The sequence below is a fragment of the Rhyacophila brunnea genome, unplaced genomic scaffold (genome assembly GCF_057557595.1).
Source record: "Rhyacophila brunnea isolate RB1 unplaced genomic scaffold, BYU_Rbru_1.0 scaffold_16, whole genome shotgun sequence".
NCBI lineage: Eukaryota > Metazoa > Arthropoda > Insecta > Trichoptera > Rhyacophilidae > Rhyacophila > Rhyacophila brunnea.
In genome coordinates, this window is record NW_028232816.1 from 274,361 (window position 1) to 346,449 (window position 72,089).

General features: G+C 34.1%; 2 protein-coding genes and 1 long non-coding RNA gene across 5 annotated transcripts; 1 reads left to right on the plus strand and 2 right to left on the minus strand.

The window, feature by feature from the left end:
• Nucleotides 1-13,131: 13,131 nt before the first annotated feature.
• On the minus strand, nucleotides 13,132-21,441 carry LOC147074091 (uncharacterized). The gene is made up of 5 exons (XM_085943887.1): nucleotides 21,276-21,441; nucleotides 20,353-20,511; nucleotides 19,359-19,484; nucleotides 14,702-15,228; nucleotides 13,132-13,309 (listed from the first exon to the last, which is right to left on the minus strand). Exons 1-5 carry the CDS (start codon nucleotides 21,420-21,422, stop codon nucleotides 13,132-13,134), a joined length of 1,137 nt encoding a protein of 378 aa, XP_085800013.1. The 5' UTR covers nucleotides 21,423-21,441.
• An 899-nt stretch (nucleotides 21,442-22,340) lies between these two features.
• Nucleotides 22,341-32,291, plus strand: LOC147074092 (uncharacterized). The gene is made up of 3 exons (XR_015070189.1): nucleotides 22,341-22,476; nucleotides 24,639-24,791; nucleotides 31,959-32,291. It is a non-coding gene; the product is annotated as an uncharacterized LOC147074092 (long non-coding RNA).
• Nucleotides 32,292-65,001: 32,710 nt separating this feature from the next.
• LOC147074093 (uncharacterized) lies at nucleotides 65,002-66,459 on the minus strand. 3 transcript variants are annotated; one of them, XM_085943726.1, is made up of 4 exons: nucleotides 66,318-66,459; nucleotides 65,747-65,858; nucleotides 65,509-65,652; nucleotides 65,093-65,273 (listed from the first exon to the last, which is right to left on the minus strand). In XM_085943726.1, exons 1-4 carry the CDS (start codon nucleotides 66,326-66,328, stop codon nucleotides 65,226-65,228), a joined length of 315 nt encoding a protein of 104 aa, XP_085799852.1. In that variant the 5' UTR covers nucleotides 66,329-66,459; the 3' UTR covers nucleotides 65,093-65,225. The 3 variants fall into 3 exon arrangements, 1 of the variants encoding a protein (XP_085799852.1); XR_015070248.1 differs by lacking the exon at nucleotides 65,747-65,858 and having other exon boundaries at nucleotides 65,002-65,273; nucleotides 66,239-66,446; XR_015070247.1 differs by lacking the exons at nucleotides 65,093-65,273; nucleotides 65,747-65,858 and having other exon boundaries at nucleotides 65,514-65,652; nucleotides 66,318-66,451.
• Nucleotides 66,460-72,089: the final 5,630 nt, after the last annotated feature.

The window sequence follows — 72,089 nt, forward strand, 5'->3', positions numbered from 1 at the left end:
GAAGATATGGATGGTTCTGGTCCATTTCTTCTTCTTCTTTGCCCATATCCGCCCCTTAACTGGAGCATATGGACACCACGCGGCGCCTCTTCACTTTCAGCGTGATGAGAGGCTGCTTGGTACGTTCTCTTATCTCCTCGTTGCTCCTAAAGTCATACCACCGCACACCCAGTATTCGTCGCAAACATCTGTTTTCGAAGCTCAGTATACGGTTGCTCTGAGCCTTCGTAAGGTGCCATGATTCGCTACCGTAAAGCAGCACCGTCAGAATGCAAGCGTCGAATAGGCGGCATTTGGTTTTGACCGAGTACAATCGTGAGTCCCAGACATTTCGCATCGAGTTGAATGTTGCTCCAGCCATTCCCATTCGGATAGCGAGCTCTTTCTGCAAAATGCCATCTCCCGTGATGTGTACCCCCAGGTACTTGAAGCTGTCGACGCTCTCGATGCTCTGTCCATCGCTAATCAGAGGGAAATCTGGATCAGGACAGGTGCTATTGCACAAGACGTTGGTTTTCTTCGCGTTGATTTTCAAACCAACGCGAGAGGAGTTGTTATGCAACCTGTCGATTGTCTCTTGAATGCCCTCGATTGAGTTGTCGAATAGGACAGCATCATCGGCGTATTCCAGGTCGCATAGCTTCACCGTGGGGGTAACAGGTATGCCTCGGTCGGGTGGTATTGACTTCCGTAGTATGAAGTCAAAGAGAATGATAAAGAGAAACGGTGCAAGGACACAACCCTGTCTGACTCCGGTCGTGACCCCGAACCATTCCGTGACAGTGTCTCCAATTCTGACACAGCATTCGCTATTCTCGTGCAGGCTTTTGATTATGGCAATGATCTTGGGAGGGATCCCGTATGCTCCCAGTATCATCCAGAGGGAGGGGCGGTGCGGACTGTCGAAAGCCTTCTCATAATCCACAAAACAGCAGGCCATCGGACTGTTCAACTCATGGCTCTGCTGGAGAAGACATCGAAGGTTGTGGATTTGGTCTGCACACGCTCGACCAGGTAGAAACCCGGCTTGGTTTTTCCTGAGGACGTGCATTATTGGGTCCCTTATTCTCATCAAAATGATGTTTGCCAAAATCTTTCCCGGAACACTGAGTAGCGTAATGCCTCGGTAATTGTCGCAGCTTAGAGGGTCACCTTTTTTAAGAAGTGTGATGATTTCACCGTTCACCCAGTCCCTTGGGCAGCGCTCTTCTTCCCACACCTTTGTCATCAGATGAAACATAGGGTGCAGGATTGCGCTCAAGCTGTACTTGAGGAATTCAGGATGAATCCCGTCTCCCCCCGGTGCCTTTCCGTTCTTGAGCCTTTTCACAGCCGATTTTATCTCGGTGTACGAGGGCGGGCAATCGGAAATGTCGGTCGCTCGGGGAATGTCCAAAAGTAAAGCTTCCGCAGATATGTCAAAGGGATCCAAGGGGGGTGGGCGGTTCAGCACTCGCAGAAATGATTCTTCCAAATCTTCTTGACGCATTCTGCGTCAGACTCTATTGCTCCACTGGGACCACGAATGGCTCCGGGAGTCGGTGGTCGCCTGCCGCAGACTTCACGGGTGATTCGGAAGAGTTTCCTGGTGTCATTTCTGCTTGCTGCCTCCTCTGCCGCTTCAATTTGCCGGTTCATAAAATTGCGCTTGTCCAACCGCACGGATCGTTTGACTACCCTGTCTTGGGTCTGGTAGTCAGTCCGGCGGTCCTCGGTTCGGTCGGGGTCTCTCTCCTCGTCTCTCAGGGCTTTCAGCCTGGCTCGTTCACCAATTTCAACCCACGTCTCGTCAGACATCCACTTTGGCTGCTCACTCCTTCTGGTACCAAGGACGGTATGAGCCGACGACACAATCGCACTCTTTATGAGGCTCCAGTCCGCCTCAATGAGGTCGGATTCATATTTGTGCCGCTCGTAGATACGATCTACACTATCTCGTACAGCAGTTTCGAAGTCGGTCCGAATTCTTCGGCGTCGGAGCTTCTCAACGTCAATTCGTTCGCACTTTGGAGGCCTCGCCTGGCGACTGAGTTTTACTCGGATGTTTCCAATAAGTAACTCATGATCGCTATGGATATCGGCGCCTCTGTAAGTACGCACGTCGAGAAGTTCCTTTCGGTGCTTCAAGCTGTATAAGAAGTGGTCAATCTGCGTCCTCGTGCGTCCATCAGGAGACGTCCACGTATATTTGTGAATGTCTTTGTGGGGAAAAACAGTGCCTCCGATTGCAAGCTCGTTCAGAGTGGCGAATTCTACGAGCCGCTTACCATTATCGTTGGGGTCACCGAGGCCGTGTCGTCCCATCACCGTGGGGCCAAGCACCGGGTCTGCTCCTACTCTCGCATTATAATCCCCCATTACAATCACGCGGTCTCTTCGGGGGATGGCGGAGACTGCCGCGTGGAGAGAATCGTAAAAAGCATCCTTTGTCTGCGCGTCGGCATCCTCAGTGGGGGCGAAGCACTGAAAGACGGTCAAGGAGCTACCAGGCGTCTTGAAGGAGGCACGTATCAGTCTCTCCGAGATTGGTTCCCATTTCACGAGGCAACGGGCCGCTCTCTTTGACATCAACACTGCCACTCCCTGGCGATGGTATTGCTCCTGACCTGAGTAGACAATAGAGTAACCCTCAATCAACTTTCTCCCGGCTCCTTTCCAGCGCACTTCACTCAGCCCTAGGATGTCCACACCATAGGTGTGCATGATGCGTGTGGCGTGCAGGTCCTTTCCGGGGGTACGCAGGGTGCGAACATTATATGTCCCAATGCGCATACTCGAGTTGTTAGAGAGGATTACTCTACCTGTTTCATTGTCCATTTCCATGCAAGGTCGTCGTTTTACAGAGCCGGTTGTCGTCCGAGGCTGCTGTGTAGGTGTTTTGTTAATCTGTTTCGTTTAAGGAGGCAAGGTGATTAGCCCAGCGCTCCCGAGGCCTGAGCCACGAGGGCCCTGAAGGTCGGCTCGACCAGGTTTTTCTGTCGGGGATTTCCTTCCCTTAGCCAGAAGGCCAGTTTTATGGCGCCGGTCACTCGCCCTTCGCCCCCTGCTGTTAGCTATAGCGTACGCTGCATTGCCCGGAGGTCGCCACGGGGAGGCCAGCAGATGGGACTTGCTGGCAGTTTGGCATTTCCCAACTTTTGCTATGAACACATCTACTGGCGTCAATGTGTCCACTTGGGGATGTGTCCATTTAGATACATAAAACCATTCTGCATTAAAAGGTCAATTTTGACAAAAACGGATATTCGACAAACTAGTCCTTATTACAGCGACGACGTGTTAAAACCTCACATTTTAACAGAAATATATTTCATATTTGACAACAAATACCTATATTGACGTTGATGTTTGAAAACGGAGCTTCTTTCTTGTGAGATAGAGAGAGATTTAAAGAACATACCTTTTAGATGAATTCGTTTGTATACGTGGTATGTAATATTAGTTTATATACGTGGAGATTTTGAATAATATAAAAGAAACATTAAAATGTTTCATCGTGTTTTATTTCTCGGTAAAGTAGGTACCGACTTGCCTGCATTAAGTATCTGATAGTCATTAAATTATCATCATAGAAATTTGATGCGCATGAAAATAAATAAACTAAATACCTAGCGTATCTTCAGCACATTTAAAACTGGCATAGGCATAAAAAATGCTAGTATAAATGCCACAAGCCAGATGCATTTTTAGAAAACGCAATATGCCTATCGAAAAACGCTAAATTGGCAACGCTGCATGTAAGTGTATGAAGTAAACTGTTACAAAAAATGAACACTATCATTGACATTCCAACATTAATCATACCATAATAATTAATATTAATACGAATTAGTTTAATCGCCACCACTGTGCGTCCATTAAAGGTCCGTGGGCAGAATCACGCTGACAAAGAATCATTAAAAAACGAAAAACTGAATTTCTTGATATTTGTGGTTTTACACCTCGGCCATAGATATCATGCAGTAAGTAATAATTAATTGTGAGGCTGTGACCGATTGCATTAATTCCATAATAGTCAAACGAAAGCATATATTGCTCTCTCTTACTTACAAATAACAAGTTTATATGAAATAATATGTACGATTTTCAAACGTATATCTTTTTACAGCACTTAAAATGAACCTCAAGAAAACAGAACTATTATATTAGTATAGAAAATAGTGATACCAGACACTAACACAATTTTTTTCATTAACAGCGAACCAATCGAACGTGTACAAATGATCGAACCAATGGTACGTTGTTAAGTTCTTTCAATTGTTTTCTATGGTACGGACAAATGGATGCTAAACCAAGAGATGTCACGGAGACTTGAGCTTTCGAGATGCGGCTTTATAGCGCATCCTCAAAATTCCTTGGACTGACCGGGTGACAAATGTTGAAGTTTTCAATCGAATGGGGAAGGACCGAGAAGTTCTACGTAGTATCAAAACCATGAAACTACAGTACCTCGGCCAAATTATCAGAGGAAATAAGTACAGCATTCCCCTTGCCATTCAAGGAAAGGTCAATGGTAAGCTTAGCAGAGGACGGCGCCGCATTTCGTGGCATAAGAACCACCGTGATTGATGAGTGCAGCTCCACTGAACTGCTCCGGGTAGCAGATGAAAAATCTAAGATCGCCTTGATGGTGGCCGACCTCCGCTAGCGGATGGCACAATAAGAAGAATACTTCAATTTTATCAGACGATACGGCTGGCATATCTAGAACCGTTACATACATAATCATATTATTAAATTTGCGCATGCGCAAGAACTATGGCAAAATTCTTAATAACCTTACATAGTGAATCCTTAAACAAATACCAATGAATTACGATTATGAACGACGAAAAAAATCATATTATTTTATATAAGTACAAATTATACAAAATAAGAATTAGAATAAAATTAATGCAATCATCTAATCTTAATATTTGTATTATATTATTTTGTGTGTTATATAATACGTAATTATTTGCCATACCAATAAAACTTTCTTTTCTTTCGACCATGTCCGACCCTAATAAGATCATATGGGCCTCCACAGGATAGAGGTTTGTATTAACTGATTTTGTTTTTTTACGAGAAATAGATGTCAGTTACTTGCTCAACCTATTAGGTCCATAGCCTGGCAGACACAAATTGAAAAACAATATGTGTAGTTTCCAGACCCAGGATTCGAACCTAGGACCAAAAGCATGATAGTCCATCGCTTAAGCCGTGCGGCCACCGTGGGTGTTCTTGCAAACTTACATGAGTAAAAAAGATTTCATTTATTGTGCTGCGTTTTTATATGTGATTTCAAGTGACCAGATGTTATACTAGAAAAATTACACTGATCACATTTAAATGGCTTTTCACCTGTATGAATCATTTTGTGTGTTTTCATGTAACTGGACTGTATACACGAGTAATTACATTGATCACATTTAAATGGTTTTTCACCAGAATGAGTCATTTTGTGTGATTTGAGTTTCCCGTTACGTAAACATGAGAAATTACATTCATCACATTTAAATGGCCTGTCAACAGAATGGGTCATTTGGTGCAATTTCATGTTACCAAATCTTATGCATGAGTACTCACATTCAGTACATTTAAATGGCTTTTCACCAGAATGTATTAATTTGTGTGATTTCAAGGAATGACATGTTGTACAGGAATAGTCGCACTGATCACATTTAAATGGCCTTTCGCCAGAATGAGTCATTTTGTGTAATTTCAATTTTGCATTTTGTGAACATGAGAAATTACATTCATCGCATTTAAATGGTTTTTCACCGGTATGGGTCATTTTGTGTCTTTTCAAATCATTATGTCTGGAGCAGGAATAAGAACATTCATCACATTTGAATGGCATTTCACTAGAATGAGTTGCTTCATCTTTCATTTTATCAGTTGTTATAGATGAGTTAGATCGTTCAGAGTTCAATGAATTTTTACCAATATGAGTAATTACGTGTGTTTTCATGAGTGCAGGCCGTAAACATGCAAATTTGCATTTATCACACTTCAGTGTCTTACGAACGCTGTGATTTATTTTGTGTAATTTTAATAAACTAAATGTTGTACATGCGTAAGTACATTCCTCGCATTTGAATGGCTTGTCACCGGAATGGGTCATTTTATGTAATTTCATTTGAGTCGATGTTATACACGAGTAGTTACATTCGGTACATTTAAATGGTTTTTCACCGGAATGTGTCATTTTATGTCTTTTCATGTTTAGAGCTTGTACACATGAGTAGCTACATTTATCGCATTTGTGTGGTCGATCGACAGAATGAATCATTCTGTGTGCCTTTAGCTTATTAGGTACTGAGCATGAGTAAGAACATATTTCACATTTGAATGGCTTGTCACCAGTGTGAGTAAGTTTATGCACTTTCAATTGATTAGATGTTTTAGATGAGTAGTTACATTCGTCGCATTTAAATGGCATTTCACCGGAATGAGTCATTTTATGCAATTTCATTCGAAAAAGAAGAACGCAAGAATACTCGCATTCTTCACATTTATATGGCTTTTCACCAGAATGGGTCATTTTGTGATTTTTCATGTCAAACGATCGAATGCATGAGTAATTACATTGATCACATTTAAATGGCTTCTGATTAGAATGGGACATGTTATGTAGCTTTATGTCAGAGAATCGTATGCATGAGTAGTCACACTTAAAACATTTAAAAGATTTATCTCCTGAATGAGTAGTTTTGTGCATTGACATGTCATCAATCTGTGAACATGAGAAACAACATTCATCACATTTAAATGACCTTTCAGTATTACAGTTTTTAGTCCAAGGTGCATTATGTGACACGCTGTGAACCTTCAAAAAGGCTAATGATTCAAAAATATCAAAACACGTACTGCATACAAAATTTTCGTTAAAAAAAATAGTTTTTTTTAGTTTTATAACAGGTACTAATATTTCTGTATTTGTCACTTCAGATTGCAATTTATAATTTTTACCAGTACGACAGATGGCACGAATATGTGTAGAGCTTTCATTATATTCCTTGAGTTCATTTTTAATGTCCTTTTCATCAAGACGTAAGTCATCAGGAGATGTTTGAAGTTCAGTCATCCACCACGATGATTTGTGACTGGCATCATTCGTTAATACGGTGCTTGTAGAAATAAACTAAAAGAAACAAATATTAAAATTAATTCGATTTTTGACAAGATATAATGTTGTCAAACTTAACAGTTGTTTCAATAAAACACGAGGCCAGTGCTTTCATGATCTTTAATAGCAACAGATACCGTTCGATGATACAATAATTATTAGTATGTTCTCTGTTTATATTTGAATTTTTATCGCTTTTATTGTTTTTTTCTTTCTTCTTTATAAATATATATGTTTCATATCATGTTAATCATCAACACAGAATATTTCAAGTGGATTTATAGTTATATTTATTAATACAAAAAAAAACGCTAAAAATACACGGAGTACCATAGAACAGTTTGCAAACAGAAGTGCAATAGTGTATTGCAACCTTCAATACAACAATACTAAATAAGCGTCAATGCATAAACTGAAAGCAGTTGTATATTCGACGTATGATGTATTCTTGACACGTGTTTAAGTTTTTCGCGTATTCTTCCGAACTCGATATCGATTGCCTGCTTCTACACACCCGTTAGGTATTTCAGTTCCTATTATTGCTGAGTTCAATGCGGAGTACCTTAATGTTACCTGGCAGAATCAAAGGAATGCCACTTAGGGAACACAACTGTAGAACGTCATACCGCCCTTAACCTTAGCGATAGGCAGGTAGGCCTGTCAAACATCCTGTTCTGGGAGGCCACTTCAGGATATGTAAGGGCCATACTATATAAGTCCACAGCGTAATGCAAAACAATATGATCGGATGGATAGCATTTAAATAATATATATTATTGTGTAAATACCTGCTTAGCTGGCCTGTATTCCGAATATGAGCACCCGGGTTGTGGATCTTCATAATTGATTTGCTGTATTGTGTCTTCTACAAATTCGTTCTTGACATCAACGTTTCGGGGATCAAACTCAGATTTTATATTCTGAAGTTTCGCTTGAGGGTTCTTAAACGAAATAATTAAAATAACTTTTTATATACCACGTTTTTAAATTTTCTGTTGAATCATATAAATTTGACAATGTTATGTACTTATTAATAATTTAGGACAAATAAGGCAATTGTCAACAAATCATTTTTTTGCTATTTTGTAACAAACAAACAAATACAAAATACTTATCACTAATAATAAAATGAATAGGCGTTTACATCGTCAAAACACTAATAAAAGATCATTAGACAATTATAACACTACATTCAAGAGTTGTAAAATCGGCAATACTGAAAAAACAATGCCGTTGTTTTCAATTTTATCATTACCATTACCAATATGCCAATGTGTCAACCGATGTTTCAAATCTATTAGATAGGCAGTGGCGCACCCAGGATTTAATATTGGGGGGGGGGCAAGAAGGAGAAGTATTATTGCATTTAACTTATACACAACCTACTCAACACAACACAGCCTAATATCTAGTTTATCGGCCTTTTCTCTATTGCACTCGGTGTACCTACACCATGGCACCCACTGAAACGGGCCCTCAGGCTAGGGTATTTGACGGGCCCCCTATCCACCGCTTAGATTAAAGGCAGTGTGAAATACTACATTAACGTTTTTCAAATTGTGTTTTAGTTCAAATTGATGGTACTTATACAGTGAATTATCGGCGATTTTCAATATATCTACTTTAATAATGGAGCTGTCGTGTATCGACACATAATAATAAGAAAATATATTGGACAATTATATAATTTAAAATGATGATGGTCATGAAGTATAATAGCGTCCACAGGCGATTTTTTTTTACTATTAAAGCTAATTTATGATGTGTGTTTATCTCACTTATCTGGTCAACCCGACACGCCAGGCCCCCAGGCTAGAGCCCTGTAAGCCCTCCCCAGCCATGACCTACACCATTCTGGAATTCGGGTGGACACCGAGAATTTTTTGACAGTTCATTAGGGTACGGGTTTCTAAAAAAACCCAACGTGTTTCGAAATTTTTGTGTTAGAAATTAAAATCTAAGAATTTTTTCTAAAAAGGGTGCTGGAGAATTACAAATCATTTTTTTGGCGTATTATTTGTCTAAGCCCAAGGTATAGTTTATTGGCTTTCAATGTCAATAAGTAAAATCATTCTGATGATTTTCATATTTTGGGGGGTGCCAGGGCCCCTTGAACCCCCCCCCCCCTCCACCCCCCCACCCCCACCCCCCCTGGGTGTGCCAATTTAGGTAGGTATAGGTCGGTCACCAAAAGTTGAGGCGATCACAGATACGAAAGATAGTGTGTATTTGTGTATTTCTTAAGAATACAGTATTGTTTTACAGAATGTTCCTTTTTTGATTAGTTCGATTTTTTTCCTAAATCAAAACAAAGAATCTCCTTTTTTAAAATTCGATTTGAAAATTTGAAACAGCCTGTTTGTAAAGAATGTGTCTGTGTGAGTATTCTGGTCGCCTCAACTCTGGTTGTGCTACCTATAGGTACCCCCATGATTTAGCTAGCGCAATTTACTGTCATGAAAAAAGTTTTGTTTGTTTCAGTACTTAATACACGTTCGTTATGAGGTATGAATGTAGGTATTTAGTACGGCTCCCCATATCCACGCACACTGTCGACCAACCGCATTATTGTTTCGTTTTTACTATAATGTATAAGCATTGGTAAAGCGGGTTTTTGAGTATCACTAAAATTAATACTATCGCACAGTAAAATCATATACTTCTACCAAATTCACTATAAAAGCGTATTTTACAACGTTTTTATTAGGTCGTATTCTTATTTGTCCGGTGGTTGTTTATTCCGTACAAATCTTGCAATCGATTTTTAACTAACTTCCCGACTAGCTAGACTTTTGAAACTTTTAAAATATATATCAGAACACGATGCCAATGCATTTTGTTAATTCTTTTAGCCATTTTTAAGTAGAATTGAATTCATTTTCGGTTAATTCTGTTTTGTATGAAAAGTTATTTCGGAAGAAATCCATAATCCAATCCACTATTATTGATTGCTAGGAGTCTGGGGTCCTAGCAACTAAATTATTAATATATACGTGCGTTACTATGGAAATCAATATGAATGTCAAATTGAAATTTCAGTATTATTTGTATCAAACACAAATTTTTTTGATCGCTTAAGCTAGTCAGGTCAAGTTTATATGATTCAACAGACAATTTAAAAACGTTGTACTTATATAAAAAGTTCTTTTTATCTTGTAATTATTTGATATACGAAACCATGTGAATTTAAACGACTAAATTTGCAAATATATCACTGCACCGTTAATATGTACCTATTGGAAAAACTAACCTCAAAAGAAGTGACGTCGTCGACAATTTCTTGCTTTATATAAACGGTTGAAATCGGGTTGTTGGAATGAACTATTGGGACATCAAACCAATGATGGCCTTCTGTATCCGATTCCAATTCACACGGTTCGCGTTTCACGTCCATTTTGCGTATTTATAGCAGCAATGTTCAAGCAATGTTTAAACAATCGATAAACGAGTCGTGAATCAGCGTAGATTCACGAGTCGATTTGCGTGCCAGTGTTGCCATCTTTTAAAGTGGAATTATAATACAGAACCTCCATAATTATAGTATTTGACGAAAAAAATATAGTAAGCGTTGTCATCTGTTGAAAATGCAGTGCTCGAAATGGAATATTTTACGAACCGGAGTGCACAATATTTTATGAAAATGTTAACATAGTTATCTAATTACTTGTGTAGGTATTTTATAAAAATAAGTGTGTCCACATTGGCAACAAGTTGCTGGCAACCTCATTAAATTTCGATTAAAATAATTTTGGTCAAACAAATTTAGATAATTATCGTGTAATTTAATAAGGCGTGCATTTTTGAAGCAAGTATTAATAGACAATTTTGAAAAGTTTTTAAATAACAACTGTCAGAATTTTAAACGAATGGTAAGTATTTATTTCAAAGTATCGGTATAAGCCCGCCAGTTTTAATGTTGAATGTAAAATATTGGTACAGCAAGAAATAATATTCAAAAATCAGTAGTAAAAATAAATAGTCATTAATTAAATGACATGGGCCAATAGATAAAATGAATATCCATTATTATTTTGATAGTATGAAAAAACATTCAATGGGGCGCACGGCATTTTAGGGTTACCATTATCGCATATAAAGTATATTAGTCTATGCATTCATGAATATCGGTAAGAACAAACTATTTATGATTATATTGTTATTAAAAGAAGATCAAATAAGAAGTCGCAGAGGTGCAGAAAAAAGAGCTAGATGGACATTTCACAAAATAAATGCGAATAACCTCAAAGATTAAATTAATAATTGATCAAAAATATAGGTTCTCTAGGTAGGTACTACAAATATTACAGAAATCATTTTTTTAAACTAAGTACATTTTTATTACCTATTATTGTCTAATTTTATAAAAAAATGAATCTCAGTTTGGATACAACAATAATTAATTGTATGATATTAAATTTATCTCAATTAAAATTGTATGCTAAATAATTAGTTAGGGTTCGTGGATTTTTTATATTTTACATGTTTTTTACTCATCACTACAAAAAAGGTTTTTTTCAAAGTCTTTTAAAATTACTAATTTAAGTAAGTATTTAAATTATTTATATAATATGTATATTATTATTTTTACTATTAGTGTAAATGCCGAATGCATTATTCCGAAATTCCTGGTTTTTTTCTTTCTATCCTATTTCTTTCAACCAAATCTAACGATGTTTTTCACGTCGTTCCTTATTTAATTCAGCATCAGTTACTTTCATTGCAACTTAACAGAAGTCAATAATATTGTATAATAATTAAATTTAAATCTCTTCAACTAAAATTACATACTTAGTATAGGTAATCTTACTATTTATTTTGACATAATCAGATGACGTTCAGGCATAAGCAATTTTATTTACGAATGTGAATATGCATACCTACAAGAATACTTATCATTCATGTACTTAATACAAAGTACACCGATAGATGCCACTAAACTAGATCCATAAACGATTTTGTCGTTAGGACACACTCAATTATGATTATTTTGCATAATTTTCCAAGTATTTTCCATCACCTGCCAATCAAATGTACCAGTGGGTCATCAGTCCATTCGCAAGATTCGACGGTACACACCTGACACTAATAGAGAAAATTTGAATAGATCTAAAAACGACCCTGTGCACAAAGCCTCATTTTCTGAGCTAGAGTTGTCAGCATTTTGGATATCGCTTTTTAGTCAATATCCTCGATTAGCTACATCAGGAATTAAATCTTTGTTTCCGTTTGGATCGTCGTATCTTTGCAAATTTAGTTTTTCAGCGCTCGTGGAAATTAAATAAAAAAAACGAGAGCGGTTACTGGAGGTAGATGAGGACTTACGTGTTTGTTTATCTAATTTAGAGACGCGTTTTGACAGAATTTTTTCTTAATTTCAATTGCACCGTTCTTACTTATGAAATTAATACCACCTATGTTAAAATTAATATTGTAAAACAATGATAATAATTTTGTAACTATTGAGGCTTACTGTCAAAGGCCCTCTCAAATACCTACCCGTTGCCACCATATTTACCATAAGTTGCCAACCTTCCGCATGATGTGATATGTTGTAGAGCTAAGACTGCTAACTCAGGATAGTGAGTAAGTGCGCTGTTCAGCACAGCGAAACCCACCCTTCGACTGATTACCAGGGAGTGGACTACCGGACTCAATATGAGTCCGGAATGAGTGCCTGTGTAAATAATTAACTCCTGGGCCAGCCTTAGAACGCTTGTTGAGCACCAGCAAGTTTTTCACTAACGTGGAATAACTGCAAAAGCCCGCCATGAAAGATTGGGATATAGAATGGATTAAATGAAAGTCCTCGACTTGATGAACTCACTGTATTAGATAAACAAGTCATACAAATAATAAAATACAGTCAGCATAAAACTATGGTACAACAGGGAAATCATTCTAAAGCTAACCTTCGCACATTTAAATACTACAATCTTAAGAACATTAAAGTTAAAGTAGTACATAAATACAAATATATTTACAGTCGCAAACGAGCCTCCTCCAGTGTCCATCTTCACAGTTCACTTTATAAAAACGCTATGGCGCGCAGAGCATGCCCGCTGCGTGGAGCGCACCCAGAAACACGACCTTTCACCTTCGCAGCTGACATCAGAAAGAGAAAAGACGCTTGCTTCCACCAGCCCCCCTCCTCTTTCTACCGCTCCGCAAACTACCAGTTGCACCAACCTTCCCGTGTATCTTCTCCGTCAATCCACAAATGTTGTTAGTACAGAAATTATACCAAAGATAACAATTTTTCGTAACGTAGCTCGTTACAATATTTTAATATTGATAAAATATTTAAAAAAAAAATTGTTACCTACATCCTTAGCTATGATTTCTTTTATTCATATTAATAAGGTACATTCCTTTTTTAATGCATTTTTATTTGGTGTGCCGCGGAACAAATTCCATTCACCAGTGTGCCGTGAAGTAAATAAATTTGGCAGACAATGGTTAGGTCGTCATTTTTTCGACAAGCGAAGTGTTTTTTGGGACGTGATATTTGAAGTGGTATCACTATGATATTTGGATGACTTAAAGTATTTGTTTTGATATTTCGTGCATAGTACGACATTCTATTTTTCGCAGCTACGTATCCTGTTAATTTTTGTTTAGCCTTCTGTATCTCAATAAATTGGTAGCTAGGTATTTTCTTGTGTACTAGGTTTGAAGTAAATCTCAAGATGTGGTTTTCATCAGTACTTAGATATGTGATTTTTAAGACTTTTGAGACCACTATTTGCTATGAACTTTTTAAAACAGACATCGCAATGATGTAGCTTTTCACCAGTATGGTTCATTTTATGGATTTTGAGATAACTAATGAAAGTGAATTTTTAAATTATACATCGCATTGATGTGGTTTTTCAACAGTATGTATCATTTTATGTATTTTAAGTTCAATATTTCCTACGTATTTTTTAAAACACACATCACATTGATAAGGTTTTTTTTTATCAGGATGAATTTTTTTATGTGTTTTAAGATCACCAATCCGCTGGAAATTCTTTAAACACACGTCGCATTGATGTAGTTTTTCACCAGTATGTGTCATTTTATGTATTTTGAGAATATTTATTCGCGTGAATTTTTTAAAACACACATCGCACTGGTGTGGTTCTGTACCGCTATGTTTCATTTGATGGAATTTGAGACCACTAATTTGACGAAATTTCTGTAAGCACACATCGCATTGATGTGGTTTTTCATTAGTATGTGTCATTTTATGTTTTTTGAGATCACTATTTACTATGAACTTTTTAAAACACACATCGCACTGATATGCTTTTTCACCAGAATGTATCTTTTTATGAATTTTGAGATAACCAAGATGCAGAAATTTTTTAAAACACACATCGCATTGATGAGGTTTTTTGGCAGTATGTGTTTTTTTATGTGTTTTGAGATCACCAATCCGCTGGAAATTCTTTAAACACACGTCGCATTGATGTGGCTTTTCACCAGTATGTGTCATTTTATGTGTTTTGAGAACATTTTTTTGCTGGAATTTTTTTAAACACACATCGCATTGATGTGATTTTTCTCCAGTGTGTGTTATGCGTGAATTTTTTAAAACACACATCGCACTGGTGTGGTTCTTTACCACTATGTTTCATTTGATGGAATTTGAGACCACTAATTTGACGAAATTTTTGTAAACACACATCGCATTGATATGGTTTTTCACCAGTATGTGTCAATTGATGTCTTTTGAGACTACCAATTGTAAGATATTTTTTAAAACACAGTTTGCATTGATTTGGGTTGTCACCAGTGCACGTTTTGTATGACCTTTCAAGCTGAGGCTTTATGCATGAAATGTAGTGACTATTAAGATGATTTACACATTTAAACACTCCATAACAACAATTGCAAATAAAATTACGTGGAAAATATGTAACTCTTCTCAACACAATTCGAACCTCTTTTGGCAGGTATAATTTCGAAACTTCCTGTTTTACGCTTTGTATATCTATAGTTATCTCTGAATGCTGTATCATATTTTCCATTTTATTGGTTGCATCTGTTATGTTGTTTCTGGTCAGGTTATTGTCAAGCGTTTCTTTTTTAACGACGTCAATTGGATTATATGTGACACGTTGCTGGGTAGAAATCTACAAAAAGAATAGGGTTGGTATATTTATTTCAACAATATTAAAACAAATAAAATATTTTATCGTCGTAATAGTTATAAATAATACGTCTTTTTTTTTTGCTAATATATAACTTAAAAAAGGGTAAACTGTCAAACCGATGTGTAACACGCGTAAACTTTTTTACATTTATGATTGGTTTACTCTGGCAAAGCAACACGAATAGAGTCACGTTAACAGATTTACCAAATCTACCTAGAAAGTTGTCGTTTCACGAAACCTATAATTTTATTATTGTATTTTCTATCAAAAATGCGTTTAGTGATTTGGGTGCCATTTTCGCTTAACGGGTTTGTTAGTATAGAAATATGCAGCATATGGATTGAGACCGATCGATAAATGTCCTTAATTTCCTAACATCCATAAAAACAGACTTTTGGGTTCAGTTTCCACGCTGATTGCATTGCCGGACAATATTTCTTCAAAATGAGGCTGTAGATTGCGTTATGGAACATTGATCAATATTTTTTTTTTTAATATGGAAGGACCGCCTTGCTAGTTATTGTACGGTAATGCAGGCCGAACTTTATGCCATCCAATGCGCTCTGGAGTGGGCAGGCTCAGATAAAATTTGATGAAAGCTCACCGAAAACCATAGTATTAGTATTTATTCGGACTCCAAAAGCTCAATCCAAGATTGTATTTTCTATTCACAGCTAATCTGCAATACCGAGACGGCGCCACTCCGAGGTGCACTTCAGGTGGATAAAAGGACATACTGGGATAGAAGAAAATGAAAGAGCCGACAAATTGTCTCAGCATGGTGCCTCTGATACCAAGACCGCGATAGCTTATAACAAATTTCCTCTTAGCTACGCGAAAATTCCAGATATGGTGCACAACGAATGGAACTCACGATACTTAAACTCTTCGACAGGGGATTGACCCGAAAGTTTTTACCTTCAATTTAAGCAGCACGAGCCGTCAGGGTGCATAAAGGCTGTGTTTTCATGCGAGCATACCTGCACCGGTTTAAAATAACATCTGACGGAAAGTGCCCATGCGACGGCGGAAGCGAGACCAGGACGTCATACATTTACTCCTAAATTGTCCAATTTTAGCAAGGAGCGGTACAACCTGAACTTTTTATTACAACTGGCAGATGCGGACATCCGAGACCTTCAGGGGATTATGGCAAACGAGGCCGGAAGAGATGCACTTTTTAATTTCTGTATTGATGTAAGTAATAAAAAGAATCAAAATAATAAATGGTGACATGTAATGATATTCATGCCTTTCAGATCCAGTGATTGCAGCCATATAAGATAGGATAAGTATATTCTCAGAATATCAGTCATATGCGACATTTCTTTTAACACGGGAAAAACTCAGCTATAAATTGCAGTTCTCAGTTCCCAATGAATACGACAAAATATTCATCAGAATCACCACCGCCTTTTGCTAAAATGAATTTTCCAGGGTTTTTTCAAGGCGGTGTCATAGACCCTCGCCGAATTCAAATTAACAATGCCCGACAATTTTCATTTGACTAGCATTAAGTAGACTAGTTTGCGTGCCAAAGTCCTAAAAGAAACCTCGATAATAAATGCGAGGTATCCAAAACAGCATCTAAGAAAAAAGATCATCCGGACGAAATGTGTAAAAACGGGTAGTACTAATTGCCATACGGCGACAGCTTGCAGTCATCGACATATCGATATCAAATTTTGGAGATAAATAAATTCAATATATGAACATGTCAATTATTGATCTCCAAAGACAGGCGATATTTCATGGAGCGGGTTCGCGAAGTTAATGGCTGATTCCGATAGTTAAACAACAATTGGTGCATTGAAAGCCAATTTCTTGTTATACAAATGGCAGTGCACGAAAAAAAGTGGTCTAAATTGAGCGACCAGTATTTGCTTCGTTGAGAACAGCTGCCGTGGCCATATGCCCTTAACCATTTAAAAATGTTAATGCCATGCATGTGTCTTTCGAATTAAAAAAAAACTATCAAAATTTATCTTGTGCAAGGCCTGAACAAAAACGATGCATAAGTGCGAGTGAGAAAGTATTCGGCACCCTTATAATCTCTGCGACACGCGCTAGAGTAGGATTAAAGGTTTACAGATGCGTGAGATAGTTTGCTATGGTTTCAACGCCAAATCTTAATTGGTTGCTTAACTAAGCGTCGATAATCTGCGAGCGCGTGTTGCTAAAATTGATATTTTTTGTGTTAAACATAAAGTCAGTGGTAAATATTTTAGTTAATTAAGGGGGGACATGCTCGTCGAAGGTCAAAATTGAGTTTTTATTGTATTTTCAAACCATGATCCTGGACACTCCTTAAACGTTGTAGATAATCTATTTATATAATTTTGAAGCCTTATTATCCTTTATAGTTATTTTAAACATTTGATGACTGCATAAAGTATTTTTGTTACATAAAATAGTATTCTTTTAAACCTCTCGCTCTAATGTTTTAGAATATAGTCATATTTCGGTACATGACTGTGCAGTGGTGTTAAGATTTTTTATTTTTATTAATTTTTAAACGCATTTATAAAACCATTAGTATAATTTATTACGAGATAATTTTTGTAAAATATTCACGATAAAAAAATATTTTGATAATCTCTGTGATCCCAAATTTGACAAGAATTAGGCATTTTATTATACAAAAAATCGGCAAGATTAACACATTTGAAGATGATTCTAAAGATACTTATTATAAGCTATGTTTTTGACCATTCTAGTGTGATAAACATCTTATGAATAATGATTGCTTTATAATAATTATTGACCTAAGAATAAGGTAGTGTTTTATTGAAATACGCCATTTCTTTTGTCATTCCCTAGTGATTAAGCTACAACATACGGCCGTAGCCATAAATTGACAAACTATAATTAAAGTAGGGAGTAAAATTATGTTAACGCGCGTGTTTGAACATGTACCTAACCGAATTTTTTTAATTTTTTTTTTAAACGGTACATGTTCAAACACGCGCGTCAATATCATTTTACTCCCTACTTCAATTATAGTTTGTCAATTTATGGCTACGGCCGTATGTTGTAGCTTAACTACTGGGGAATGACAAAAGGAATGGCGTATTTCAAAAAAACACTACCTTATTCTTAGGTCAATAATTATTATAAAGCAATCATTATTCATAAGATGTTTATCACACTTGAATGCTCAAAGACATAGCTTATAATAAATATCTTTAGAATCATCTTCGAATGTGTTAATCTTGCCGATTTTTTGAATAATAAAATGCCTAATTCTTGTCAAATTTGGGTTCACAGAGATTATCAAAATAATTTTTTATCGTGAATATTTTACAAAAATTATCTCTTAATTAATTATGCTAATGGTTTTATAAATGCGTTTAAAAAATAATAAATGTAAAAAATCTTAAAACCACTGCACAGTTATGTACCGAAATATGACTATATTCTAAAACATTAGAGCGAGAGGTTTAAAAGAATACTATTTTATGTAACAAAAATACTTTATGCAGTCATCAAATGTTTAAAATAACTATAAAGGATAATAAGGCTTCAAAATTATATAAATAGATTATCTACAACGTTTAAGGAGTGTCGAGGATCATGGTTTGAAAATACAATAAAAACTCAATTTTGACCTTCGACGAGCATGTCCCCCCTTAAGTAGAAAAGACGGTTCTGTGTGTTGTATTAAAATGTGGTAGCCGTACTGATACGGAAGAAGATGGTATTACGTTTAATAGGTAAGTTGATACATGTTCGTGATAATTTATTTGTATATTATTATATATTTTCATATCAATTGAACGTGTTTCTTTAAAATAACTTGAATTATGGATATAGTTACCTAATGGTTGCATTTTGACCGCTTAAAAATACTATATAACGTAAAAAAAATAGAAAATTATATTTTATTTATGAGCGTCCAGTGCGAGCACTAGCAAATGGTCTATAGTCTCAAACATTTGTATATGAATGCTTTCGCTCGCGCACAAACCAAACGCACGGCTCGCAGCTTCATTTAGCAATGCAATGGGTGGCATCTGTATGTATCTATAGTCTAAGATCTTGTGCTATTTTTTTACAATTTAAAGTTCTATCGGGCTTAAAAACATTTATACTTAATAATTTGAACATACCTGTTCTAATGGATCAGAGCAGTCACATTTAAAATTGATTTGGCGGATTGCGTTGACAACAAATTCTTCTTTAATGACCACTCCCACATTATCAGACTTTATATGGATCAGACTGTTTTCGCGATTCTGAAAATAACATTATTAATATTATGAAAAAATATCACCATTATGTTCAGCCAGAGTAGGCATTCCACAGGTCTTTTTTCCACTTATGTATAACTGTATTTGGCAAGTGTCATTCTGGCCCAATGCCATCTCATTTGTTTAGCTTTTGTCGCATGATATCCAACATGCACCCATACCGTGTTATATTAAAGCCACTCGTAAGGTTTTGATTTTTTTACACTATTCGAACCAGGGTAGTATAACAGGCTACACATAGATGTGAGGTATGGAAAAATATGGGATAAACATGTGTCAATAGTTACGTCTGTATGATAATAATATGCATTAAAATCTGTTACGTCACTATAACGCACATCCAATATTGCAGTCGTAGCGTCGATACGCATTATTAAATCTGATTTTTAAGGCTTGACCGCCATAAAATACTCTGATTTAGAATATTTGTCTACAGCGATGGCTTTTATATTACAGTTACCTGTTTTTTTCCCATATAAATTGGTGGTATATCATACTTTAAGCATAATGGGAGACAATAACCCGAAACCACACCACAAACACTGAATGAGACAAGCTCACGCATGCATTTTAAAAAGAGTTCACTATGAAGGGTCGTTTCACACGAGACACTGGTGTCTGAACACCGGTGTCTCTCTTTGAACAGTCTAAACACTGCATAATTATACATATAAATGAACTTGACGAACGTGTTTTTCCGTCTGAACACGTCCATTCATGCAGCGTCTCGAGACAATGGTGTCGCGTGTGAAACGGCTCTAAGTTTAAAACATATATTTCAAATTCCAACCTTCGATATAAGAATGCACCAAAGAAAGAAAACTAACACGTTATACAATTTTATTAAACGAACCTGATGTAATGGTCTGAAATCTGAATACGAACAACCAGGTTGAGGATCTTCATTATCACAATATGATGTGTCAATTATATCTTCGATAATCTCGCGCTTGATGACGGCTGGTTGATCATTTGTCTCAGACTTTATATCAGATAGGTCCGCTTTAAGAAACTGAAAGAGGCAAAGTAACACAGTAAAACCAGTTTCAGCTAACTATAATTACCATCACTATAAATTAGTAGGAAGGTATATAATAAATGTATTATAGTGCCGCAGATGACCGCATAACTATTTATCATTTTGTTGGCGGAAACAGTTTATTCCACGTAGACAATTAAATTAAATACCCTTTTCTGTCGGCGGAGATGCTTTCAGATCCAATAATTTAAAGTTTGATATTTTCATACATTTCGATACAGCATTATCACACAGTAAGGTTGGGTTAGGTTAGATTAGGTAAGGTCAGGTTATGTTTAGTCTAAAAAGAAAGCTATAAAAGGCACCATTACCTGTATTTCTTGAAACAATGTTTAATATAGTCGTAATGTTCCTACATATTTTGTCAAAAACGCAACATAATAATGAATAATCTTATACGTATCGTTGTTATTTCAAATTAATGATTGTGAAAGAGGTTGTAGGAAACAGTTTCAAAAAACTAACCTCGAAATACAAAAACTTCATCGAATATCCATATAACAACGTATAATAATAATTATAATCACTTGAATTAGTAAGTAACCTAGCCTATATCACAAATGTATCGTAGCTATCAAATTGAATAACTACCTAAGTCATTTTTTAAAGCCACGTTTAATATCATCGTATGTCTTACATTGTTTGTAGAAAAAGCAACATTTATTATAACAATATATTAATCGTTGTTATTCGCAATACAGAGTTATTGTAAAAAAAATCAGTTTCCCAAAACTAACCTCGAAACTGCAACTTGAAACGTCTGCTTTCGCCTGCTTTACACGAGTGCGGACTTCCGGGCTGATTGGATGGCTAGTCTGTGTATCAAACAAATGTTTGCCTTCTGTATCAGATTGTTCTCCATCACATTCTCGCTTTACGTCCATTTTAATGGTAAATATTATGTCAGGAACAACGTGACAAACCGGATCCATTCAAGGTATATTCATTATAGAGAAGTGTTGCCGCAACACGTATAATAATTATCTATGGCCGAAATAGGTACTGAAAATTATATTCCGAGAAAATACACACGGACAAGGTTTACAGAAGTTGTTTTAAATTTATATTATATTAAATTAATACAATTCAATAGAACACCTTATCACCTACCCATCTAGTATAACAAACACTTAATAATGGATAGGTAGGTACGCTAATTAATATTTTGTATAAAAAACCATAATCTAATACAGCGCTCGAAATGGAAAAGTTTACGAACCGGAGCACTCGACAATTTTCTAAAGATATCTAATTAGGTATCAAATTTATGTGTACTTTATAAAAGTTATGTAGCCTATCTAGCTCAGTCAAATTATTTTTTTCACGAGACTGAGCGATAATTTTACCGAGTTCACGAACCGGAACAGCGCTCCGGTGCGCTCCAGTCCATTTCGAGCCCTGATCTAATAGCGAATAAAGATTTGGAGTACTTTGAAAAAAAATTGCTCGAATAGCGTAAAAAATCCCTTGACTGGTATAAAAATGAAATTTTTCGATTCTTCTGTATGCATTTTTGATCGGAAGAGGTTGGTGCATACCTAAATAAAAAGCGGTCTCGGAATTTCTCAAATTCTCCGTTATTATTTTCCGAGAAACAATAATCCTATACATTTTCAAGAGATGACAGCGCGTACTATATAATTTCCCAAATACTATAATTTTGGAGGCTCTATACTATAATTCCATTTGGAAAAGATGGCAACACTGATGGCTGCTATCATAGATAATATTATTTGGAAAGCCACGTTGTTTCGTGACAGATTCTCGGCTTAATTACATAAAATGCATATAAAAAGCGAATTAAATGATTTCGCAGCTGAAACAGTACCGCAGCATAGGTATAATGTGGTGCCAATGTTGAATCCAAACAGTCCAGTCATCAATATTGTGACGTACATTAAGCAAGAGAACGATGATAATGCCAGCATCACTTTTGAGGTAAGTTATTCTGAACTTATTATTTTATTTAGAACGATTAAATCTTAAATAGCCTTCACCTAAACGTTCGATATTGTAACCTAACTACGCGCGTGCGATTAAAGACGTCAACACCTGCTTATGATAATGTATTACCTACTTATTAGTAATAATATCCCGAGCCCTCTCTTCTGTATTTATTAGTAATGCCGAGCTAAAAGACTACCTACCTATATTGTGACTTTGCAACTAACCCAAGCGTGTGACCATAGAGCATAATATGGGCTTGCTACTGATGGAAACTAAAAGCGCCTGTACACATGCATGGATTTACTTTAACCAATAGTATGCACTTTAAACCATCGCTATTATAACTTTTTACGCGTAAAAATGCCGACTGTCTCGCCAATCTCATTCTTCAAGAGTAAGCGAGGCGCGATTTTGTCATTTTATGGTACATTTGACAATCGTGAAAAATTGTTAACCTCAAAATGTGTATCGTAGTAGATTTTTGGGTTTCCACCGTGTGTCCTTCTTCCTTCTTTACTCGACGTTTCGGGCTCGTTGCATAGGTCATTATCAAGAGATGATAAAAGTATATAGGCCAAACTTCTAGAACAGTAAATAACCGTGTGAATGAACACGAGAGGGCATACCGACTTAAACATTACACGGTGTCAGCAATTGCCAAGCACTCGATGGATACAGGACACAAATTTGACTTTGAAACCAAGATATTGAGTCGGAATAAAGGATATTGCGCACATTGGTAAAGGAAGCCATTGAAACCCTGAAAATATTAATTAGGATGATAGATTACGGTTAAAAACGTCATGTCTTCCGACACTATCAGCAAAATCGAATAATCGACCGGGACCCTGGTCGTAACGATTGACAGATTACTCTTTGAGTTATTGCTCTTAGCTAATCGGATTCCTTTTGACATTCTTTTAGCAATGTTTACATTCACATACCTACCTACACTACATTTTCATCACAAAACATATCATCTCTTGATAATGGCCTCTGCAACGAGCCCGAACGTCGAGTAAAGAAGGAAGAAGGACACATGGTGGAAACCCAAAAATCTACTACGATAAAAAAACAACAACCGTGAAAGCCTCAAACATTACTCAAACTGTGTCTTTGCGCGGTGTAGTTCGTTCTTTTATCGCGAGGTTCGCCACTGTCGTTCTACTGCGCAGGCAATTGTCGGGAGAGAATTCGCTGCGTGCATGCTATGTTGCAATTTGCCCGTGCATTTTTTTTGACATTGCCGCGATAATAATTACGTACAGCAGTAAATCCATGCACGTGTAAACGGGGTATAAGAATGTTGATAGTATATTGAAATGTGCATGTTCTACCATTGTAATTAATATATTTGACATTGTTTCATAGAAACTTCAGTAAGAATAATTATTAGATTATGTCTCATGTAGCCTTATTTATTGTCAGTTAGTTAGTCATTTTCATTTGAAAGCAATTCATAGGAAGGAAGATAAATCGGTAAATACCTAGGGGCGGCAGGTTATATGAAAGTATGGTGAAGCAGGCAGGTTATATAAAAAAGTATGGTGAGGCAGGCTGGTAATCAATTTGCGGCAAAATTAAGGTTAACATTATCAATTATATGGGTACGTTAAAATGACCAAAGTAAATACTCCGTGACGCTATTTCTCGTAAGTTGTCGGGTATTGTTGGCCTGCTTCATTCAGTTGTATGGAAAGCCGATTCCTTGCCCCTCTCTTTATTTAATTCGTCTATGGTAAATACTAACTTTTAACCGATTGATGTGCGTTTATGTAGTTTGGACGTTAGAATCTCCATAAAATGACTCAATAGCTTACAACATTGTAACATTCTTCTACTTTCACCCTGTCACTCCACAACGCATAGGGAAAGCACAAGTTCGCGCCTCTTCCCTCGGTACATCGCCAACTCTCGCGCCTCTCGCCATGCCAGACCTGCAGCGCGTAGATCACTTTTGTAGTATCGCAGCCGTGTGAGAGAGATCCGGCCACGGCGACGGGACCCTTGATGCTGTACCACAAGGGTGCGAAGTTTCATACTCTCCGGCGGCATCCGGAAAACATGTCTCAGCTATGTAAAGCCATATTATTCGTATCGAATGCAATGTTCATCATAATGTAATTTATTTACATATGTATTTCTGTTTTTAGAGCCTCGAAATGAACTTGGCCCGTGTTAAATATGAGATTAATTCAGAACAAGTTGCTATCACGAACGAATTCGTTGAAGAAACGGTGCGGCGAATCAATTATGAATATCCGCAAGCTGGTTGCTCATATTCGGAGTGCAAGCCGGTAAACCAGGTAATAATATATAATGTTTTATTTGTTTTAAATACTGAAAATGATGACTTAAACTTAAGAAAACATCTGGGAATGCATACCATAACGCAGGGGTTACCATATCGGAGTGGTCCTACGCATTCCTCAAAAATAGATTGTAAATTTACGTAGCGTTTAGAGGTATGGGATTCGGGTGTCGATGGTGAAATTTTGGTAGTTCTTGCTCGAGTGGATTGAGATTTCCGACTTTATTACTGGAAAAATAATATATAATTGGTATATAAGTATTTCCGACAGTTAAACAATGCAAGATGAGATGCGGCAGAGAATGCTCAGTCCGGGGCGCGATGAGAGACTCAATTAATAAATATTATAATAATTTAAGTCAGCTATTTTACTAAGTATCCAATAATTGTATACTGGCTGACTGTAGGTAGGTGAAAATGAATTGAGTTCAGCTCCTATATCGCAGTCCTTTATGCTGATAAGGCTTGGATTATTGGTTGCCATAGAGGTTCTGATTGTCTGATAATAATGAATCGATCTGCTTCGTACTTATTTTTAATATTATCCGTTGTGATGATTTTCATTCCTGTTTATCAGCAGTAGTCTTGCTTTCTAGGATTTTTTCAATAATGACTTCTAGGTATATTGGCTTCGAAATATGCTTCTGCCTTATCCCTCTTCATTCTTCATTTAGCACCGCCGGTGCAAGTCTGGTTATAAAGTGGAAAACGGTGATAAGGTATCATCATTTATAGCACTACAACCGTTAGCGGGCCTTGGGTTTCTTCAAAAAGGATTCCTCTATCCTAGACGACCTAGCGCCGATATTCTAGTTGCTTTGACAGAGCATTCTTCAATCTCCAGTAATGCTTCCAGCCATCTTAGTTTTCTTCGTCCAAGTCCTCTATTTCCCTCGTACATATGCCTATTTGCCGATATCACTTCCGACATTCTAAGCACATGGCTGACTCAGCGCAATTTGCACTTGCATAATATGCCACATAATTTTTCCACCCCCATATAGTGTGTACAGCTTTTAATTAAACCCTAATCTCCAAATGCCATATTTTGAACGGGTGCCGGACGAAATCCCGAAGGCCGAAATTCCGAAAACCGAAATCCCGAATGCCGAAATCCCGAATGGCCGAAATCCCGAATGCCGACATCCCGAAAGCCGAAATCCCGAATGGCCGAAATCCCGAAAGGCCGGAATCCCGAAGGCCGAAATCCCGAAAAATAAAAAAATATAAACAGTATTATTTTCAACCAGCGGCACCCCAAAAGGCGGCGCTTTTTCTCGATTGTATAATTTAACTAGATAATTAATATAATAGTATTAAAAACTATTATTAATTATGGAATGAAGCAAAAACATAATTTTCAACCAGCGGCACCCCAAAAGGCGGCGCTTTATCTCGATTGTAGAATTTAACTAGATAATTAAAATAGTAGTATTAAAAACGATTATTAATTATGGAATGAAGCAAAAACATAATTTTCAACCAGCGGCACCCCAAAAGGCGGCGCTTTTTCTCGATTGTATAATTTTACTAGATAATTAATATATTAGTATTAAAAACTATTATTAATAATGGAATGAAGTAAAAACATAGTTTTCAACCAGCGGCACCCCAAAAGGCGGCACTTTTTCTCGATTGTATAATTTAACTAGATAATTAATATAGTAGTATTAAAAACTATTATTAATTATGGAATGAAGCAAAAACATAATTTTCAACCAGCGGCACCCCAAAAGGCGGCGCTTTTTCTCGATTGTATTATTTTACTAGATAATTAATATATTAGTATTAAAAACTATTATTAATAATGGAATGAAGTAAAAACATAGTTTTCAACCAGCGGCACCCCAAAAGGCGGCACTTTTTCTCGATTGTACAATTTAACTAGATAATTAATATAGTAGTATTTAAAACTATTATTAATTATGGAATGAAGCAAAAACATAATTTTCAACCAGCGGCACCTCAAAAGGCGGCGCTTTTTCTCGATTGTATTATTTTACTAGATAATTAATATATTAGTATTAAAAACTATTATTAATAATGGAATGAAGTAAAAACATAGTTTTCAACCAGCGGCACCCCAAAAGGCGGCACTTTTTCTCGATTGTACAATTTAACTAGATAATTAATATAGTAGTATTTAAAACTATTATTAATTATGGAATGAAGCAAAAACATAATTTTCAACCAGCGGCACCCCAAAAGGCGGCGCTTCATCTCGATTATATAATTTAATTATATAATTAATATAGTAGTATTGAAAACTATTATTAATTATGGAATGAAGCAAAAACATAATTTTCAACCAGCGGCACCCCAAAAGGCGGCGCTTTATCTCGATTGTAGAATTTAACTAGATAATTAATATAGTCATATTAAAAACTATTATTAATTATGTAACGAAGCAAAACATAATTTTTAACCAGTGGCACCCCAATAGGCGGCGCTTTTTCTCGATTGTATAATTTAACTAGATAATTAATATAGTATTATTAAAAACTATTATTAATCATGGAATGAAGCAAAAACATAATTTTCAACCAGTAGCACCCCAAAAGGCGGCGCTTTTTCTCGATTGTATAATTTAACTAGATAATTAATATAGTAGTATTAAAAACTATTATTTATTATGGAATGAAGCAAAAACATAATTTTCAACCAGCGGCACCCCAAAAGGCGGCGCTCTTTCTCGATTGTATAATTTAACTAGATAATTAATATAGTAGTATTAAAAACTATTATTATTTATGGAATGAATCAAAAACATAATTTTCAACCAGCGGCACCCCAAAAGGTGGCTTTAATTTTTTTTCGAATTATAATTTAAAATGTTGAAGACCAACCAAACTTACTTGAAAAATATTAATTTCACGTTCCGTACGGCATCATTGGGTCATATTTTTAGAGTATGCAAACGGCAATGCTGTAATCATATATTACACAAGAGCGCCATCGTTACATGTTGAAAAACTTTTTGGTAACCAAAATAGATTGAAAGGACCATCCATACAATATGTAGTTTTAAGAGGAATATTTTTTAACATATTATATTATATCAATAAGTAAGAAAATAAAAATTGTGTTATTCTTCAAAGTTGTTTAAAATCACCCATTTGTTATATATTATTCACCCTGTATTATACATAAGCTCAATAAGTTGTTTGTGTATTTATGTATCTACACTTAGTTGTAATGTAAATATTGTTTAGAGATAATTTTTAATCTTTTTTCTGACTTATATAAAGCGCATAATAATATTTACATTTCAGTGTCAAGCTATCCATCTAGTGAAAATGAACGATATTTGTGAAATTACTCCCTCTCAAAAAAGGAATGTTAAAATCAACGTGGGTGGATATTTAATGGTGAAAGACAAACAATGTGTAGACATGTATTACTGGAGTTGTGAAAAAAGAAAATCAAATTATATTAAAGGCAGAGCAATTACAAAATATTTGAATGAGCAACATCATCTTCAAAACGTCACGCCTCATAATCACGCTCCGGAGTCGAGTCCCGCCGCTGTTGCTCAAATTATTGAACAAATCAAAGTACACGCAAAGGATACGAATAATCTGCCTTGTCAGATTATTCAAACAAACAATGTTACCGCCTCTCAGCAGATTCAGCCATACATGCCATCAAAAAACGCTCTTCGCAAAGTGATAAAACGAATACGACAAGCAGACCGACCAACAGAGCCTCAGTCACTGGATCAAATCGTTATTCCAGTTTATCTGCGTAAAAGATTAAATAACGAATTATTTTTATTGAAAGAATCTACAATAGGAGATAATAAAATTTTCCTGTTTACCACAAAATTAAATGTGGAGCGGCTATCACGGGCCCAGTATTGGATAATGGACGGTATATTTAAAACTGTCCCAACCATATTTTATCACTTATATACAATTCACGCACCAGTCGGTTTTGAAAATTATCGATGTTTACCGTTGGTGTACGTGCTAATGACCAGCAAAAGCGAAGAATGTTATAAACAGATGTTTCAAGATTAAATTGACTTTGCCGAAGGACATGAAATAGTATTGAAGCCACCGACTATTTTAACAGATCTAGAATTGGCTGCAATCAACGCATCGAAAAGTGAATTTCAAACTTGAAACCTCGATACGGCACAGACGAAGAATTTAGCCTGATACTGCGCCATTTGTTTGCAATGGCATTTTTACCAACAAAAATTATTCCTGAAGCATTTGAAGCCATTAAGCCTCATTTGCCACCAGAAGCTGCTGATATTGCCCAGTGGTTTGAAGAAAACTACGTTCACGGGCGAATAAGACGTCATTTACGCAATGGTAATGCTGTTTGCGCCCCACCATTATTTCCACCAATTCTTTGGTCAGTTTACGACTCAATGCAAGTTGGAATACCACGTATGCAAAATTACATCGAAGCTTGGCATAGAAGGTGGGAAAACTTGGTCGGACGTGCACACGTTGGTGTATATAGAATTATCGAGGAGTTTCAAAAAGAACAGTATCAAATGGAAAGCCAAGTAGAATCCATTCTTCGGGGTGAACCCCGCCCCCCCAAATCGTAAGAAGACAACAATCGATCGGGATTGTAAAATAATGATGGTTGTAAATGATCGGGAAAATCGATCATTAATGGACTACCTCCGTAAAATTGCGCATAGTATTTCCTTTTAAAATAAGTGTTAACATTAGTTTTTATTATTATTATTAGTATGTTTAATAAATATTTTAAATAATAGATGTGTACTGTGTACCTCTCATGAATAGCTCTTGTATTTGCCAAATAAATAAAAAAATGTGTTTATTTGATATTAATATTGTCATATCATCTTTTTTATTTCGCATAACATATAATTATTATTATTATTTTATTTATTTTGTTAAATTACACACTCAAGAAAAAGTGCCGCCTTTTGGGGTGCCGCTGGTTACTACTATATCAATTATCTAGTTAAATTATACAATCGAGATAAATCGCCGCCTTTTGGGGTGCCGCTGGTTGAAAATTATGTTTTCGCTTCATTCCATAATTAATAATAGTTTTTAATATGACTATATTAATTATCTAGTTAAATTATACAATCGTGAAAAAGGGCCACCTTTTGGGGTGCCGCTGGTTGAAAATTATGTTTTTGCTTCATTCCATAATCAATAATAGTTTTTAATACTACTATATTAATTAACTAGTTAAATTATACAATCGAGAAAATGCGCCGCCTTTTGGGGTGCCGCTGGTTAAAAATTATGTTTTTGCTTCATTCCATAATTAATAATAGTTTTTAATACTACTATATTAATTATCTAGTTAAATTATACTATTCTAGAAAAAGCGCCGCCTTTTGGGGAGCCGCTGGTTGAAAATTGTGTTTTTGCTTCATTTCATAATTAATAATAGTTTTTAATGCTACAATATTAATTATCTTTTTAAATTATACAATTCTAGAAAAAGCGCCGCCTTTTGGGGTACCGCTGGTTGTAAATTAATACTGTTTATATTTTTTTATTTTTCGGGATTTCGGCCTTCGGGATTACGGCCATTCGGGATTTCGGCCATTCGGGATCTTGGCTTTCGGGATTTCGGCCATTCGGGATTTTGGCATTCGGGATTTCGGCCTTCGGGATTTCGACCCAAACCCATTTTGAACAGCTCTAAAGATTCTTCTAAAAACTCTCCTTAATGATATCCATATTTATCGCATCCTGTTTGCTGGGTGCCTAGTTTTCCCCTCGTTAAAACGGGGCGCAGCGAGTTTTATATAAATATGGTGATTTTTGTTTTCCTTGAGAATGCCTTGTTTTTCAAATACCAAAATAATACCTGTTGGCGAAGTAACTCTGGATACTTATTTCGTCATATATATTTTTTACTGCTGGCCACGATATTCAAATTGTGTGCATAAATTCAACTGTGATGTTACTATAACTATTTTAACAACATTTTTCGCGTCATCGTTACGCTTACCCTAGCAGGGCTCTTAAAGCTTGTTATTCAATCACCGATGTTAAGCAACATCGAGCGCGACTACAACTTGGATGGGTGACCGCTTAGGAACATTTTATTATAATTTTTCAAGGTCTAATATTCAAATTCGCATGGGTTTGAGTCCATCCATCTTCCGACAAATATTTTTTATATTTTATTTAAATTTATTTTTTAAACGTTAATATTAATATCTAATATACGTTAATAAGTGAATACATATTGTAATATGCAAAATGACATTTTATAAAATATAATAACATCCGATATGCAATTCGGTCATTCAGTGGTAGCATGCTCGCCTGCCACGCGGGTGGCCCGGGTTCGATTCCCGGCGGATGCAACTTTCTGTATTTTATTTTATTTTTATATGTTATTTTATTAATATGTATTTCTTAATTTATTTATTTATATTTAACCTTAATATTAATACTAAATATACGTTAATAAGTGAATACGTATTGTAATATGTAAAATAAGATTCTATAAAATATAAAAACAGCCGATATGCAATTCGGTCGTTCAGTGGTAGCATGCTCGCCTGCCACGCAGGCGGCCCGGGTTCGATTCCCAGCCGATGCAACTTTTTGTATTTTATTTTATTAATATGTATTTCTTAAATTATTCATTTATATTTTTAACTATTAATATTTAATATACGTTAATAAGTGAATACATATTGCAATATGCAAAATAACATTTTATAAAACAACAGCCGATATGCAATTCGGTCGTTCAGCAGTAGAATGCTCGCCTCCCACGCGGGCGGCCCGGGTTCGATTCCCGTCCGATGCAATTTCGACATATACTTGTTCCAATGTACTTCCGTGTAGCGGAGGTACTCAGCATCAAGCTACTGATATTTTTTTGATTATTAATGTTTATGATTAGTAACTCTAGCTAAACAAATAAATCCACAGTTGCAAAAGCATCATATAATTTACGAACGTCTATTTATTTTTGAATTTCAATCGATTGCGTGGTGCCCAATTGTCCCTGCGCCAAATCATCCTAGACCATTAGTAAATGTGTCTAACATTAAGCCTCTCAAATGATGAAATTCTATACACATAGAAAATTCCTATAGACTTCACCCTGTAATGCATCTCAACATTATTATATGTTTTTACAATGCTAATTTAGAATTTGAATCAAATTGAATGCAGTACTCCATGGTTTTCAGTTGACCCCTTCAATCTCTGCCTTGAAGTATACGGATAGTCTCGGATTGTCAAGAAAAATATCACAACTACAAGAGCCATACGATGAAATACAGATTGACGAGCAAGACATTAAAAAAGAATTGGGGCTACATGAAACGATTACTAGTGTAGACGCCGTCAGCCGTACTACTAATTGTAACCAATTACCATCCACCGTCAAATATCCAGATTTATTATTAGAAGCTGTCATAAAAATAGAGAGAAGATCTATTCATAGCAAGAATTTTGTATGCTGTATTTGTTTTGATTTTTTTGCATCGTTATATTTTCTAAAGCTTCACAAGGCAAAAGAACACGAAATAACTCATTCCGGTAAAAGGCTATTTAAATGTGATCAATGTAACTACACATCTGTGAGGTCTCATGACATAAAAATACACAATATGATTCATTCTGGTGAGAAGCCATTTAAATGTGATCAATGTAAATACTCCTCTATAACATTTAGTGTTCTAAAAAGACACAAAATGACTCATTCTGGTGAGAGGCCATTTAAATGTGATCAGTGTAATTACTCGTGCTCTGCATCTTTTTCGATGAAAATACACAATATGATTCATTCTGGCGAGAAGCGATTTAAATGTGACCAATGTAATTACTCCTCTATAACATTTAGTGTTTTAAAAAGACACAAAATGACTCATTCTGGTGAGAAGCAATTTAAATGTGACCAATGTAATTACTCTTCTATAACATCTAGTGATCTGAAAACGCATAAAATGACTCATTCTGGTGAAAAGCCATTTAAATGTGACCAGTGTGATTATTCATGCTCACAATCTAGTAGGATGAACTCACACAAAATGATTCATTCTGGTATAAAGCCATTTGTTTGCGATCGATGTGGTTACTCGTGTGTAACATCTAGCGCGATGAAAAAACACAAAATGACGCATGTTGGTGAAAGGCTATTTAAATGTGACCAATGTGATCTTTCATGTATATCATCTGGTGCTTTGAAAAAACACAAAATGACTCATTTTGGTGAAAATTCATTTAAATGTACCGAATGTAATTACTCGTGCATACGATTTGATCAAATGAAAATACACAAAATGACCCATACCGGTGAAAAGCTATTTAAATGTGAAATTTGTTATTACTCGTGTATAACATGTTCTTTAATGAAAAGACACAAAATGACTCATTCGGGTGTAAAGAAATTTGAATGTGGCACGTGTAAATTCTCTTGCAGTAGATCTGACAGCATGAAAAGACACAAAATGATTCATTCGAGTGTAAATTAATTTGAATGTAAAACTAGTAATTACTCGTGCAATCGTTCTGACACCATGAAAATACACGAAATGTCACATACTGGTGAAAAGCTATTTAAATGTGGCCAGTGTATTTATTGTAGTGCACGCTCTATTGACATGAAGGTACACAATATGACTCATTCTGTTGTAAAGCCCTTTAAGTGCGACCTCTGTAATTACTCGTGTACAGTATTTAGGAAATTGAAGAACCACAAAAAGAGACATGCTGGATGCATAAGTTCATAAATAAATATTATCATACCTAACGTTTAGAACCATGTCATTAGTAAAGATATTTTATCCATTGTATTGAAAACCGATGTATTATTATAAATCTATTTTCTGCTATTCTAGTAAGTACGAAGCATTGGCGAAAGATGGAGGATGGCTCTTAAGATCCGCCATTTATTTCTTTTTTATTTTCAACATATGGTGGACATTACAAATTATAAGTTTAAGACGTTCACAACATGACATAAATAGTGCACACTAAACTTTGTCAGTCATACATATTTATTTTCATTGAAATAAGACTACCTTTACCGGATTAACCCTGCGACACGAAATCACAATTAATAATAGTCAAAAAATACTCGTTCATCTATAAAATATTATCTAAAATTATGCAATTAAAATCATGCATAACTTTCGATATTTTATAGATAGAATAATATTTTTGAAGTAATACTTTTTTTGAAATTATATGCGAATCAATATGCTGTCCTGTCATGGCGGCCGCATGCGCCCATAGATTAAAGACGTACATATATAATATGCTGCTCCCCGCCAATAATCGTTTATTTTCACAAGAAAAAATACACACCCACAAGTGGATTCGAACCTCCGAACTTCAACTTGGCAGCCGAACGCGCTGTCTTCGTGCTATCGCCGCCGCGGCGATATTGAAAATTGTTTGATATAAATATTACCTGCGAACGGTTGCCAACTGACGTGGTTACACAATAAATTTAATTTCAAAACATCGCAGTAATTGAATAAAAATTGAATTGAACATCTGTTGGCGTAGGTTTTTATTATATTCCGTGCATATCTGTTATTTTCTCGACATGGACCTAAACATTATAATATTTTTATGATTAAGAAAAATTTAGATGATAAGCATTATTCAGATGTTCATATTAATATTTCAAACATTTACATCATAGGAGTTCATTTGAATTCGGTATATTATAGCTTAATAATCAATACCTATTATTCATAAGTACCTAACCTTACGCGAACAAGCAACCGCTTTTAGTCTTATTATCCCAAAACTCCAGCCATATTTTCTATGCAAGAGTTCGACTAATATCATTACCTAAGTATATTATCATGCAGTGGCGAAGGGTGGAGGTAGGCTGTTAAGATACGCCATAAATAGTGCACATTAAACTTTGTTAGTCGTACGTCTTTGTTTTCATTGAAATAAGACTACAATTTACAGATAGTGTTGGTTAGTTTTATAAAATTCAAATGAATCCTGCGAGAACCAAGCCATTATAGATACCTAATACGTAATAAAAAATTCTCTTATATCTATAAAATATCTAAAATCATACATAACTTTGGATATTTTATAGATAGAATAATATTTTTGAAGTTATTAATTGAGACAACATTACGGAACTGAAAATGACAGCTGTCGCGTGATCGAGGTATACATAATATATACCATTATAACAGTCATTGTCGGCCATTTGCAATCCCAGTAGTTGTTACCTTTTATATAATTTATTTAGTGATATAAGTGTTTTAAAGTGTAAAATAAACCAGCGGCGCTCCAATATCTCTAGTTTTTGCGACACCGAAGATTAACGTGGAAAATTGCCGGCACTATCAATTCTGAAAAAAATCTGAAAATGTAGCTCAACCTCAAGAAAGAGTTTCTGTACCAATTCAAAAAGCCATGACAGCAGCAGAAAGCATGCGACTTTATAGACAACGGAAGAAAATTATTAAAATGAAATTAATAAATTTTAAATTAAAAAAAAAAAATTAAAGGCCTTTTTTATGTTAAAAAACACCATAAACGCATGTTTTTTTACGTAAAAAATTTTTCGCGTTAAAAAGGCATAAAAAGACATCAAAAACGCTTGTTACATAAGGTGTAAGGTAGTGTTAAATGTACTACTATAACATATTACGTAATTAACTTTTCGAGTTACATCTTTTTTATTAACCATATAATGTTTGTGGACGTATTAAATAGGTTACATTTATAATTGTATATATTATCATGTATCTTTAATATTTACATATGCTGTCTTTTCTACTTTCTTGTTATATTATTAGTTGTTATTTGTAATTAAGATATTTTAATATATTTGTATTTACTATGTATTATGGCGCATTGGCCAATCACTGTAATGTCGTGAATGTCGTGATACTCTTTTTCTAAATAAATAAATAAATCTTGTTACAAAGCATTGGAAGTAATTTTGACAATTATTTTATTAAAATACGTGACTCATGCCAGCGGTCCATTGGCGAACCGAAAGTCCGAGGACAATAAATCGTCCGATTTGTCTATGTTCTGCTACTGATCAACGAACGAATAAAAAAGTTGAAAAGAGCTGTCAAAAATGTCAAAAGTTGCGATTATCGTAATATCTTCTATAATCCTATAATTATTTTGTGTTTTTTATATGTAGACTTGCATACAATAATATTATAGCAGTGAAAACACACAAGTTTTACGTCTTCTTTTATGAATTTCATAAATATAAATAATTGTTAAATCACTCATTTAATGTGTAAATTAACAAATTAATCAATGAAAATGTTTAAAATAATCACAGATTTTTTTCCGGTCCGTATGATCGCGTATTAATGTTAAATTGAATTTGCATAGTGATCGACGGACGAAGTCTGGCAACTCGGAGAGTAAAAATTCAAAGGTCCATTTACCTGGAACACCCAATGTTAAAACTCCAACTTTTTTTGCGTGCATTTGTTTGTGCAACGTTTGTGCACGATTTTTTTTCGTTTGTGCACCTATAATAACCGAAAAATTCCTATTTCAAATTGGGTGTTCCAGCTAAACGTTGGGTCACCCAATGTTGAAATTTCAACTTTTTTCGAGTGCATTCGTTTGTGCATCGTTAGTGCACGTTTGTGTACGCGTTTTTTTCGTTTGTGCACGCACATTAAGGGGGTTATTCGCATTTCAATTTGGGTGACCCAGCTAAATGCTGGATACTTGTGTCACTAAACATGTGTTTTTCCTTAAATATAAATTGTAAACACTTGTGCGTTGGTAGTGAACGTTAGTGCACGATTTTGTTTTGCTTTTTCACCTATATTCAGCGCGCTATTTAATTTTAAAGTTTGTATGCAAAACCTGACTGGGTGGGTTTAAAAAAATATTTTGTAGTTAAATCTCTTGTTGCATAGCTAGTGCGCAATTCTTTATACTTTTTTATTTTTTTCTCATATAGTGCGCGAGTTATTCTATATGAAATATTTAATTAACGTTAAGTAGAACCACCCAACAAACTTTATTAACTTTTTATTAAGTCATCAATTTGTCTAATATTGGCTTACGTTTGTGCACGTGCTTTTTTTGTTTTATCGATTATATCGTGAGAGATATTATTTTTTAAAATTTAGTGACTTGATACTTGAACCATTAAATTTGCCTTAAAATTTTTTTGTTTAGGGCATCCGATTAAATTAATTTATGTTAACTTTAAGCAGGATTTTTAAAATTTTTATCTCTTATATTAAGCTAGTAATTAGATTTTGAGCGGCCGTCAAGTTTTAAAACCAAACATTTTTTCTCCACATTTTTTAAATGCACACCTTTGAGTAATTTAATTACATGATTTTTTATGAAATTTTTATTGTCTTTCCATTTAAATTACGCGAAAAATTCGCATTTTTCCATTTTCACTAAGTACCCCGTCAAAATGTGCTGAACAAAAACGACCGCATCCGTTTGGAACATCCAGTCAAAAGAGTCTCCTCAAAATAGCCAAACGGTGTAAGGCTCACTAAATATTCGGTTTATAATAGACTACCTCAAAATTGACAATTTGATTACACAAAAATGTCAAAATTACAAAATCATTCAACTTTCTCAACATTAATCTATTTATTTATGATTTTGAATGGATCAATGTCAGTTTCATAAGAAAAAATGCAGTAAATTATATAATTATACTTACCTACTGTTTTTTAAAATTATCTGTAACAAAAAAAAATACCGTTAAGTTATTAGAATACAATTAGGAATGCATACTTTTGAAAAATGCAATAGGTATGTTTTTATGCAACGATATTTTCTTCAAAAGATAATATTGGAATGACATTTATATTTTTTTTTATATAAAGGGCTTAACTTGCAGGCTCTTAACTCTTCCTAATAATATTTGCATCTTCTTTTTCTCTGTTTCTCCAGGTGGTGCAACGTATGCGTGTAGTTCTGGTAGGTGTTATGTTAGGAGAGAAGTGTTAGTCACTTCATATTATGCTATTCAGAATCGATATCAAATAAAGTTTTGTAGGTTCTTTAAAAAGTTATTGCCTCTGACGGCTTCGACAATTGTTTCACGCAAATGGTTTTCTTTTGAATGTGTGTGTTTATTAGTTCTTAAACAACGTACCTACTTACATGTTTGTTTACATTTATATTTAAACTCATCACGATTATGAGTTTTTAAATGACATATTTGTTTAGGTACTACTTTCAAAATAAAATTCATCACACGCAAATGGTTTTTCTCCTGTTTCGTTTTATGAGCGTTAAGATAATTTTGTGCCGAGCCTCCGTATAAGTAGTCAATTTATTTAAAAGGTTATTCACCATTTTGTATCTTTAAATATGTTTGAAGATTACTGCGTCGCGAGCATCCAAATGAACATACATATGTTCTATATAATATGTACATATTCATTTCATTTCTTTTAAGACAACAAAGTCGTACGCATTTATATGAATATACATCGAATTTTAAAGGTTTTTCACCAGAATTTGTCATTTGTTAGTTTTTAAGATGACTTAGTTGCGAGCATCTATATGAACATACATTGCATTTATAAGGTTTTTCACCAACCACAAAAAATGGCCGCGCGGCTTAAGCGTTGGTATATTGCGTCAAGGGTCCCTAGTTCCAATCCTCGGTCCGGCAAGTACGCATAGCATATTATTCGCGAAAATCTATATGAACATACAATGCATTTATTAGATTTTTCATCGGAATGTGTCATTTTGTGTCTTTTAAAACTTTAATTTGCGAGCATCTATATGAACATAAATCGCATTCGTTAGTTTGTTCGCCAGTATTGTCATTCCATATGTTTTAAGACTACTAGGTTTTTTAAATGACATATTTGATTACATTTCAAAGTCATCACTCATTACACGCAACTGGTTTTTCTCCTGAATGTGTAAGTTTATGAGTTCTTACAACGTATTCGATACGATGCTGCCAAAAGTTGGTAAGTTGATAGTTTAGGTATTTTGAGTTTACCACGGATAAGATGTCTATACTTATATACGTTTGCTATATAAAAATATCAAGTTCATCCGATTTTTAAAACATAGTTTCTTTAGCAGCTATTCATTATGTTAAAAATACGTAACTCTTGATCGTTCAATTTACCAACATCAGAAGACTGTAAAGATGTTTACAGTTTTAATTTAGATAATAATCTAACTAATGAAGATAACTAACTAACATTTTTATTATTTTTCAATAGTTGAGCTAAAATATTATAGGACTTCCGAAATAAGTTTGTAAATATTATGGTAAAATGGCATAGAAATTACATGATTTTCAACAGACGGTATATGGAAGAATTATCAGAAACATATTCAAATAACATGAACTTATTCAATGAAAGAACTTATGAACTTACACATTCAGGAGAAAAACCATTTGCGTGTGATGAATGTGATTTCTAATATAATCAAATATGTAATTTAAAAATACCTAGTGAGCTTAAAACATATGAAATGGCAATACTGATAAAAACCTTATAAATGCGATGATAGTTCATATAGATGCTCGCAAATTAGTTGTCTTCTCCTCTCTCCTTGGTTGTATACTAATGGCTGAGGATCTCGACCACTGTTAAATTTTGTTATCCTTTGAGCGACTAAGACTTTCAAGCCTTCTCGATCTTCAGTTTCTCGCAAAGCAGAATAAATGGTGGCCGCAGTAATCGTGAAAGACATGATATGACAAACTCTTTCGAAGAACCTAAATTTAATCAGTGCACATATAGCTGCTCGTAACATAGTAATTTAAAAAGACAAAAGTGATAATAAATAGTGTTGAAAAACCTTATCAATGCAATTATTGTTTATAAAGATGCTCGCAACCTAGAAACATTAAAATCTATAAAATGAAACATAACGGGGGACACCCTCATTAATGCGATTTGTGGACATATAGATGCTCGCGAATTAATATTTTAGAAGACAAACAAAAGCCATATTCTAATGAAAAACTTTATAAATGCTATGAATGTTCATATAGATGCTCGCAAATTAGTTGTTTTTCCCTCTCTTCTTGGTTGTATACTCATGGCTGAGGATCTTGACCACTTTTAAATTTTGTCATCCTTTGAGCGACCAACACTTTTAAGCCGTCTCGACCTTCCGCTTCTCGCAGAGCGGAATGAATGATGCCAGCAAAGCTCGTAAAAAACGTGATATAACACATTGTGACGAAGAACCTAAATGTGATCAGTGGACATATAGATGCTCGCTAGTTTAAAAATAAATTAGATGACAAAAAAAAATGTGTTCAAAAACCTTATAAATTAAATATATGTTCATAAAGATGCTCGCAACCTAGAAACCTTAAATCTATAAAATAAAACATAACGGGGCACACCCTCATAAATGCGATTTGTGTTTATATAGATGCTCGCGAATTAATGTTGTAAAAGTCATACAATTACACATTCTGTGTTATGTTCATATAGATTTTCGCGAATAATATGCGTACTTGCCGGACCGAGGATTAGAACTAGGGACCCTTGACGCAATATACCAACGCTTAAGCCGCGCGGCCATTTTTTGTGGTTGGTGAAAAACCTTATAAATGCAATGTATGTTCATATAGATGCTCGCAACTAAGTCATCTTAAAAACTAACAAATGACAAATTCTGGTGAAAAACCTTTAAAATTCGATGTATATTCATATAAATGCGTACGACTTTGTTGTCTTAAAAGACATGAAATGAATATGTACATATTATATAGAACATACTCGTGAAAAATCTTATAAATGCAATGTATGTTCATTTGGATGCTCGCGACGCAGTAATCTTCAAACATATTTAAAGATACAAAATGGTGAATAACCTTTTAAATAAATTGACTACTTGTACGGAGGCTCGGCACAAAATTATCTTAACGCTCATAAAACGAAACAGGAGAAAAACCATTTGCGTGTGATGAATTTTATTTTGAAAGTAGTACCTAAACAAATATGTCATTTAAAAACTCATAATCGTGATGAGTTTAAATATAAATGTAAACAAACATGTAAGTAGGTACGTTGTTTAAGAACTAATAAACACACACATTCAAAAGAAAACCATTTGCGTGAAACAATTGTCGAAGCCGTCAGAGGCAATAACTTTTTAAAGAACCTACAAAACTTTATTTGATATCGATTCTGAATAGCATAATATGAAGTGACTAACACTTCTCTCCTAACATAACACCTACCAGAACTACACGCATACGTTGCACCACCTGGAGAAACAGAGAAAAAGAAGATGCAAATATTATTAGGAAGAGTTAAGAGCCTGCAAGTTAAGCCCTTTATATAAAAAAAATATAAATGTCATTCCAATATTATCTTTTGAAGAAAATATCGTTGCATAAAAACATACCTATTGCATTTTTCAAAAGTATGCATTCCTAATTGTATTCTAATAACTTAACGGTATTTTTTTTATTACAGATAATTTTAAAAACAGTAGGTAAGTATAATTATATAATTTACTGCATTTTTTCTTATGAAACTGACATTGATCCATTCAAAATCATAAATAAATAGATAAATGTTCAGAAAGTTAAATGATTTTTTAATAATTTTGACACTTTTGTGTAATCAAATTGTCAATTTAAGGTAGTCTATTATAAACCGACATATTTAGTGAGCCTTACACCGTTTTGGCTATTTTGAAGAGACTCTTTTGACTGGATGTTCCAAACGGATGCGGTCGTTTTTGTTCAGCACATTTTGACGGGGTACTTAGTGAAAATGGAAAAATGCGAATTTTTCGCGTAATTTAAATGAAAAGACAATAAAAATTTCATAAAAAATCATGTAATTAAATTACTCAAAGGTGTGCATTTAAAAATGTGGAAAAAAAATGTTTGGTTTTAAAACTTGACGGCCGCTCAAAATCTAATTACTAGCTTAATATAAGAGATAAAAATTTTAAAAATCCTGCTAAAAGTTAACATAAATTAATTTAATCGGATGCCCTAAACAAAAAAATTTTAAGGCAGATTTAATGGTTCAAGTATCAAGTCAATAAATTTTAAAAAATAATATCTCTCACGATATAATCGATAAAACAAAAAAAGCACGTGCACAAACGTAAACCAATAATAGACAAATTGATGACTTAATAAAAAGTTAAAAAAGTTTGTTGGGTGGTTCTACTTAACGTTAATTAAATATTTCATATAGAATAACTCGCGCACTATATGAAAAAAAAAATAAAAAAGTATAAAGAATTGCGCACTAGCTATGCAACAAGAGATTTAACTACAAAATATTATTTTAAACCCACCCAGTCAGGTTTTGCATACAAACTTTAAAATTAAATAGCGCGCTGAATATAGGTGAAAAAGCAAAACAAAATCGTGCACTAACGTTCACTACCAACGCACAAGTGTTTACAATTTATATTTAAGGAAAAACACATGTTTAGTGACACAAGTATCCAGCATTTAGCTGGGTCACCCAAATTGAAATGCGAATAACCCCCTTAATGTGCGTGCACAAACGAAAAAAATGCGTGCACAAACGTGCACTAACGATGCACAAACGAATGCACTCGAAAAAAGTTGAAATTTCAACATTGGGTGACCCAACGTTTAGCTGGAACACCCAATTTGGAATAGGAATTTTTCGGTTATTATAGGTGCACAAACGAAAAAAAATCGTGCACAAACGTGCACTAACGATGCACAAACAAATGCACGCAAAAAAAGTTGGAGTTTTAACATTGGGTGTTCCAGGTAAATGGACCTAAAATTCAAACATGTTTGAAATCCAACGAGCCTGGTTTGCGGATCAAAAATTCCGCAGATCTGGGGTGCTCCACGCAAAAAAGTCCGAATATCGTAAATCGTCTGACTTGCGTGCCAATGGAGCGCCGGCATTAGAGGGTTCTATAGGGAAAGGTGAGCAAATAAAGAAATAATACAGGTGAGGAATACGGTTGGTGGGTCGTGGATTTACTAACTTTACTAGAACCTACCATATAATCAATCTCCACCGGTCGGCGTGCCAATACTGGATGCTAAAGTGTAAAACCAAACAAACATAGGACTGACGAAGACGGCGCCATCATTTAGCGGACAATTTAGAGCAAATAGAAAGAAAACAATAGTAAATGAAAATCCGCTTAGGAATTTACAAGAGGTCATTATTGTATTCAATCACAAAAGTTATATTATAATTGAGGACCTTGTACGAAGAACCACTTAACCCTCAAAAGCTTGTTCTGAGATATTCAGTGTTAAACATTTCGAAACATTGTCTTTCTACTAAAGGACATGTTTACATATGTATGCTTTTGATATAATATTTTGACATTATTCAGCTACTTACGTAATATTTTTTTTTTTTTTTCATTATCTTAGTAAAGAAAACATAGCCTTGTAAATGACCCAAGGTCTTAAGTTGTCATTCCACACAGCAGGGTACAAATTATAAAAATGTGTTTTTTTAAATAAATAGTGGAACAAAATGATAAATTATGTATAGGAAATGGTAATAAATTTAACTAAAAAGTGTTTTAAAGAATAATTATATTTAATCGGACTTAAAAAAAACATAAGTTACACATTAAAAAGTATTTATTCGTTTTTGAGAACACCGAAAGTTGTATACAGAGGAATGTTGTCTATTTTTCCCGGATTTTGTAGCATTACATTTCTTTATTATTTCTTTTGTATCAATAAGTGCCAAAAGAGCAGTATCTTGGACATTTTTATTACCAATGCTCCAAAGATTATCAAAAAACTCTTTTTGAACTACACATCCAATTTTATCCGAGCACTGTTTTGGACAGAGCTTTTGGACACAAACAAAAGATTTTCCATTAACTTTTTTCCAAGTACTTGCTGTAATGTTACACCAGAATTCCTTTTTTGCTTAGCTACTTCCTTCTTCCAATTTTCTTTACACTTTTTACGTTACACTCCAAGATTTTTTGACACGACATTGTCACTATCAGATGCATCCGAGATTGTTTCATTTTGTGTACGATTGTCACTCTGAATGATCATTATGTGAATAATTAATCATAATTACATGTCTTGCTATCTTCTACTACTTCTTGATATTATATGATGTCTGTTTATGGTTAAAAAACGAAAATATATGTTAAAAGAACAATTACAACAAATGTATCTGACAGATAAAAGTGAGGTTATGATACCACTTAAATGACCGCAAAATCTTAGATGGAAGAACAACTTGTAAGGTGTCCCAACTTGAATCAATATAACGAGCTCTATTGACCAAATACAGAAATAATTTTTTGAGAGCTAAGAGCCAGGTTATAAACCTTGCTAAATACAACGAGAACCGAAAAACCACTTAAGGTGATTTAAGTGGTTCTTCTTTCAAGGTATTCAATTATGATTCAGAACGAACCAAAAGAAATGACAAAATAGATGAAGCTACTACGGAACGAACGTCAAACTAAATCTTTGCATAAACTCGTGGACAATGGATAAATAAAATAATACTAAACGGTAATAATATGAGACGTCAAATTACCCGAACGCCATGTTTTTGGCCGCGGTGGCGCTGTTCGGGTTGCCAGTCGTAGGATTTCAGGTATACTGATTGTATTAAGTATCATTACAATCTTTACACTGTCTATGCAATGTATTATCCAGTAGATATCTAGAAAATGGAGTAGACCACAGAATAGATTATTAAATAAAATTCAAAATTCAAACATACTACATTTTGAAGCATCGTTTTGAATGCGTGAGTGACCTAGGAAAATAAATATACATTATAGACGTGCAAGAGTGTTTGTTGCAACCAATATTACACCAATATTGAATGAGCGTCTTGTCAGAACAAAGGACAAGCTTAGAATAACGTAATCTTTACACGTGTTTAAGTTTATCTCATATTCCTCCACAATCGATATTGGTTGCCTATAACTCCATACCGGTTAAGTACCTACCTATTCGAATTCTTATTAATTTTGTGTTTCCTGGATCTAATTAATAATGTCAAAAAAGTCGTCATTGTCAATAAATCGATGGCAAATCAAATACGGCCGGAACGCCGTTCCAGGTCGCGAATTCGGCAACATTGTTGTTCCGTCGAACATATTATTATTTAAAACAAATTACATTACTTATTTATTTTCGTTATATTTTATACATGTGCCTTTTATTCCAAACAATAATTTAAATTAATATTGTAAAGCATTGTAGGTAATTGCCAATCAGCATTTGAATATTCCAACTCTAGGGAAAAAGTATTGAATGATTGGACAATGACAAAAATGATCGTTACTTTTTAACATCCCTAGTTATTGCCCCATCCTTATACCTCACGGCCATAGACTAATGTAATATTCTATAACATTATACTGCTCACGGTACAACCGGCACGTGGATTAAGAACATTGTTTTTGTTTTAATTGAAGACGAAAAATGGATATAAAACGTGAACCAGCAGAACTCGAAGCTAATACAAATGGCCAAAATTCGTGTGGTGACAGTCCAGACGCGAACATTTATATTATAAATCAAGAAAATGGCGTCGATGTCAATTTTGAGGTTAGTTTTTAAAATATAATAAATAGTATTAAGTACTTCTAATAGATTCTTACTTTTAGTTAACATTTACCGATTTGTGCCTGTTTTCTGAACAGTTATGTAGACATAAGCATAAATTAGTCATGACGATAGAGTTGTCATTAAAAAGATAGATAAAACTTTTCATATTCATTGTGATACCAATGCCGATATCAAAGGATAATATCGAGGTTATACTTGCAGAACGCATTAAGTGCGTTTTTGCTGTGTTTCTGTTTTAAATGCCAAAATGCATAAAATTTTACGCTCTACGTTCTGGTAAAACGCACATAGAAACCGCATTAAGCCATATTGATAATTTTTTATACTGACAGAAACCATGATATGACCTATAAGTAATGCGTTCTGTGTGTACAAAATACAGGACTTGTAACATGGCATATTATGCATTAAGTGTGACGTGATGCATTCTGTCAGTACAAATTTTGTCAAGATCTCACCATAGGGCATATGCTTTACCTTTGCAATTTTAAATCATCTGTCATTAGTGATTAGTAAAACAATGCATTGAATCATTTGAAGAATTTATTAGAATGGCTTCGTCTTAAAGAGAAAAACATATATTAAAGATGTGTTGGAGTTGTTCTTAAGATCGCAAAAAAGATTACTTTAAGATTAATGACTTAATGCTTTCTGTCAGTATACCCTCGATATCTAACAATTTATTGCAATCGTATTAATTAATGTGCTAAGTATTAATATAGGTAACAGTATAAAAAGAGTTAATATTATCATTGTATAAAGTTGAGACGAAGTCACGTGCATTTTTGAGGTTAGTTTTGCAATTATTAATAATAATTGTAGTACGTAAGGTATGTGGATGTTGGTTCGTTTTTTGTGTATTTTTACTGGTTCTCCGCCACCGCTCGCTGTCATCTGTCAGTGAGCGCAGTGTTGCCAACCGAACTATAATTATAGCGTACTATTAAAAAAGTATACTTACGTCAAGAATACCACAATTTTGAAAAATGGAATAGAATTCGCCGGTTTGGTTAGAGGGTCATAATGTATTGTTGTACGTCATCGGGGCGACGCCATTAACTGTCACACGTCATTTTTTAAGAATTACAACGCAAGCTGCCTTCAAAAATGTTCGTACTTCAATCACAGCAAATCGTAATAACGTGAAGCGAGGGACGTAGTAAGTATAATCTATATAATATAAATAATATAAGATCTCAGTGTGCGATATTAGTATATGGTCGTAGTCTTGCGTTGTATACTCTAAAAAACTAACGTGACAGTTAATGATGGCGGCCTGTGTTAGCATTTTTCGGTTGTAAGAGGTGTTTGAATAAAGCAGGGCATCGAAATTTCTCGAATTCTCCGTTATGTTTATGTGACAAACAATAAACTTACATTTTCAACATGTCCTATAATTTTTGACGGAATACTAGAATGTCTTGGACCGCGTACTATAATTGGATGACAAAAAGATAGCTGAATTCCAAAATGGCGACTGACAGATAATGTTGGCGGAGCACCAGGCACATCCACCCGTTTTTTTTTGTAAATACGTTTCATAGCATTTCAAACCAACTAAACAAAATCGGATGGTTGGATTTGAACGATCTGACAGATATTTTACGAGGACGCGATTTTCGACAATAATCATTTTTGCCAGTATCTAAAATTAATTCAACAATAAATTTGTCTCTAAAACAGTAACACATTGAATAAAATGTCAGAGAGATAAGTAGGTACACCGTCATCTTTAGATTAATAAAGCCTGAGCATAACTTTTTTCACAAGCACCCGGTGGTCAACTGCTATACTATTTATTGATGACGTACTTGCAAGCAGAGTTTAGTATTATATAATGACTGAAGAGTATACATAAGTTATTAATTATTGTCGTTCAGAATCGACTGTCACATTGACAAACGTCCTAGTGTATTCTAATATTATACACAGAAGAAGTTTACTTACTTTGATCGCCACTTCCAATTAATAATAACACAGAACCACTAAATCAGATGAACTCCAAGGTCTCCAAGATACGTTAATATAAGACGCCGACTATTACCGTAAAGATTTCACACTGTACTAGGTACTATTGAAGAAATCATTTTCTGATACTAGGGAAAGATATCTCATCCATAATTTAAATTTTATATCTACGATATTTATAATATTAATACCATCGACCGAAGGTACTTGATGGTACGTTATGTACTATTTCAATTGAGTCATTTTTTACCACCACACTGACAACTACGAATACTATTAACTATCACTTATTTACCAAATCAATACAATAAAGTAGGTAAAATCTTTATCACCTACCTATTAAGTCATGGATCATAATAAAAAATATGACAAACAAAAATTATGAATAGTTGAGTGTTTGTAAAAAAACCTTATCTTATTAATAATAGATAATACATTCGATAATCGTATAATAAATCGTCAAAACCTAATAATAGATCATAACTAATTTATAAATAATAAAAATACTACACTCAAGAGGTGTAAAATCGTCCATTCTGTATTGGGAATTAATGGAGTGAACTAATGATATATACTACCTATCTATTATATCAGTCTTTAAAAGTTATTAGTTAATCAATTAATATTCAATTATATTATTCTTACATGATACCTACTTTTTATACATACCTATATCCACATACATACATATAAATGTTGTATATCGTAAATAAAACATCATATAGGATATAGCATTGGGCTATTAAGAAAGCTAAGTTGATCATTCAAGATAGGTAGGCTCAAATGTATATATGTTTTAGAATTTACAATATTAATGACAATATTCATAAAAAAATAATTCAAGGAACTTTCTTCCCATTTTTTTCAGCGCGGAGTACATGAAATTCCTACGATTCAAGCCGCAATGCCGTGCGATGCAGTTACAATACACGAACGTGACATTAACCAGGAAATAGTGAATGCTTCCGATAAAGAAATTTGTTTAAAATTCACAAGATCTTCCTTTTATCGCAATAATTTTGTATGCGATATATGTCATGCATTTTTCTCTTCAAAAAAGATTCTGACCTACCACAAGTGTATGCATGACGTATCCCTGACTGATAATGAAGTGGCTCTCCTTCGAGCACAAGCCTTCCAAGAGTTTGGTGAATACTCGGATGCGTCGATACTCAATAACGATTCACAGGTATGTTCCATAACCATTGTGTTATTGCTACCTTTTACTTACTCCAGTCCTAAGTCCAGGCTGTTTTGTGCAAAAAAGGCTTTTTTAGAATCTTCATTCTTGAATGCAGCCAACTCTTATTTTTGCATCTATTTCTTAAAGTTTTTAAGTTATTCAAGTATTATGGGAATTTCGAAGTTCTGAAAATAATTCGAAAAACTTGTAAATTACCTATACATTAATATTTAGCTGTCAGGCACTAATTTTTACATAAAAAAAATATATATTATATTATTATATATGATAAAATAAAAAAAATATCTTATTGAGAAAATAATGTTTATTAATTGAATGTAGAAAAACACAGCTTACAGTTAGGATGTTAATAATTAGGTAAGTACATAATATTATCATGTGGTTGCTTTTTGCAGATCGAATATGGCATATTTAAGAACGCATTTATATGACATTTTTGTATGACAGCAGCTTGGTTCCTTTATGCAGATCGAAAATGTCATATTCTGTGATTTTAAAAATCTTTAAAACGCATTTATATGAGATTTTTGTATGCCAGCAGCTTGGCTGATTTGTGCAGAATGTAAAACAAACGTGTGAGATTATGGAAATCACAATAACTCATTTTTTTCAAAATTGTGGCCTAGCTGTTCTCTGTATAAATACGCTCAAATGATTATCCATCTCTTGCTACTCATGTGAGTTTGGTTTCATTTTTTTTTTCAGTGGTTACAGGGGCCTTGTGGACACTTAATTATAGTCTCTGTACTGACGTATAGACCAGAAACATAGAATTAATGGGAACTGAAATACCTAACGGTTGTGGAGTAACAGGCAACCGATCTTGGATTTAGAAAAATATGGGATACATCACACATTCAAATTCCTTTTTCATAATGTAATGAATTGAGATATTATCTGCCTATATGAATTCTATTTATTAATCTGTTGTGTGCTATTGACATATCAGATTACGCCACTACGACGATGTATTTTATCTAATTTGCTTTATAAAACTGGTTTGGTCCTTATTTTGGCGCCAATATATCATAAAGATAATTGAGTCCCTAATACAGTTTTGGCACAAACAAAATTTTTATCAAACAAGTCAATAATAAATCTATACTATGTCAAAATCCATATTACCTATTTTCTAGTTTGATAGCTAAATATTGATACCCTTATCATTCGCCGATGTTGATCCACTGCTAGATAAAGGCCTCCTCTAGTCCCCTCCACTTTTTTCTTCTCTCGAATCAATACAATTTTATTTATAAACAAAATTAATTCCCTCATACTAAAATAATGTAAATGTGATGAATGTATAAATAAAATAATTTATTATTTTGTTTTTAAGTGGTCTAAAATTAACCCTGCTAATCTGAAGTGTGAGATAGATTCCGAACTAGTTAATTTGAATGAAGAATTTAAAGAAGACACAAATCGCCAAATGAAATATGAAGATTCACAGCCGGGTTGCTCATATTCCGAATGCAAGCCAGAACAGGTATGTAAGAACGTTTATATTATTAAGTAATTAAAATATTATTGAGTAATTGTGATATGATAGAGTATACCCCGTATACACGTACATGGATTTACTGCTGACAGTACGTATTATTCCGGCCAGAACAAGGAAATGGACGTGTAAACACGTAAGATTGCATGCCATTTATCGGTACTTGCATGGCGGTGCGCATGCGCAGTAGAACGACACTGGCGAACCTGGCGAAAGAAATACGAACTACACCGCAAAGAATATTTTGACGTCTACCGATTATCTAAAAACGTGTCCTAATGAAAACATCGCGTCTCGCATACGTTTGAAAAATGATATTGTAAATTTTTTAAATTTAAAATACACACTATTAGTGCAAGTGAATCCATGTACTTGTACAGCCGTTAGTATGTTATTTTCTTGGATTATGCCCCGTATCTCATTGTTTTCTATATAATTTGATCTATTAATCATAATGTAATCATAGCCGACCATAGTGACCATAGAATAAGGAGTATGGATTATTTTGCTTCGTGAAAAATATTCTTTTGCGTTGTGAATTGTACCTACTCCTTTTTATATATAATAAGCTGTCAAAACTAAGCTTAATATTTTAAAGTGTGATAGGTACGTTACTTTTGTTTGGAATTACATATTTAGTTTATGTGAAAACTATTTTCTAACTGTTTGAATATTTTTGCTTGATGTGAATTTTGACTAACGCGGTGTGCGATTATTTTATTTTGTTACGCCACTTCTGACGCGCGTACATAAGTACACACAGCCATTTTTTCCAATAGCAACTCTTGAACTGCAAATAAAACAAATACATTTGTTCTTAAAAAAAATAAAAAAATATCTCTTCCCAATTTTCTTGAAAATTCTATGTCCGTTTTTTTTCTTTTCTCTGGCTCATATTCAGACATAAATATTAGGATTAGGGTAACTATATATGTTAAATAAAATTATCAAACTGACACTTGTGTCAGAACGCTCTTCATCTGGCCCATAGTTTAATATACTATTACTCTCGCCTTTTCGCCAGTGGTGATTTCCGACAAGGTGTTGCCACAGTGAGTAGCAATTTTGCCGATTTTTGACATACACTGCGCGCTTAATACAATATATTCTAAATACGCGAGCCACGAGCCACAATAAGGCGCCTCTCGTATCAAAACTCACCTCGTTTAACGCGACCGAGTTCCGAGCATTGTTGCACGTGACGAACACGCACATGTAAGCGGCACTTGCGACGCTCGCGTCTCGAAACGTCAAAATAATAATAATATACTCCCAGCCATACGCATTACGCAAAATTTCATCGGACGCTGAAGCAGAGATTATTAAACGTTGGTACCTCAGAAATTTAAGTAGAAATCGTATATATTAGATTCGGTCATAATGTTGAAGCGTTTGTCTGCCATTTTTGTTTATTTGATGTCTCAGTTTGATGTGTTGTGTGTGGAAAGCGTGACCGGTAATCACTGACGTCTAGCTAGTACCTACAACAAATGTCCGCAACGAGCGCTTCGCGCAATCTCGGCGCGCGCGACCTTCAACATGCTAGAAGAGTCGATCCTCGACATGTTGCATTTGTTTCTCTGTCGCATTCGACCAATCTGCGAAGCTCCATTTGACAACGTTTGTAATGTGGATTAACGATGATGTCACATCGACGATTTCCGCATGAGGCGAATTCTGATGTGCAAGCCGACTTAAACCGTACGCTAGCAACACGTTGCTCGCGAGCTGCGGGTTGGGCACTGCTGCTCTAAACTATATCTTCCCCTCATGTCAATATTATATAATATATTTAAAGTGTTTGATTTTTTAATAGTGTTATACCGATCTTCTTGCTAATGCAATACTCCACGTTCTTTCAGTTCATTCCTGCAACCACTGCCATGTCCTATTTCTCTACACTTGGATTGTCAGAGAGAGTCTTAGAAGTCCAAGAGCCATGCGATGAAATGCAGATTGACCATCAAGACATTAAAAAAGATTTGGGGATACATGAAACTATAACTAATATAGTCAGTCGCACTGATAAATGTAAGCATATTATACAACCTAACCTATGCTCACAGATCCCAAAATATTAGTCGTAGTTATAAACTTGAAGAAAAATCTTTTAGCACGGACAGTACCGCAAACGGAGATTTCCGGGATAACAAAAATTACGTTAAGCACCGCTCACGGAGAATTCCGTTTATATTATATTTTTATAATGCCATCCATGTGTTTTTAACGATAACATTTGACAAGTCCTATTTTATAAAAAAATTGCATTAACGACTGGTATAGATAGAAAACCGATATCTGTTTTTACCTTATGTAATATTATTGATCAAAGTCCTCAATTTTACTTTGTTGAGACCCCATTCTGTCGTGTGATTTTGTCTTCTGATTTTGAGGACGAAAATTACGTAAATAATCAAACAAAGATTCAATAAGACAAGAGACATATTGTATGTTTATTAATGATTTGTGATGATTTAAATTGATTTTACGAGTCTCTCCGTGTAGGTATGTAAAATTATTACTGTTTCTGATTTCAAAGTTTAAAAGTTATTATTATTTTTTATTTTCTTGATAATCTTCCGATGTATTACTCAATAAGTCTAGAACATTGATTTATTATACATATTCCATACAATTATAATATAATGTATAAACAAGTTTTTACTTATCGCCACGTTTTTTCCAAAATTTGTTTTTTGATAGGGTTTTGTTTGTTGTTTACAGCTGTTCCAAACCACTTTATTAGATTAGCCTAAAATATCCGGATAATCGAATAATAGATTCGTCACGAGGTAATAATTTATTCGCAAAACATAATTAGTATAAGACAATAGAACGTTTTGATAATGCCACGTGTCTTCCAAGAATTATATTCAGTTTACTAAAGTGGAATTTTGTTTCTATTCCAGCTGAAATAGATACCTTGGGAACAGACGAATTAGAGCAGGAATACGCATTTGAGTTAGTATATGACTCTGATTCGGATGTCCCACCGGATGCCACCACCGATGTCGCAGACATCATCGATTTCACCGCCGGTGACTCGAAAAACTTTGAAGACGATTTCAACGGTTTCATTAACCGCGTTGCTGAGGTTCTCGATGAGACCAGTCAGGAGTCAGGAGTCGACACGCCTGAGGACCCACTCCCTGGCCCATCTTGGACAGAAACCGGAAGTCGAGCGAGTGGCCGGCGTGGAAGAGGAAGTAGGGGCGGTCGTTCCAGAGACAACCGAGGAGGACAAGCGAGGTGTAATGCTAGGGTGACTGAACCGTGGTCGACAGCAGACTATACTCCGGCACCCGGACGGTTTACTGCTGACCCAGGTGTAAAAGTGAATGTTGACCACGTTCAGTCTGTTGAAGCGGCATGTGAACTGTTTTTTTGCGTAAATTTTTTCAATTTATTAGTTAATCAAACTAACTTGTATTATAGACAAAATAGTGATAAGATTAGTGGTAACAGAAAGGACTTAATTTGGAAGGATGTTAGCGTAAGGGAGATGAAGAACTTTTTAGGATTAATATTTATGATGGGCCACATTAGGAGGTCCACGTTGAGCGAATACTGGTCCACTCGTCCCTATTTTGAAACTCCCTGGTTCGGAAAAACGATGAGTCGGAATCGCTTTATGCAAATCCTTCAGATGCTTCATTTCAACGATAATCTGACGCGACCTTCCAACGCCACGAGACTCTATAAAATACAGACAATCGTAGACCATTTTAAGCCTCTTTTCAGCCAATATTTCACTCCACAGCAGGAACTCTCTCTGGATGAAGCAGTGGTACCTTGGCGGGGGTTACTGAACATCCGAACGTACAACCCTGACAAAATTCATAAATACGGCATACTGGTCCGCATGCTATGCGAAGCCAAGTCCGGCTATATATGCGACTTTTTAATTTATCACTGTCAGGGAAGTACGTTGGGACACACTGTTAATACGCTCTTGCGTAATTACGTCGGCCAAGGATACCACTGCTACATGGATAATTATTATAATAGCGTCGGGCTGGCTGAGGAGCTGCTGGTTAAAAATATTAGAGTCTGTGGGACTATCCGCAAAGATAGAGGTCTACCGCTTGAGTTCAATCTGTTGACGGAAGACCTACGCAAGGGCGAGTCAGTTATCTGTCGAAAGGGGGATATCCTCTTGCATTCTTGGAGAGATAAGAATATAGTGAGGATGATCTGGATGGAATATAACAGATATATGAGAGGGGGTGATCGCGCAGACCAGTTTCTCTCATACTATAACGTTCAGCGGAAGACTGTGAAGTGGACAAAAAAAATGTTTTTCTGGCTCCTAATGTGTGCCCAATTCAATGCTTTTGTGATATATAAAAAATGTAACCCTAGTCGTAAGTTAGCATTTAAGGATTTTTTGGTAGACTATTCAATTTTTTTAATGTCGTTTGGTGCCGATGTCTCGTCTTCTCCGGCTCCAAGGCGTCATGTGACGCTGGATTCGCCTGTAAGATTATCTGGAGATATGTCCAGACATACCTTACAGGCGATTCCAGCGACGCAGAAGAAGGCATACCCGACGAGGATATGTAAGGTATGTGCCAAGATGAAGAAGAGAGGCGAGACTCGGTACATGTGTAAAGAGTGTGATGTTCCTCTGCACAAAGTAGGATGTTGGCAGAAATATCACACTCTTCGAAATTATTAAACTGTTTTATATTATTCCTGTGAGTTTAAGTAAAATATTGCCATATATAACCTAATAAACATATTTGATTAATTATTTGTAATTAATGAAACACAATTTTATAATACTTCCTCCACTTTTTAATTAAATTCTATACCGGTTTCGTCCTTTTCAATGGGACATTAAGAGAACTAAACCGGTACAGAATTTAATTAAAAAGTGGAATAAGTATTATAAAATTGTGTTTCATGGTTCCACCATGAATTGGCAGTTAACTTTGTAAAAGAAACCAATAAACATTGTTTACTAGAAAAAACTAAATTCACTCAAATTTGTGTGGGCACAAGAATAAATTTTTAAAATACTGCTGGTGCTAAATCTGAAAAATCCTTAAAATTTTAAACCAAATTACTTAGTATTGTCTAAATTTACAAAAGAAAAAAAGCTATTGGAGTTTCGCAAATCAATATTAGTGTTAATAGTGACATTAATTGTGTCAATTGAAATTGTAATGCTAAATTAAGTTAGGCTTTGTCGACTGTTTATACTTTCAAACATTTATGAATCGTCACCACAAAAAAGGGTTTACTATAATATGTATCCTGGCCCCCCAACCAGAAGCGGGTCCCTAGGTCAGGATCTTTGGCAAGCCCCCCTACCTATCAAGTGATTTTTAAATAAAACCAGTTGATTTATTAAATTGTCAGCACTCAGCATTTATTATGAAGCACTGATCGTGACCTCCTTTTGTGTTAGCCAAGTATCAAGCAACCCTTCGCCATATTAAATAAAAATCCATTTTGTAAATTAGGAAACACACTCACTTAAAATAATTATAAAATAAAATACTTCACGTGAATTATTATCATTTAATTATATCAATCAGACAGTGCCGCAGGTGACTTTTTACTAATAAAACAAAATTTTGGTGTTTTTCTCACTTATATGGCCGACCCGCTACGCCGGGCCCCCAGGCCAGAGCCCTGTCAGCCCCCCCCTATGCCATGTATGTATGCAATAGCATGAATCTTACGTTTGTACGTCAAATTATTATATCACTATAATATTACAAATATATAGTAATCCACCGCAAGCACGAGAGTTTCAAAATAAGTGATATTTAAAAAAAAATCAACAAGGAATTTATTACCTCTAATATTATAATTATTATGTATGACTATTTTTATATAATATACCTACCTAAAGCTGCCATATAAGCTATTTCTGCACAAAATAAGTCCATCCAAATTAGATTTTATTCTGACAAAAATTTATACTTACCAGTGAGTATATAAATAATTCCCTATGCTTATTAAATACTTTGTTATTGATAATTTTAATACTTACTGATAATATTTTTTTACTTGCTATTTCGATTAAATAATTGCCACTATTTTAATGAAATACTTGAAGTACAAATCTTGGAATCGATTTTTAACTAACTTTCTGACTAGTTAGACATTTGAAACTTATAGAATATATCAGAACACGATGCCAATGCTTTTTTTTTATTACTTTTAGCCATCTTTAAGTAGAATTGAATTAATGTTCATTTAATTCTGTTTTGTATGACAAGTTATTTCGACACCATTATTATTCTAGCTATTCAGAATACTGTCCCAGTATAATTTCGTTTACATCAAGTGCTCCAGATATTGAGGAATATTTTAAATGCGCATCTCCTTAAGTTTTGGATTACTTAATGGATGAAATATCTAAAACACATCAATCAATACTGGCTCCACATATACTTCGAAGACAGAAAAAATAATTCAAGAAAAAAAAATTAGGCCGCCTTGTAAAGAAACGTGCAGGAATAAATGTTTCGAAAAAATAACGGAAAGCGAGAGATGTTATGTTTTTCATGTTTTTTGGAAAATATTAGGTCAGCATGATTAAAAATGGAAGTACTTATCGAGGTACATTGAAATAGTGAACAAAAAGACAACGAAGGTCTCACCGCGCAAAAAAAGCAGGAATATACAAATCAAGTACAGTTTACCTGATACTCGTAACCTCGTAGTTTGTAAAACGATGTTTATAAATACATTTTCAGTATCGTCGCGTTGGATTCAAACAGTGGTTGAGAAAATTCAAATTGCTAATTTAAGAGATTTCAGAGGAAGTCATTCAAATCATTCATACCGGATATGTGAAAAACTAAAACGTAGTGTAAAACTTCACATCGAATCTTTTCCAACAGTCGAATCGCATTACATTCGAAAAGATTCAAAGAAAAAATATTTTGAAGAGACTTTGAATATATCAAAAATGTTTGTTCTGTACAAAGAAATGTTCTTATTACAACACTGCATCTTTATGGCAATATAGAGATATCTTTGCAAATGACTATAATATTTCATTTGTTTGCCCCAAAAAGGATCAATGTGAATTGTGTAGTATATACAAATTGGCTGATTCTGATGAAAAGCTTAAATTACAATCTAAATTTGATCAACACCAAGCAAATAAAGCAAAATCTAGGATACTTAAATCTTCCGACATTAAGCGATCTCTAGAAAATCCAGATGGAACCACCGCATGCTTTGATTTGGAAAAAGTGCTATCGGTATTCTTCCGAGGATAAACGAAAACTTCCGGTATTCAATTTTAGAGTTTTTGATGTAACCAAAATACTGCCTATGTCTGGCACTGCCAAGTGGCTAAAAGAGGTTCAGTAGAGATTGGAAGTTGTCTATGGATATTTTTACAACATCAAGCAAAACAAGGAATAAAAGCCGTAATATTATATTCAGATAATTGTATATTCATGTATGCGTCTGAAAAACTACAGATAAATATCACTCATAGATTCCTTGAAAAAGGGCATACACAAAATGAAGGCGATAGCATGCATTCTGCAGAAATTGCAAACTGAAAATTGCAGTGTATACTCCGGATCAAATGTATGGTATCATACTAAATGCAAAAAAATCCATATGTCGTAAAAGAAATGGAGCAAACTGATTTTTTCGACATGAAAAGACTGGTCGTGAAAAATAATTGGTCATTCGATGAAACAAAAAAAAACGTCAGTTGGATTAGGATAAAAGAAGTGGCATTAAAGGCAGCCGTTAAAGATAAACTGTTTTTCAAATATGAATGGGAGGAAGAATATCGAGCCTCTTGGGAGTAATACTTTTGAATCGGACTCTCAAGTATTGCATCAAATGTACTCAAAACCTATTCCGATCGCCAAACCTCTGTATAAAGATTTAATAAGTTTGCGCAATAGTGGTGCAATACCTGTTCATTATCAGCAATTTTATATGAATTTAATTTCTACTGATGAAGAAATTAATTCGACATCATCTGATGATGATAGTGATTAAGTATTACAATTATTAAGTGCACAAAATTGTGTTATCAATAATCCAATAAAATGTGATTTATTTGTATTAACATAAAATAATTATTAACATTATGATTGTTCTTTCCATATTTTTAATATAAATTGTGTTATTAAGTAAAAAAAATAACATTTTTCTATCTCGTAGTTGCTTGCGTTTTGTTCTAATTTCTTACATGACTTTTTCATCTTTCTATAATTACTATTTTCCTGAATAATTTATGTTACTTATTTTACATATAAACAATATTTATATAAATAACTAAAATAATTAACATTTTTTTTTTTGATTTTTTATAAATTGTCATACTTAGATACTTTTCTGTAATAAAAACTTCGTACAAAAAAACTGTACTTATGTCAATATGTCTCCTTACTCTTTGTCATTATTTTGTATTCACGCTGTACTATTTCGAGCTAAATAATGCGCTATGATGGTTGTTCCGCACAAGTGCGCGATAACTATGGTTGTGTTTAATAAAATCGTATAGAGTAAGAAAAACGCGACGTAAAAAACCTTTCTATATCAGAATATAAGTCTGCTGTTCGGAGTCAGTGATCTATTTTGTCCGCGCAAAAGCATGTTGAATTGAGTCAAAACATCAAGCGCGTAATATTATTTCAAATAAAAACGATTTTTGACATTATCTTAGCTGTTAACTAATTAATCACCATTAAATTTAAATCAAATTATAGAGCAAGAAATTATCGATCAGATTCACTAAGACAATACTTGACAAAACTTACTCATTTTATGCAATGAATTTAAAACTATCAAAATTTTAGTTTTTTCGCTCTCCTGAACATTTGTGATTTCAGACTTATGTATCGGTTTTTCTGGGGCCCGTCGATTTAATTATAATAATCTATACTATAATTTGAAGAATATATTTGGATGTTTGTATGTCTGTACCGTCCTTCGGTTTTTATTTAAACACATCCACACGCGCATCGGATTTCGACAAAATTTGGACAGTAGATGGAGCCCGACGAGCCGGAGTGCGCGTTTTGAATTTGATATTCAACCCTTTTCACCCCGGGGACAGTTTTACAATAATAAATTGAATATGTACTACTTTTTAAGATATTTAAGTGCAATAAATAAACCATTCCGATCCCGGGCAGCGCCGGGTGATACTGCTAGAATATAATATTTGTGTATTATTTTCATTTAAAAATCAATCCTGCAAGCGTTAAATTAATTTAACTGGCGTTTATATGACAGACCTAAAAATACTGGTTTTAAAACATAGTTATTTTTGTTAATTACACATCGACCGTTCTGATGATGGGCTTATAGCCCAAAACGTCAACTTAAATGATTCAATTAAAGTAAAGTTAAAAAAATTAACATAGTTTAAAAACTATCATAAATAATATGTCTTGGAAAAAGTCATAATTTACATTTAAAAAATTATACTTTCGTAGGTAGTTAAGAGAAATGTAATTTTTATTTGATGTTTTGTTTAAAATGTTTTTTAAGTCCATGCGTTCATAGAAGCTTTTTATTTAGAATGATAGAATTTTGGGGATGATGAGGTGTGGAGAGAGAATAGTCATAGCTGGTTGGATGTTTCGAGGAGAGAGTTTATGTATTGATACTAGAATAAATAAATACAATAAAGATGACCGAGTAAATAATGTTATAATCGCGGGATGGATGTAATGGTGAGATCGATGTTATTGAGAAATTATAGGACTGCGAGATTGGACTCGAGTGGAATGGTGGTCGACTGTGTCGAGTGAGCGGACTCGTGATGAGTAGAGTCGAGTGATGCACTCAAGATGAGTAACGAGTTAAGGATCGTCCTTGCTATTTGTAAAAATGCAGTCCATACTTAAAATAAAGACATCGAAGAAATTTCTTCTGGACACGTTCTAAAATAAGCTGATAGCAAACCTTATGACACCAGATAATCGACCCATATTTAAGAATGCTACAAACTAATGAGGAATAGAGTGTGCTTTATGCGTCAATTACAATGAGCTTCTTTACGAGCTGTTTGTTGGCGAATTTATAATCTGCCTGTAAAGTCGCACAGTGTAATCATCGAACAAGCTAACATATTCGATGATTACACTGGGCGACTTTACAGGCAGATTATAAATTCGCCAACAAACAGCTCGTAAAGAAGCTCAATGTAATTGACGCTTAAGACATTAATTTGGATTATTGAATGGTTTGGATTGTCGCATGATGAATCCTAAAATCTTACTCGCACGTAGAGCCGTAGAAGTTATATGCGAGTGAAATGATACCTAATAAAGAATAAAAAAATATCCCAAGATCTTTCATCTCATATTGACGCTAATGAAATTTTTGTCACAATAATAATCATATTTAATCGGGGTTCTTGACCTAGAAAAAGTAATACCAAAACATTTGTCAGTATTAAATTCTAATTTATTCTTTATTGACCAATTGAAGAGAGATTTCGCTGTAATATGCAACAGTCCAACTCATTGCGAATTTGTGCATATAATTTCAAATTTGCAAAAAGTAAAAATTCTAATTTATCCATGGATTTCACCATGTCGCTTACTGCACTTAGTTTAGTTAGGTATTAGAATATCATGGTCAACTCGATCGAAGGCCTTTGACTTCATAAAGTACACTGTACACATTTACCTCATAGAGTACACTGAATACATATCTTGTTCAAGTGAACAAGATATGTATTCAGTGTAGGTACTCTATGAGGTTGATAACTGTTGATAGAGTAGATCAAAAACCATGTTGAGCGTCAGTCAGCTGACCATCCACATGTTTATATATTTAAGTAGGTATACAAAATTGACTCAAATAGTTTTACCGGTGCAGATAGAACAGACACTGAGCGAAAGTTTGTTATTTCAGAGACCTAGCCATTTTTATGCACCATGCAGCATAATATGACTGATATTCTGATGCACATTTGCCTGGTTTCAAAAAAAATAATGATTGAGTTAGCATATTTTGGTACCTAGAATTCTATTTTACAAAATTAAAATACCAATTATTATATTAAAATTAACAATGTAACTACCTACCTGTCCTATATAAACACTTAATCATTTTGTAAAATGAATACGTGTATTAATTAGGCGCTTAGTACCAAAAACATAAAAACTGACCTTTTTGTAGAAAAGTGTTCTAAATACCAACGCCAATAACTTCAACTATAGTCTAAGGTGCCTCAAGCAAGTCAAAAAAGCAAGCAAAATAATTAAACCTGTCGACGTTGTAAGCTAACCTTGTACCTACCTACATGAACGACCGTGATGCACTTCAGAATAATAATAATAATAATATGGACTTCTATAAAATATTTTTTTATGAAATATAATAAAATAGCTAACAAACAATAATAAAACTAACCAGTGATATAATTGGATAGTCAGGCAGACAGGCAGCTACAAATAATATTCTAACGATAATGCACATATCGTCGTTAATTTTCTACAAACACGTATCTCAATTTTCGTCAGTTTTGAGTTGTTTGATATAACGAATTCAGAATTAGAATACGCACATATTCCACCAACACGTATCTCTAAACATACTTTACAACTTACATAATATATTTAAGTAATAACAAAAACGCGTATCACAATAAAAAAAACTTTTATAAATATTATAAACTCGTATCTTGAGTAACGTGTTTGTAGGTATACAGAATACTGAACTCCGACAGATGATTGTTCTGAAGATCTTTCTCGTAAGTCAAGATACGTGTTAACTGAAGTAATATTAACAGTAAAGTTGCAGCGCGTTCTCGTATCTCCGACAATATGACTGATCGGTCGAAAGTATAGTGCGATAAATTGAAGAAACAACATTTTTTACATGAAAATATGTGTAACTCTAATAAGTGGATATTTCATGGAAGAAAATTTATTTCCTAATTAAAAACTGAGAGTATAAAGTCGTTATTTGCCTCTCCTAAAAAGTTCTTTTAGATACTTACGTGTTTTGTATAAAATTGCAGACGATATATTATAAATAAAACTGTTTTCCTCTCATATTTTGTGTAATTTTAATGCACTCCAAAAACCACCATTCTGATAATTTGGTAATTTCAACACTAACGTAACGTTTCAATTTTCATGTAATATTGTTGATGCCATGTGTACAGAATTTAAATTGACTGATTCAGCTGATATATCGGAAAGTTCTGGACTAATTTAAGATTTTTTTATTTTATTTATTAAAGAATCAAACAGTACATATTTAAAGCCTCCCCCACACCAAAGCGAATATTCGCGGCGAATATTCGCAGCGAATTATTCGCCAATCAAGCTCGTATTGGCTTACGGGACAGAGCACGCTTGCGCGACCGCCTTGCGTCTTGAGTGCGAATTTGCAGCGAATATTCGCTGCGATTTTCGGGAACTCTGTCGACAGCGAATTTATTCGCGGCGGACAATTTCGCCAAGGGAATTAGTAAAATCAAAATGGCGAAGACATTGAGCAGCTGATCGAGTTGGTCCGGAAATATCCAATCCTTTATGATTTCTCTGACAGTGACTACAAAACATAAGAAAGAAAGATAAGATATGGGATGAAATTGGCAGGGAAATTGTTGAAAATGGTATGAAGGTCGTCATAATAATATTATGTAGGTATCTTTGTCTAACCAAAGTATGTAAAGTTTTTTGACAGGATGAATACGCTATTATAAATAAATAACTTTAATCTAAGGTCCCGATATTTAAAAAATACATATTAATTTGCGTCATGCACAGCCTTTAATAACAGAAACTTTATAACTTTGATTGTTAGTGCACTGACAGTTCTAACTTATTGCGATCGTTTGACGTTTTGGGTTCGAATTTCGAGCAGTCATATCAATAATGTTATAATTAGGTATCATTTACAATACCTACTTCAATCATATTCGGTATCGGTCACGTAAATACCCATGTTATATTCGTTGATAATATTTTTTTAGGTTAGATAGGTACCTAGTCTTTAAGATTATTTTTTTGCATCTAACATTATGCAGCATAGCATTTCTATTGTAGCTAAAGATATAATATACATATAGGTAGATAAGTAGGTACTCCATGTCGTCATTGTGGTATTTTGTAAGGTTTTAGACCAAAAACCTTACATACTACTTACTATCGGGTTATTTACAGTAGGACATACCTAGGTTGTGTTTGTTTTTTGATCTCAAGAGACCTCAATCACAAAAACGATATTATGTACCTATATACCTACTAGGTATATATTTCCTTCATTATGTATAGGTATATTGAGCTAATAAACTGGTTTTGCCCAGTGCCGACCGCGAACCAAGATAATATCTACATGTTCCATGTACCTATCTAACATAACCAATGTTTTCTGTTTCACATTAATTTGTATACCTACAAACATTTTAAACTTAATTGAGATGTTCTTAAACTTCTGTTCATGTAATATTATGTAGGTAGGTATATCTTGGTCTGCATTAGGCAATAAGATTAATAATTTTATGTGCATGTAAATATAAAGGTCAGATACCTCCTCTAAGTACATAATATTATATTATCATCATGGATACCTACCTGAATGATGTTGGAGATATACTAATGCTTTGTGATGAATTTAATTTTCGCAAAGATCTTCAACCTTTCAACGTAGGTACAAAGCACCAGAAGAAATTAAAAATGAAACCCCCGGCATTAACAGGAATAAAATAATATTTCATCATAAACATCAGTCGGGGTCATTCCACTGCTAGATGAAAGCCTCTTCTAGCTCCTTCTACTATTTTCGGTCTCTAGTTCTTCGCTGCTACATACTTTTATTGTACTTCACGTGAACAAAGAGATCAACTAAGTGAAGTGTCAATCAACAAAAGTGGCATTTGTGCACAATGTTAATGAATTTTCCAAAACATTAAGTGTGATAATATAATATACAAGGATGAATAAGGCGTGGGCGAGGGCCAAGGTCCATTTTATGATTCCTCTATTGATGTACCTATTTTTATTAAGAAAAATGTTTGCCGTAGAATGGGGTGAATACTGAATAGACCCTTTTTAAAATTTCTATTTTTCTGCTACACATTATTCGGACAAATATGAATGACTTAAAACCTGTTTCTATGGACATAATCATACTCTAAAATATTTTTAAACTACCATTTATTATCAAACAGCCAATTTTGTGTGATGTCTCTTTCTATCCAGCGTTGGGGTGATTATAGACATGGCGGGTGGATAGAATCGAATAATGGTAATTTCCTAATGTTAAAAATGTAATTAAGTACCTACTGTACATTACAAATTTATGTAGGTACATTTAAGTATGTAAATCAAAATCAAAAATATAAATTTAAATGTTATACAACACAGTATCATGTAAGTATTTAAAAAAACATATACTTACATAAACATCTATTTATCCAAGAATTATTTGATACTTGAATCTGTATTTTATATACCATATTCGATGGATGTATGTGGTGTATTTTGTAATATATTTGGTACGTATTTATTATTTAACTAAGCGTATTTAATTTGCTACGTGACCTGTAGCTCTTTTATAATCACAAATTATTGTTGAATGTTCCGAAAATGAGTTTATGTGCCGAAACAGCTGTCAAGGTAAATGACTCAGTTAAAGTAGAATTAACAAAAATAACTATATTTCAAAACCATTATAATCCATCTACCATATAAACACCATTTCAAGTAATAAAGAAATAAAAAGTCACCTAATTAAATAATATTGTACTATCTATATACCCACTTAATTTTCATTTAAAGTTGTAAAACGCCCGGTTACTAAATAGAGGAAGGACAGAGTCTTCTGGCACGACCGAATCACATTGGAACGGTGTTATTGTCATTTGAAAGTAACAATACTGACACCTAAATGAGTCGCCTGCACTGCCAGAATCATCTGAACCCTGTCTACCTATCTATATACAATTTATTGTTATTTTTTTTCATATTTGTCCATTTTATTACAATATCGTGTTACTTTTAAAGCTCATTGTAATTCTAATAATTATATAAATATTTTTCTTGTATTCTGTGCAAAAATGATTATTAAAACTTTCTTAACCTAAACCAAGTATTTTTTATTGAATGATCCTGCAAAAATATTCAAGTACAGTTAAGTGACATATTTTGTTTCGGTGTATAAGCCATAAATAAATATACATAAATTATATTTAATATATACATGTATACTGTATGTATAGCCACGGTTGGTCTTGCACTTGTTGCTGTAGCTATGCGATCTGGTGTGGTCCATTATCCAAAAACACTCAATCACATCCCTGGTCAAACAGCGGGCAGCCGTGTAGTGAGTCTGGCTGGCCTATGGTGGCACTAGAATGATTTCAATATACACAGTCTGTTAATTTGAATATGTTTTCGACTGAAAGTTGTAAAAATATTAGAAATCAGGATTTAAATAATTAAAAAACTGTTTCATTAAATATCATATTCATACCTATGCAAAATTTTGATTCCTTTGAAGTACCTATACAAAATACGGATGAATATAAACCAAACAAAAATATTTGTTACTGGTACTGCCATAGTAAAGTAAAGTTTAACAAACTTTTCTAATAAAACAAAATTCCCAATTCTTGTCGTTCTGTAGATGTTTCATTTCAGTTTTTACCAACGATCCACTAAATATGAATTGGTCATAAACACTCAAAGGAAATCTGGCACTCACTGCCAGAATGTCCATGTCAGATACCTGCATAAAAATAAATGTCATGTTATGATATTATACGTAATGAATATGAATGTATCAGAAACAACATAGATTTTATTACGAATTTCACAGTTACAGAAAATTTTCTGCGCTCATTTTTGAAAGTCTCCAAGTATGACGGGTATATTCGCACATGGGTGCAGTTAATGCACCCAATGATTTTCGGGAAACCTGCCCTTTCTTGAAGTCTGAAATTAAAAAATATTTTTACCGACACAAAATAATATTCCCGTTAAATTCTTATTGAGTAGGTAATTTACTTGTTGTGTCTATGCGCAGTTACTCTAGTTACATGACATGTACATTGTAATATTGTATAAATTGATCAGAGGGTATCAACACAACACTAAAGACTGTCAGCGCTGTATGGCGACTGTATGTAAGTATTACTAAGCACTGCTATTATAGCATCGGACACGTTTCCTATGCATCTGCTTACTGATGCCTGGCTCATTGCGCAGAAGACTTGGCCTACCCGTTTTTGGTACGCTCCCTCTGCGTAGAAACGCAAAATAGTCAAAACCTACAATTCAAATAACGGAGACATGTTATTTCAATAGCATATTACCTTCAAATCCTGTTAACCCTTCATGGTAAATGCTTATTTATAATATGTGCAGTTATGAAACTGAGTAAATCTATCTTACCTATGAGCCATGGCAATCTTGCCCTGTCATAAAGTAAGGTTATATTAAATGTCGATGTAATTTGTCGCACGCCATCTCATTATATCTTCAGCGTGTAATAAGCATTCAGAAGACGTGTACATTTTGTCAACACACAACTGTCACTTTGACATTCGTATATGTATTTAGTCTATGGCTGCATCCAATGCTGCCACCTTGTTTCAGATAATTAAAATACACTTTACGCAAAGTGGGTAAAAGTTGTAGCAATTCTGAAAGCGCTATAGTGTACGTGTATTTTTTATATTTAATTCATAAAAATTATAGAATAATTGGCGTAAAATATTAATAATATTTACAATTTTAAATCTGGCGCGTAAATAAAATTATTTAGTCTATGGCTGCGTCGCTGACGCTTTGGTGTGGGGCCAAACGCGAAATTCGCATCAAATCCAAGCGGTAGCGACAGCGATAGCGAGGGCGTTGCGAATTCGCTGCGAATATTCGCTTTGGTTTGGGGGAGGCTTAAGAATAACATAAATATAAAGAAATTACATAAGAGAAAAATGAGAAAGAATAATTAATAATTAAAATATATACAAAAAAAAGTAACATGAAAAATATATATTAAATATATATATAAGTATATCTATTTATACAATATTTTGGAGATGGCGTGTTTAAATGAAACAGGTGATTAATTAAAAGGATCAACGGTGGAGAAATACATGTTATAATTTAAACAAGAGCGCCGAATAAAAGAGTTTTGTGCATAATTAGAACCGCTACGACTGATATGGAACAATGTTTGGTTTCGCGAAAATCTTGATGGACCCACCCTTTCGAGTAGGTTTGGCGAGTCAACACAACCATTGATAATTTTAAAAATAAAGAAAGAATACGAATAATACAGTTTCTATTATATATGGCGCCCATGCTTTTTTCTAAAGCGTAATGGAATTGCCGTAAAATCTTATATTAGCCAATATGAGTTAATATGTGTGCTTTCATCCTATCAGTGATATACATGTGTTATTAGACTCGATACATGTAAACTTTTCACGGGATGTGTAAATTTATAAGATTTTATGCTACTGGACATAATACGAAGGAAGCACACAATATTGCATTTAAAACGCTTTTCACCAGTGAGTCAATTTATGTAATTTCATTTAACCAGATGTCAAACATAAATAATCAAATTGTACACATTTAAATGACTGCACTAGAGTGAGTTAATTTATGTTTTTTCATGTTACCAGATGTGATACACGAGTAATCACATTGGTCACATTTAAATGGCTTTTCACCAGAATGAGTCATTTTGTGTAATTTCATGTTACTGGATCTATTACATGAGTATATACATTGGTCACATTTAAATGGCTTTTCACCAGAATGAGTTATTTTGTGTCTATTCATCCTACTAGATGATATACAAAAGTATTTGCATTGATCACATTTTAATGGCTTCTCGCCTGAATGAGTCTTTTTGTGAATTCTCATGGAATCAGAGCGTGAACAAATAAAATTACATTGGTCACATTTAAATGGCCTTTCACCAGAATGAGTCATTGTGTCCATTTTAATCGAAAAATATCGAATACAAGAGTAATTACACTGAACACATTTAAGTGGCTTTTCAACAGAATGGGTTTTTTTGTGACTTTTCATCGAATCAGAGCGTGAACAAATAAAATAACATTGGTCACATTTAAATAGCTTTTTACAGAATGAGTCATTTTGTGTCTATTCATATTATGAGATGTTTTACATGAGTATTTACATTGGTCACATTTGAAAGGCTTTTGACCAGAATGAGTCATTTTGTGTAATTTCATTTTACTAGATGTAATACATGAGTAATTACATTGGTTACATTTAAATGGTTTTTCACCGGAATGAGTCATTTTGTGTAATTTCATATTAGCCGATTTTATACACGAGTAATTACATTGTTCACAATTAAATGGCTTTTCACCGGAATGAGTCATTTTGTGTTTTTTCAAATTACTGGACGTAATACATGAATAATTACATTGGTTACATTTAAATGGCTTTTCACCGGAATGAGTCATTTTGTGTAATTTCATATTACGAGATGTTATACAAGAGAAATTACATTGTTCACAATTAAATGGTTTTTCACCGGAATGAATCATTTTGTGTTTTTTCAAATTACAGGATTGATTACAAGGGTAATTGCAGTGGTCACAATTAAATCGTTTTTTACTAGTATTTTTGTTCATTTTGTTTAGATTTTTAAAATTAGTTTGAATGTTCAAGCAATTTTCCGTCTTGTCCGCGTTTATTTTTTTATGACACGCTTTGTGAAGCGTCAATAGAGATAACGATGCGAAAAAATGGAAACATAAACTGCACACAAAATTTTCGTTATTAAAAGAATTTTTCTCCAACTTTATAAAAGCCACTGATAATTTGGAATCTGTGACGTCAGGTTGTATATGCTTACGTTTGGTGGTGCGACTGACTATATTTTTATTGGTTTTATATATCATTTTTAATTCTTTTTTAATGCTTTGATCGTCGATCTGTATTTCATCGTAAGCCTCCTGTGGTTTGCTGCTCTCTGAAAACCCGAGACTACCGAAATAGGTCACGGCAGTGGTTGCAGGAATCAACTAAAATAAGGTAAACATCGCGTTAACATAAACATAGGCAAAAGACTTAGGTATATCAGAGAATATTATTTAAACATCAAACGTCTTAAAGATTATATAGGAATATTGACTTTTGGGAGGTTCGAATTTAGAGGTAGAAGTGTATGTTATATCAGTATAAGTAGATTATTTTAAATGAATAGATTATCATATACCTGATTTCCTTGGTTGCATTTGTAATAAGAGCAACAAGGTTGAGGGCAATCATAATTGCTTTTCTCTACATCCTCTTGGACAATCTCATTCTCTGATTCAACCCGCTCAAAATCAGTCTCCGGTTTTACAGTGGTCGGGTATTTTGAAGGTATCTATAAAAAATACATTGATTTTATAAATTATAAAGCATATCAGTATCTTTTTATGACGATATAATAAATTATTATAGTATAATATAACGTTGTTATTAAGAATATAAAAGAAGAATATACGTTATTGCAAATGAAAATAGTTATATTATTTATACTATGAGTATTAATAGAGAGGTACCTTAAAAAAGCAGAAGAAACATACATAACTACTATTATTAAAATAATATAAGCATTTTTAAAGTGATATAGTAAAATGATTACGTAGGTAATAAAAATATTGTGCTCGATTCAAATTAAAGTAAGTTCAGGACTTCAAAGAAGTGAAAAGGTTTATTAATAAAGAAACTAATGTTTAAATAAGAAGTGTGTTATCCAAGATATTTTAGTGTAACTATATGTGTAGATAATCGCAGAATAGCACCTACCTATTTAAAAATGAATAATAATACAATATTGTATAAGTGGGTAAGCACCTGATTTATTGGCTCGCATTTTGAATATGAGCAACTAGGTTGCGGATCACTGTCTTCGACAAATTCTTCCTTGAAAACAGCTCGGAGAGTATCAATCTCAGTTTTAATACCAGCAAGGCTGGTTACAGTGCTCTGAAAAACAGGACTGAAGGTATTATTTTATAATATGTGTTTACACCTATATTATTATTACCTATGCGTTGAGAGCAAACACATGGAAGTTACCTAGGTACTGTAGGTATCACGGTTCGATACTGTCTAGCTACCTATTATTAATAAACGTTCACCAGCTGTCTTCAGATGAATGAATGTAGTGAATCAGCAACCACAGAGACGCAGAACCTATAGGTAGGTAGTTACCTAGTCAAATGATCGTTGTGAAGTGGCAATACATCGTAAGTATTCTCTTGCTTTATACGACCGTAATCGGAATGTTTTGATGCATTGATGTTACAAACAATTGCCGCACTTTTGAATCACATTCAAAATATAATATATTATTAATATTTTGGACGCTGAAGACGCACCTGGCGCGTAATGAGCAGGCGGCCGATCGATGTAATTAACGTGCATTTTAAAGGTGGTAATTAAAAAATCATTATCTTGTCAGCAGCGAGTGAGTTAATACTATCGACCGAAAGTACCTATTTGATGGAATTTGAATTTAAATTCTAATGGATGTAAATTTTGTACTATTCCATTTGAGTCGTTTTTGCGAACCGGGTTTCGCCCTTCGGCATTATCATGCACTAAATGCACTCACCAAAAGGTAAATACACACTGACAACGAATATAATAAATTAAAACTTACAATAAAGTAAGTAAAACCCGTACCATCATTAAGTCAAAAAATATGAATAGTTACTTACCTAAGTGTTTGTAAAAAACCGCTATCACTAATTATAATATAATCAATAGGCGTATAGGTACATCGTCAAACATAATAATAGATCATTAAATAATAGGTACCCAATAAATTCTAGAGATCTACAATCGTCGATATAAGGAATTAAACTTAGTTAGCCAATGTAATTGGTATATCAACAATACCTATGAGTCTTTAAAAAAATATATTAGACAAAATATTCTTACATTCTTCAACTTTTTTATACATGACTCAAATACACACAATATATAGGTATATACAAACCGGTTCTGCTTAGCCACACATTTAGGGTAGTCACGCTGTCGCGTACAGTCGATAGAAAAGAATTAGTTTGACTTGATTCTAATAAAAATTTAACTCAGACAATATTGCTTTTATATTTTAATAGTGAAAGATTCACGTGATAAATAACAGTTAGATATAAGCACGCATTACTTTATCCGTACCTAATATCACTCTTTCACTTTGTCTATTAGATTACATCCTAGTCTGTAGTGGTGAGTTGTTTGAAATGTGTTATATTTCACATTTAGTTATACACATCTACATTGAAGTCACCAGTAAAATTTGTAAGTTAATAATATAATAATATACTTATAACAGTCTTCAATCATCAGATATACAATACATTCCTGTTACATAATAATAAATTAATAATATCACTTAGGTAGGTACGCCAAGCCATTGACATATCTTTGCATTCCTATTTGGAAACTGATCATTCGGAGTCAAGTTGACGGAAGTCAAGGAAGGTTACATAACGACCGCATGTTTGGAGCATCAGAGAATTGAGAAACTATTAAATTTGAACACACATTGTGTTGAATAAAGTAAGCAAGTACCAGTAGGTCGTTTTTTAGTTAAAACTGAGCGAAAACGTCAGTGTTTTTCACCACATCTAATCGAATTCGTTGCCCTATTGCGCATCTTATTTTTTGTGTGTTACCTACCGTTTTGATCATATGTAGGTAGATTAGGTAAATATTTAAAATGAATAGATTGTTATATACCTGATGTCCTGGGTTGCATTCGGAATAAGAGCAAGTGGGTTGAGGGTTATCATAATTGCTTTGCTCCACATCCTCTTGAACAATCTCATTCTCCGAGTCAACTCGCTCAAAATCAGTCTCCAATTTTACAGTTGTAAGGTACTTTGAAGGGATCTAAAAAAATATATTGATTTTATAAATAAAAAAGGATATCAATGCCTTTTTTTGACGTTAATAAACTTTGTTCCTATTTACTGATATCGTTGGTATCATTAAAATAAATGTTGATTGTCTAGCTAAAGAATTACTATGGTTGGAAAAAACTCACTAAATCACTAATAATTTATCAGGTAGGCAGTTTTTATAGGTACCTAATAAATAACCTTTGAAAAACTAACCTCGGTAGGGTGGCAGGGATCATCAGCATACTCTTGTTTGATGCAAGTAATTAATTCT

Excerpts from the sequence above, each read along its gene's own strand:
- LOC147074091 (XM_085943887.1), bottom strand. The coding sequence starts at position 21,422 with ATGGACGTAAAGCGAGAATGTGATGGAGAACAATCTGATACAGAAGGC. Across the intron at positions 19,485-20,352 it reads ATTTCAGACCATTACATCAG|AATCGCGAAAACAGTCTGAT; the intron begins GTTCGTTTAATA and ends TGTTATTTTCAG. Across the intron at positions 13,310-14,701 it reads AGTGGTAAAGAACCACACCA|ATACACGGGAAGGTTGGTGC; the intron begins GTGCGATGTGTG and ends TTGACGGAGAAG.
- LOC147074093 (XM_085943726.1), bottom strand. Across the intron at positions 65,653-65,746 it reads ATGAGCGCAGAAAATTTTCT|GTATCTGACATGGACATTCT; the intron begins GTAACTGTGAAA and ends ATTTTTATGCAG. Across the intron at positions 65,274-65,508 it reads AATTTTGTTTTATTAGAAAA|TGCCACCATAGGCCAGCCAG; the intron begins GTTTGTTAAACT and ends AAATCATTCTAG.